Genomic DNA, 71,917 nt, shown 5'->3' on the forward strand with positions numbered 1-71,917 from the left:
AGGTTCTTCCTTGTTGATGCTCGGGATCGAGAAAGCAAATCGTGGAGCGTCATCCAGATGAAGTGTAATGTGGAAGAAGTAGTCTTTTAGATCAATGATTACAAGAGGCCACTCTCTCAGTATCATTGAGAGAGAAGGAAGTCCAAGCTGAAGAGGTCCCATTTCTTCAATGACTTAGTTGATTTTCCTGAGATTGTGAAGCAATCTCCATGAATTCGAATTTTTCTTGTGAATGACAAACACTGGAGAATTCCAAGGACTATTTATTTCTTTGATGTGGCCTTTTTGCAATTGTTCTTTCACTAATTTCTTGAGGGCACTCAATTTTTTTTTCTTCCAGGGACCACTGGTCCACCCAGACAGGATTATCTGTCTTCCAAGTTAACTTCAGGGTGGTGAGTGCTTCAGTGGTCCCTATTAAAAATTCACTTCGATCCTGGCTCCCCATTGTGACAAGATATCTCTTCCCCACACTGTGATCGGCTTCTGCACAACGAACGGATGGACAATTGCCATCTTGTCTTTTGGTCCTGTGACAATGATTGAATGTTCACTCTGCAGACACGCTGTAGATCCTCCAATCCCTGAGAGGGATTTCAAAGGAGTGATTAGGTTCCATTCTCCAGGCCAAAAGGTATACGAAATGACTGTAATGTCTGCACCTGTGTCCAACATTCCTGTGATTATGATTGTCTTATTGTTATATGTTAAGTTGCAAGTAATTCGTGGTCGGTCTCTGCCTATCTGTTTCACCCAGGAGACGTGTTTCTTCATCTTCCCTTCCAGACAATGCCTGTCCCTAAAATACTACTTCTTTCTTTACCTATGATTAAAAAGTCTTGTCTTTTCCTCGATGTTCCTGTGACTCCTGTAGAAATCACTGCATGGATCTCACTCATGAAGAAGGTTGATTTAGAAGCTGCCAATTCACATTGTGCACCTGGGGGTAGCAGGTCTGGGTCGCTAGGGAAGTGACAGATTGTCCTGCGTAGGGCATCTGATTGGGGTTCCCCACATACTGTGTGTTTTGTTGTTGCTGGTTCACCGGCTGCTGTCCTGTCACCATCACTTGTGTCTTCGCACTCTGGTGACTGGAGCTCCCTTTGGCGTTTCCCAGCAAAGGCAAAGGATCTCCATCCACATCTGTCTTTGAATGGCATTGACTTGCAAAATGTCTTCCTTTTCTACATCTTGGGCATCGATTTGGTGCTTTTGCATTTTCTCCTGACTCTGGGCAATATTTCTTTATGTGTCCGAATTTTCCACATTTGAAGCATGGTTTTTTGGAAAGTTCTGTTAGCATCACTTCTGATGAAGTCTCTTGTTTAGGAGTTAAATTAAGAGCTGCAAGAGTCTTCTCCAACCTTTTGTCTGAAGCTTCTAAAAGTTTTCCAAATTGTTCCCCCAAAGCATTTGCTTGAATCGTTGCCAAATGTTGAGGGCTGCCTATCTTGCTGCATGCTTCTATCATTTGAGGTACAGTTGGTTGTGGATCGAGCAAAGAATTGATTATGCGTTTACATTCATTGGCATTTGCAAAAGCCAAGCTCCGAAGCAGATGCGGATGTGCAGTTTCATCACTGCATTGCCTTTCCAGTGCTTGGGTTAAATGATCTATAAAAGAAGTGAAAGATTCTGAGGCACCTTGTTTTACTTCTGTGTAAATTCCTTGTGGAACTCCCTCTGGCTGTATTTGAAGGATGGTTTTCCGAGCTACTTTCTTAATGTCCTCAAGTATATCTCAAGACAAGGCCGCTGCTTGATCTTGAGGTTTGTCATCAGGAGGGTGTCCTGCCACTTGTCCCACTGTGAAATGTCTGTGTGGACTTGTTTCCGAGAAACTTCGCTCTCCCTCTGGACATAATTCTCCCTGATTTTCCTCTGTCACTGTCTGCAGGCTGCCTGGAGGCAAAATCATGCTTGAAACATTTAAAACTTGCATTGGATTCACTCCAAAGCCTGCGGGCAGCACCGCGAGTCTCTGTCCCTCACGTAGCAGCTGCAGCCGTGCCAGCCCTGGTCCTGCCCCCCCCCGCGAGGGCCACGTTAACTCCCTAATGTCCGGGGGGCGCCGCGTGCTCCTGCTGTGTCTCGCATGGCTCTGCACCAGCCTTTGCGGATCTCGGCTCCACAAGAAAATGAGAGGCATTGGTGCCGATCTCAGCTCCCTAGTTTGAATCGGAGCAGGTCTATTCTGTGATTGTGGTGGCTCTGATGAAATATTTCCACCTGTCCCTCTCAAATCCGGTGCGGCCGGAACTAGGACCGTCCCGCTTTCTCCCTGCAGAGTCGGCACTAGGACCGCAGCTCCTGCTTTCTGCAGAGGCACGGATGTTTGAACTGCGGATTGCTGCTCAGTCTCTGTTGAGCAGGCTCCAGACTTCCCCCATCCAGGGTTGTTTCCCAAGGGTCCTAGAGATTTCGGGTTTGGGAATCCCCCCTCTATTACCACTTGCTCAGCAGGAGCTGAAGAAGGCATGCGCTCCTTTGGCTGAGAGTTTTTCTGTGGTTTTTTAGGTTTTGTGTCAAGTCTCTCTGGAGTTGAGGGAGATAGGGCTTGTGGTCCCTGCATCTCCCCTGTTACTTTCATCTCTGTCATAGGAACTGGATCTTTCCTCTCCGCTTGCGATTTGTACCTGTGTGTTACTACTTCATATACTGCCCTACATGGAGAAAGTAACTTCACGGCTGCTAAATTCCCATATGTGACTGCAGTATACAATCTGAGATTAAGAGAGTCCCAGAAATACGGATTAAACAAGCTTTTTGAGTCCTCATTTGGAAATTGTTCTTGAGCCCATTTCAAAAGCTCTTTCAACTTGTCTCTAGAGACTTTAATTGGATGATCTTTTACCATTAACTCTATTTGATCCAGAATGTCCTTCTGAGATCTGGATAATACGTTGCCCATCTTTTTAGCTTTACCCTGAAGACAACAAAGTACTCCTACCTTATTCTGGTAGATCTTTTTCCCTCGTGTCCCTCCTGTCCGTAATGTCCAGCACCACGGCTCCTGGTTCAACTCTCACCAGCGTTTATGGATCCGAGCTCCTTTTTACCCCGGGAATTTTCCAGCTTCCAGCTGCTTTAGTTATCTTCTTTCTTCAGGGAGGTCCTTGACTCCGAGACTTACAGGTGTCTTTTCTTCCTCACACGTGGAGCACCACTGTGCAGGAGTGTGTGCTGGGCTTTGCACCACTAATTAGTGGTTTGTCATCAGTCTCGTCTGTTTCAGTTCGGAGCCAGGATTATTAGAAAGGCGATTGAGACGGATTCTCCTGTTTGGACTTGGATGTTTATTATATCTTATCAGAGAATTACAGAAAGCACTTCTAGCTCCTTGCTAGAAGTAGGAAAAATGGCTCCAGCTGAGCTTGCTTCAAGGCCTTTTAAAGCTAAACACACCAATAAAAGTTTTACACCTATATTATTTATACTTTTGACCCAATAATAGATTCCCATGACCCTTAGAGTGACTTTAGACTGACCAACCAGAGGTTACTACTTAAGTTCCGTGAAGAAGGAAGAGAAGATGAACAAGAAGAAAAGACACCACCCAAAATTCTCCATCTTGTCCCCTAACTACCACTATACTGTAAAAACCTTAAATTTAAAACCGATCACCCAGTGAAAATACACACATCTAACCTACTACACATTTGTGATTTCTAACTCATTATTTATGTTTACAAATCTTCTCAAAGGTTTCAGGTCCAGTGCAGTGTCTTCCAGGATGTCTGTGCCTGGAAGCACAGAAAGCTCAAAACCTCCAGTTTCCTGAGATTCAACAGGGAACTGACTGAAGTAGTTTTTGTATGTTTGTCTTGTTGTTATGAAGGTTAGGAGAGGGGAGGAAAGAGTGGTCTGAAGATCTGATTCTGAATTTGCTTTTCTTTCTTTTTTTTGTGTAGTTAATAAAGGTTTTTATACCCTTTTAAGTTTCAGGCCTGCCTTGCTCTTTTGCTCCTGGTTCTGTCTCACAACAGAAAATTAGTATATTTAAACTGGCAAATCAAAACTATGACATTATTTAGTGCGTTGGTCGGGAAATCCAAATTAAACCAAGACATTTTTTGGGGAAATTCAAATTAAACCAAGACAACAATGATAAAGCCTAATTGATTTACTAACCTAGGGAAAAGGTATGCATGTGTTTTATCACCAACAGGTCCGAAGTAGTTACCTGCTCGTCTGAACAAACATCGATCACCTCCAAAAGAATGAGGCCCAGAGAAAAAAATTTCTTAATTGCCATCCAGCCCTGACATTGACCTCTGAAGATTAGTGATTTCACCCTCTGTGGATGCCTGTGAGAAGAACCTCATCAGCACCTGTTTGACCTCTAACAGACTTATGGACTTAGTAGATGGATAAGAAATTTAGTTAAAATAGGCTTATGCGTATTAGGCACTGTATTATGTATTGTAGTAGTTATTCCTTGTATTTTACAGTGTGTGGAAAAACTAATAGACAGGTCACTTAAGAGCGTATTTTTAATTGAAAGGAATGGAGGAGATGTGGGAGGTAAGACAGAGAGTACTGTGGATTTATTTAGCATATGCAGTTTGATAACCAAGATGCCTCGGCAAGAGCAAGCAGAGCTTTTAAGATTACAAGAAGATTTGATCAAGACTAGTGACAGGAAAGAAGATAGAACTAAGTAGAAATGTAAAGTTTGTCTCTGTGATGTATAACCCAATGAATGTAGCAAAAAAATTACTAGCCTTCCTAAAAATGGTAAATAAGCATATGTAGCTCACAGTAAATTTGGATTCTGATTGCAAGTCAGTGTCACAATCCGCTGTTAATACAGGCGGGAGTCGTGATGATTCGTTTGATCTCAGGGGTGCAAAAGACACAACAGAGGGACAAACCAGTTTGCTCAAAGAAAAATGCACTTTTATTGAGTGCCAACAGCTCGGTTTTGCAATAGAGGGAGAGTTAAAGGAAACAAAGTAAAGAGAGAGAGAGAGAGAGAGAGAAAGGAGGGAATGGGGAATAGCTACCAACAGACGAGACTGTTGTCCTCGTGGTCCCGCCAATAGACTCCGGTGTCCTTGTGGTCCCAGCCAATAGACACGTCTTCTGTGCGGAGATCTCAAAAAAACTTCTTCAGAGAGTCACTTTTATAGTCCTTTTCCAAAGCAAGTGGCTTCTGGCCAAGAGGTGGGGAGATTTATGGACTATTGTGAGGATTGCTCCAAGAAACAGGTGTACAGAATTTGCTGCTCCAGCTAGTGCCTGCTTGAGACCAGTGTACCATGAAGCACAGGGAGCACCTGCAAACAGTCCCTTGGCAAGCATCCACCTGGACCAGGCCAGAAACTGTTGTCCAAAGCTGACCAGGCCAGAACTGAGTGGGGGTCCTCAGGGTCTTAAAACCAGGTGGGGCAGTGTTCTTTATCTTTTCCACGACCCATCCTTCCTCCAGGGAAGTATCTTCTGTTAATGGTCCATTCAGTTCCACTGCATGACTGATAAAATTACATCATCCCATTGGGAGATGCTCCACCAAGGGGGAGGAGCCAATCATTTCCTACCTAGATAAAATCTTAGATTTGGAACATCAGAGCAGCCTTTTTCCACTGGATTCTAGAGGAAAACCAGACCCTTCTACATCACTGGACCTTCAGAGGAAAACTGCACCCTTCTACAGGACCACTGCTTCAACTGAACCACATCTGTTACTCCAGGAGAACTGCAGTACCATTTAATCAGACTGCTACCAACACCCTGACTGATGGGGTGTCAGGTTGTATTCTGACTCTGTCAGTGCTTTGTTTTTTTTTTTTTATTACTGTATTTTTATTTTAATTTTCCTATTAAAGAACTGTTATTCCTATTCCCATAACTTTGCCTAAGAGCTCCTTAATTTCAAAATTATAATAATTTGGAGGGAAGGGTGTGGCTTGTCCCACCGAGACTTCACCCTAGTTCCCGACTAGCTCAGATGTTAGGATGAAGCCTCTGGGATCCACTACATGGATGTGAATAAAAGATAACAAAAGAGGCTCTTTCCACCCTGGGGAGAATCTGAGGTTTATTTCATGTGGTCCTCCAGGAGCGAAAAGAGGGCGAGGTCAGGGGGCATAGGTCTTTTCTAGGGTCTGTAAGGGGGCGGGGAGAAATTGTATCTCGGACAACTAGACATGGCCAGAGGGGAGAGGGATCAGGCCGCTGGACATTGCAGGGGTCACGGAATCTACCATTTTCAATACATCTAGTGAGTTACAACAGAAGTGGTTTATATTTTCCATTTCAAGAGAGGCTCCTGCCTCTCTTAGCAGACACCTGTCTTTCAAACCAAGACACCAATGAATGGATACATATATCATATTGACAATAATACTTCATTAATGAGTGGATACATATAATGTTTGGTTGGAAGGTTCATCTAGAGGTCAACTTTGGCTCAGAGCCTGTTGTTCAGGCCTTAGTACTTCACACTTCAGCACATTGAGTTGGTTTTGCTCCATCCGGAGGAATATCCTCAGGCCTACATGTGAATATGAATGTCCTGTGTGAATGTAACATTCTGTGACCTTCCCTGGGGATGAGGGGGAGGAGGTGTAAGGAAGAACAATTGGCATGATAAAAAGCACTATCCCACCTCACAGGATCTGCCTCTTATCTGGCTCAAAGCCCATCTTGTAGAGTCTGGTGGTAGGTGTTCACCCCATGTCTTATTCACACCAGAGGTTTTGCCACCACACACCCCAAACCTCACCTCCTACCCCTCAGTGGGTGCAATCCTGGCTTCAGCAAAGCACCCTGCTGCCTCCAAAAATGGGCGAGTGCTCTGAGTCATTAACCATTAACATTTCAGTCTCTCACAGTGGCAGTTTTACCTGTGTCATGGTTTGACACTGGCCCAAAACCAGGCACCCACAAGTCACTCACTCTCTCCTGCCACAGCTGGGCAGACGAGAGAAAAAGAAACATTAAAGAAGGGTTCATGAGTTGAGATAAGGAGCGGGAGAAAACACTTCAAGGGCAAAACAGGCTCAACTTAAAGTTGCAAAGTGAATTTATTACTAACAGAGTCAGAGGATAATGAGAAGTAAGATAAGTCCTTAAAACATCATTTCCCCTCCTAGCTCCTCCCTCCTTCCCACTGACAGCACAGGGAAACAGGGCATGGGAGTTTGGGTCAGTTCATCACCTGAGAGTTTCTTCTGCTGCTCCGTGAGAGGAGGCCTTCCCCTGTGTCCTGGGGTACAATGCAAAAATGTGTATTCTATCACCATCTGTTAAAATGTGGGAGGGGTGGTGATCCTTATCTCTGTGGGAGATATCCTCTGCTGATGTGCCATCTCATAAGATCAGGGGATGATCATCGTTATCTTTTCACAACCCATCCTTCCTCCAGAAGATATATTCCGTTAATGGGCCATTAAGTCCTATTGTGTGACTGATAAGATTACATCATCCCATTGGGAGATGCCCCAACCAGGGGCAGGAGCCAAGCCTTTCCTACCTAGATAAAAAACTGGGGTTTGGGACCCGAGGGCAGACCTTTCTACTGGATCCCAGAGGAAAGTCGGACCTTTTCCACATCATCGCTGGATCTTCAGAGGAAGACTGCACCTTCTACAGGAGCACTGCTTCAACAGAACCACATCCATCATCCAGGAGGACTGCAGCCACCATTTATACGGACTGCTACCAACACCCTGACTGACAGGGTGTCAGGTTGTATTTCTGACTGTGCCGGTGGTTGTTTCTTTTATATTATTGCATGTATTTTATTTTTTCTCTTTTCTCCTATTAAATTGTAATACTGACTTGGAGTCTCGCACTGGTTTTACTTTCAAACCAACACATTTATTGGCGCCCAACGTGGGGCAAGAAGGGTACTGAGGAAAGTCAGTATTACAAATTTTGTATTCACCATGATTCTCAACATGCTTACATGGGTTTTATATCTTGCTCTCTATATTTTTCCACACATGGGGAACTATCTGCCAGCTGTAATGCTCCTGTGTAGACCAGGATATGGTATAAAAATTGCTTTATTGGCCTATTATGTCTACTGCATGATAACCTCTGAGGCAATGAACATAATTCGGAATATATGCTCGACTTTGTTTGCTTGTCCTAGTCTAGGTTGCTACATCCGGGGTTTTAACAATCACACCCAGCCCTTGGGGGGAGGGGTAAAGGATGATTTTTTCCAATCTTTCCGGCCTCATACAGTAGTTTTTGGAAATGTTGAGCTCCCACTGGATGCTAAGGACAGCATAATATTGTTGTTAGTTCTGCTTTGTCTCCTCTGCACAGCCTACAACATGCTTAGAAACAAAACACTACATGGTGTATTGCAGCATATTCTTGAGGAAGAGGAAAAAAGAAACAAATCAACTTCGTCCACATCTGCACAGAATGTCACAAAGAAAAGAAGAACCAAACAAAAAGCAACAGTGTCCATGTCTATGCAGACTGCCACAGAGGAGAAAAAAGCCAGAAGCGCCATCAGCATCTCCACACAAACCATCACTGAGCCAGAACAGCCTAGACCAGTAGCAGTTGCCCCCGTTCAGAAGAAGAAATCAAAGAGCAAATCAGTTCGCATAGTGACTGACGAGGATGTGGAAAGACCTTCGCACCCAGCAGAAGTGACAGAGCCAGAAATCATCACTCGCTCTCTATCCCTGGGTGAGCTGTGTGACCTGCGGAGGGAATTCACCCGCCAGACAAATGAGTCCATCTTGACCTGGCTGCTCCTCATCTGGGACGCTGCATCCAATGACACCATTCTGGATGGAAGTGAGGCCAGGCAACTGGGATCTCTGTCCCGGGATGTGGTCATTGATCAGGGGATGGGGAGAACCCAAGAAACTCTCAGCCTCTGGCAGCGACTGCTGACAAGTGTGAAGGACAGATACCTTTGTAAAGAAGATCTCCAGGTTCACCAAGGAAAATGGAGCACAATAGAACAAGGTATCCGATGCCTGAGGGAATTGGCCGTGCTGGAGATCATTTTCTCAGAAGATGAGAGATTTCCTAAGAGCCCAGACTGTGTCCGGTGCACGTCACAGATGTGGTTGAGATTCGCACGGCTCGGACCAGAGATGTATTCCTGTTACCTGGCAACGCTGCAGTGGAGGGAAGGTGAGGACATGGTAGGCGTCTTGGCCAATAAACTAAGAATTTATGAGGACAGTCACAGCCCCATTTCGTACCCATGTCTCATCCGTGGAAACAAGGCTGGTGGAGCAAGTCCGAACTTGATTGAAGAGGGCCATCAGAAACTAAAAAAAGAACTTAAGGAAAACAACTACCAGATCTCTCCTGAACCAAGAAGAGTTTCTGCCATTAGGAGCCGGTGTTCCTCAGGCAGGGAGAGAGGACACACTCCACGAGGTAACCTCTGGTTTTTCCTTCAGGAGCATGGAGAAGACATGAGGAAGTGGGATGGAAAACCCACCTCCTCCTTAGCAGCCCGGGTACGTGAGCTGAAAAGAGGGACACCTACCCCAAGAAGCTCATCTAGAGTCAATGCTGCTCCAGTCTCTCGTGTACAGAACTCCAGACAGTATCAGAATGATGATATGACTGATCCTCTTGAAGGGACCTCAAGAACCTATTTACAGGAAGAGAACAACGTGTACCAAGCTCAGGAATAGAGGAGCCCTGACTCTAGCCAGGTAGAGGAGAGGGATAATCGGATCTATTGGACTGTGTGGATCCGATGGCCTGGCACATCCGACCCACAAAAACATAAGGCTTTGGTTGACACCGGCACCCAGTGTACTCTGATGCCATCAAAGTATGTAGGAGAAGAATCCATCTCTATTTCAGGGGTAACAGGAGGATCCCAGCAGCTGACTGTAGTGGAGGCCGAAGTGAGTTTAACTGGGAACAGGTGGCAGAAACACCCCATCATGACTGGCCCAGAGGCCCAATGCATCCTTGGCATAGACTATCTTAGAAATGGATACTTCAAAGACCCAAAAGGATATCGCTGGGCTTTCGGGATAGATGCTGTAGAGACAGATGACATTACAAAACTGAACACCTTGCCAGGTGTCCTAGGGTGATGTTATGGTGTTTGTATCTCCAATCGTGTGTTCTGATTATGTTTGGTATTATGTCCTGTGCTTCCAGGACTGACTCTGAAAGTGAAGCTTTGTTTTGTCTTGTTATCAGCCGGCTCACCTCCCCCATGGTCTATGTTTAGGAGAGGTTTTAGCTCGGCTTGCTTGCTTGCTTGCCTGCTTGCTTGCCTGCTTGTATGCCTGCTTGCTCGCTTCTGCCTTTTTCTTTCCTTCGCTTTGCCCTTGCTTTTGCTTATTAGTTAGTTCAGCTGGGCAGTCCAACTTTTTCCCTGGACTGTTTTCTTTTCCACCCCGTCCCCTCCCTCTCCTGGATACCATCTGAACCTCTTCTGGACGGGGACCTGGGAAACCCCAAGAAACATCGGGAGTCTACACTTTGTCACCTGCAGCAGTCATCCCCAGCACCGGAGACTGATAACTGGGAGACCACTCGCCGGAGAGACTGAGTTTGTCATCCCTTCTGAACGGTGAAAGAGTTTTTTTGTCAGCTGGTGGGTTTTTTTTCCCTGTGCTTGGGAGTGTCTTGCTTGTTAAATAAACAGGTTTTTTTTTCCCAGTCTTCTCTGAGGAAATTCTTCCCGAACCCTGTGGTGGGGGGGAGGAGTCGTGGGGTTTGCTGTCTGGGGGCTCCTTCTGGAGGTTTTCCCCAAAATTTGCCCAAAAGCAGGATACCAGGTCTTGCAGATGACCCCTCTGCTGTGGGACTACTGAGAGTTGAAGAGCAACAGGTACCAATCTCCAGAACAACATTACACCATCGGCAATACCGTACTGACAGAGACTCAGTGATTCCCATCCATAAGATGATCCGTGAGCTGGAGAGCCAAGGGGTGGTCAGCAAAACCCACTCACCCTTCAACAACCCCATCTGGCCTGTGTGTAAATCTGAAGGAGAATGGAGATTGACAGTGGACTATCATGCATTGAATGAGGTGACTCCACCGCTGAGCGCTGCTGTGCCGGACATGCTGGAACTCCAGTACGAGCTGGAGTCCAAGGCAGCAACGTGGTACGCCACTATCAATATCGCCAATGCATTTTTCTCCATTCCCCTGGCAGCAGAATGCAGGCCTCAGTTTGCTTTCACCTGGAGGGGCGTGCAGTACACCTGGAATCGTCTGCCCCAGGGGTGGAAGCACAGTCCCACCATCTGTCATGGATTGATCCAGGCTGCACTGGAGAAGGGTGAGGCCCCCGAACATCTACAGTATATCGATGACAACATTGTATGGGGCAGCAGAGCAGGGGAAGTCTTCGAGAAAGGAGAGAAGATTATCCAGATTCTGCTGAAAGCTGGTTTTGCCATTAAGCAAAGTAAAGTTAAGGGACCGGCTCAGGAAATTCAGTTTCTAGGAGTCAAGGGGCAAGATGGACATCGTCAGATCCCAACAGAGGTAATTAATAAGATCACCGCTATGTCTCCACCTACCAACAAGAAGGAAACACAAGCTTTCCTAGGTGCCATAGGCTTTTGGAGAATGCACATACCTGAGTACAGTCAGATTGTGAGGCCTCTCTACCTGGTTACCCGCAAGAAGAACGATTTCCACTGGGGCCCTGAGCAGCAGCAAGCCTTTGCCCAGATCAAGCAGGAGATTGCTCATGCAGTAGCCCTTGGCCCAGTCAGGACGGGACCATATGTGAAGAACGTGCTCTACTCTGCAACCAGGACCCATGGTCTGTACTGGAGCCTTTGGCAGGAGGTGCCTGGTGAAACTTGGGGTCGACCACTGGGATTCTGGAGCAGAAGCTACAAAGGATCTGAAGCCAACTACACTCCCACAGAGAAGGAGATCTTGGCCGCCTATGAAGGAGTTCAAGCTGCCTCAGAGGTGATTGGCACAGAAACACAACTCCTCCTGGCACCCCGACTACCAGTGCTGGGCTGGATGTTCAAGGGAAAGGTGCCTTCCACCCATCACGCCACTGACACCACATGGAGCAAGTGGATTGCCCTCATCACTCAGTGCGCCTGTATTGGAAATCGGAATCGCCCTGGGATTCTGGAAATAATTACAAACTGGCCTGAAGGTGAGACTTTTGGATTGTCTTCTGAAGAAGAAGAGGAGCAAGTGCCACATGCTGAGGTAGCCCCACCATATAATGAGCTACCGGAGACTGAAAGACGATATGCCCTCTTCACTGATGGTTCCTGCCGAATTGTAGGCACTAACCGGAAATGGAAAGCTGCAGTATGGAGCCCCACACGACAAGTTGCACAAGCTACCGAGGGACAAGTTGGATCGAGTCAGGTCACAGAGCTAAAAGCCGTCCAGCTGGCTTTGGATATTGCTGAGAGAGAGAAGTGGCCAAGGCTCTATCTCTACACTGACTCATGGATGGTAGCTAATGCTCTGTGTGGATGACTGGCTCGCTGGAAAAAGGCCAACTGGCAGCGCAGAGGGAAACCCATCTGGGCAGCTGAGATTTGGCAGGACATTGCTGCCCAAGTAGAGAAACTGACCATAAAGGTTCGAAACGTGGATGCACATGTACCCAAAAGCCGGTCTAATGAAGAACATCACAACAATGAGCAGGTGGACCGAGCTGCCAAAGTGAAAGTATCACAGGTGGATCTAGACTGGTAGCACAAGGGAGAATCATTCCTAGCTCGTTGGGCCCATGATGCCTCTGGTCATCAGGGGAGAGATGCAACGTACCGATGGGCCCATGACCGAGGAGTGGACCTTACCATGGACAGCATCTCACAGGTCATCCACTACTGCAAGACCTGTGCCGCAATCAAACAGGCCAAGCGGGTGAATTCTCTGTGGTATGGTGGACGATGGTCGAAGTACAGGTATGGGGAAGCCTGGCAAATTGACTACATCACCCTTCCCCAAACCCGCCAGGGCAAACGCTACGTACTGACCATGGTGGAAGCAACTTCAGGATGGTTAGAGACCTACCCTGTGCCTCATGCCACTGCCCGGAACACCATCTTGGGCCTAGAAAAACAAGTCCTTTGGAGGCATGGTACCCCTGAGAGAACTGAGTCAGACAACGGAACCCATTTCAAGAACGGCCTTATCAACACCTGGGCCAGAAAACATGGTATTGAATGGATATATCATATCCCTTACCATGCGCCAGCTGCCGGGAAAGTTGAATGGTGTAATGGACTCCTTAAGACTACCTTGAAAGCACTAGGTGGGGGAACCTTCAGAAATTGGGAAATGAACTTGGCCAAAGACACCTGGATGGTTAACACCCGAGGGTCCATCAATCGAGCTGGTCCTGCCCACTCTGAACCCCTGCACACAGTGGATGGGGACAAGGTCCCTGTGGTACACATGAAAGGTATTTTAGGAAAGACTGTTTTGATTAATACCACCACAGGCAAAGCAAACCAATCCATGGGATTGTTTTTGCTCAAGGATCTGTTTGCACTTGGTGGGTAATGCAGAAAGATGGGGAAACCCGTTGTGTACCGCAAGGAGACCTAATTTTTAGTGAGAACTGTATGTAAGGTTTCATTTTGTATTATATATCTGTAAGAGGGTATTGGTTTGGGTATGATGTAGATGGTAATAGAATAAGGGGTGGATTATGTCCTGGGGTACAATGTAAAAATGTGTATTCTATCACCATCTGTTAAAATGTGGGAGGGGTGGTGATCCTTATCTCTGTGGGAGATATCCTCTGCTGATGTGCCATCTGATAAGATCAGGGGGATGGTCATCGTTATCTTTTCACAACCCATCCTTCCTCCACAAGATATATTCTGTTAATGGGCCATTAAGTCCTATTGTGTGACTGATAAGATTACATCATCCCATTGGGAGATGCCCCAACCAGGGGCAGGAGCCAAGCCTTTCCTACCTAGATAAAAACTGGGGTTTGGGACGCGAAGGCAGTCCTTTCCACTGGCTCCCAAAGGAAAATCGGACCATTTACACATCATCGCTGGACCTTCGGAGGAAAACTGCACCTTCTACAGGAGCACTGCTTCAACTGAACCACATCTGTCATCCAGGAGGACTGCAGCCACCATTTAATCGGACTGCTACCAACACCCTGCCTGACAGGGTGTCAGGTTGTATTTCTGACTGTGTCGGTGGTTGTTTCTTTTATATTATTGCATGTATTTTATTTTTTTCTTTTCTCCTATTAAATTGTATTACTGACTTGGACTCTCGCACTGGTTTTACTTTAAAACCAACACAGCGTCCTTAATGCTCTAGTCAATTAACACTCACTGCCTTACTGCACTTACTCTAGGCACTCTAGTTGCCTGGGAATCGAGTGAAACGGATGAAATTATTTCACACAATCAAAACACAGCACGGTTGGACTTTGGCAATTACAAAATAGCAGTAATAAAACAGAGATTCGCTCGACCCACCTCTAGGGTCGCTAGAGGCTGCCCTATTGGTCAGCGAATCTTCTTTGCCGGCCCCCTTTAGTCGGTATCCTTCTACAGCCAGCCCCCAGCCGCTATCTTTCTACTGCTGGCCCCTAGCCGGGTCGGTGGCCACTCACAAGCTCAAACCTTACTTACACTGGGTCTATGCCCAAGCACAAAGACTTCTGAATGCGACTTATTGGTTGCCCCCCTAGCCAAGCGTATACGACTTACAGGCTCTTTAAATTTGATACATACCGTTTATCTGCAGGCCAGCAGGTTGTTGTCTGTCTCCAATAGAGAGAGTCGAGTCATGGACTCCCTCCAGGAAAATCCTGAGGTGCGCCTCAGGGAGTTCGTTCCCTGCCCGGCTTTTGCAGGCGGACAGAGGTCTCCTGGCTGGCTCATCAAATGATACACAGAAAAGACTCTATAACTCGCAAGAAATTAGAGTTATAAAGTAGGTATGCATTTATTCAGCTCTGAGGTGCACAGGGATAAACTTCAAACTACTGTTCTATTTATTCCTTAAAAGCCTAGGATTTCACAACATACCTAATACATATTCATGTCCTAGCCCTGCCTACTTTCACTTTGTATTTAAATGAACCAAAAGTCCTTTTGTGCTTGCACTTTCCCAATTCAGGGGTCATTGGAGGTCTCTGATGAAGGCTTCCAAGCTCTTCATTGCACTTGAACTTTCCAACTTTGGCTCCAGAGCATGCGTCTTAGTCATTTGAGCACATTCCAGGCCTTAAGATTAGTTCTTGCTATTTTAGAATTTTATCTTATCTATATATCACTAGTAGCCTTGCACCCCTTACTCTGTTTGGAAGTCCTAGCTCCATTTATGACAAAACAGTCTGCCTCTCTTCCCGATTTTTGCAAGCATAGTAAATGTTAGGCATTTCTCATTTTCTTAGTTTTTGATAAATTATTCCTTTCTTTTTAATTCTCTGTCTCACTAAAATGGTAATTTGTGTCAAATTACTTTTAGTTGGAATATCAAAAAAATTAACGGTATTCTGTGAGTGATTATTGTTATTATTTATGCGATTTTCTCTCTTCATAGATTGATTCATGGCTGAGGTGAGTTGAGAACGTGAGATAAAAATACAAAATAGCTTTAAATTTCTGATGTGCTAAACCATGATGATATTCAAAGAGTTTTTGTTTTCTGTTCAAACTTTTTCATCCACCTTCTTTGGCGCAGGGTCCTCCATAGGCTTCAGGTGGATATCTGCTCCGTTGTTGATCTCCATGGGCTGCAGGGTCACAGCTGCCTCACCATGGTCTTCACCATGGGCTGCAGGGAAATCTCAGCTCCGGTTTCTGCAGCAGCTCCTCCTCCTCCTTCTCCACTGACTTTTGTGTCTGCAGAGTTGTTTCTCTCACATATTCTCACTCCTCTCTTCTGACTTCTGCTGGTGTTGTGCAGGCTTTTTTCCCCCTTCTTAAATATGTTATCACAGAGGGTCTACCAAGAGCTCACAAAAGGCTTGGGAAGAACAAATTCTGTTACTTAATCTAACAATAATAGGAATTGAGACTGTGAAATTGATGCAAATTTCAGAGGAAAACTTTTACCCACCTATTTCAGGTAAGGCATGCAATGAATATTACTAGTTGTTCAAGAAACAAATGAGGGGTCTATCATAGGAAGACTGTTGTTTCCTAATGAAAAGAAAAATCTCAGGGCATTTCCAGAGTTTTCTTTATGCTAGGTTCAGGACAAAGCAAAAGATACTTTGATCAAATATCTCATGTGATTGTAAATTATTCTGATCTGCATATTCCCGAAAACCTTTTGTTGGGACCTTCAGACAGTACTATATAGACAGTGGGCCAATAATTTGCAGTGATGATAGGATTTTTTCCTATTAAAAGGTAAACTACCCAGAATTAAAATCAGAAACTACTAGCTGAATATGTTATTGGATAAGTATTATTGCCAGCATTTTGTATCCTTCTCTCTTCAAGAATCAGAGAATGCTAAATGTTAGAGAACCTCAGTGACTTCAGGAATTATTAAAATAACACATCCTGTTTTCCATTGTGAAAGATTCCCAGAAAGTTCTTTAAAACATATTTATATATGAAGGAACAATTACAGTTTTTTATTGCAAGGGGAGGTGTTGGCCCATAATACTAAAACTGGGCATTAGATCATCCACTAGCTTCTGCAATATTCACTTCTAGATATGAGTTATATTTCAACATCTCTGATTCTCTGATGCTGACAAGCTAAACAATTTTTTTTGTCTTTGGGAGTTCTTTGGTGATTAACTTCTTAGCAGTTATATGAAAGCACAATACAGTAGAAATAGTCACCTGTTTACTCTACCTGAATCACAGAATCACAGAATCATAGAAAGGCTTGGATTGGAAGGCACCTTCAAGATCATCTAGTTCCAACCCTCCTACTATGGGCAGGGAACCTTCCAATAGACCTGGTTCATCAAAGCCCCGTCCAGCCTGGCCTTGAATACCGTCATTCACCAAGGTGAATAGTTCCAGTGCAGGCACTTCCTCCAGCAGAGCAGGGGTTCATTGCAAATGGGGCAAGTTTCTAGAGTCAGGGGAACAGTAGGAGTGCCAAGATCCATATGGTTGGCAGTTCACACTAGAGTGGTGACTCAGTGTGGGCGGAGCCAGCAGACACGGTGTCCACTCCCACTCGCTCATAAGGGGCCCCTAAAGAGCATGAGCAACCCGCAGTGAAACTAAGACAGCTGGCGAACAGGGCATGCCACATCAGCCAGGGCATGGCATGACAGTTTTCAAGGAAGGGCACATAGGGAGGGCTCCTCTCTGTAGGAGGCCACTCCACCAGCCCAGTGGGAGAATCAAGGTAAGAGCAAACCAGCAACCAGGCACCAGTCTGTGACCATATGGGAGCAGCTAAAAGAGGCAGTGAACAGACCCAGTAGTTGCTGAAGAACAGTGGAAAGAGATCTTTTCATCCCCAATCTTACTAGTGTAGCCTCTAGAGTAGGCTCCCACAGGTATGGTCCTACACCTGGGTCATGGCAATCCCAGGCACACCTACAGGTTGGGTGGAGAAGTGATTGAGAGCAGCCCTGTGGAGAAAGACTTGGGGGTGATGGTTGAGGAAAAACTCAATATGAGCTGGCAGTGTGTACTCACAACCCAGAAAGCCAACTAAATCCTGGGCTGCATCAAAAAGAGCATGGCCAGCAGGTTGAGGGAGGTGATTCCTCCCCTTCTACTCTTGTGAGACCCCACCTGGCGTACTGTGTACAGTTCTGGTGTCCCCAACATAAGAAGGATATGGAACTGTTGGAGCAAGTCCAGATGAAGGCCATGAAGTTGATAAGAGGTCTGGAGCACCTCCCTTATCAAGACAGGCTGAGAAAGTTGAGGCTGTTCAGCCTGGAGAAGAGAAGGTTGCATAACAACCTTCCAGTACCTGAAGGGGGCCTACAGGTAAGCCAGAGAGGGACTCTTCATCCAGAACTGTAGTGATAGGACAAGAAGTAATGGGTACAAACTGAAAGAGGGGAAATTTAGGTTAGATATTAGGAAGAAATTTTTTACTGTGAGGGTGGGTGATACACTGGAACAGTTTGCCTAGGAAGGTTGTGGATACCACAGACCTGGTAGTGTCACCAAAATTCACTGAAAACCAGTTAAATAAGACTCCTTAACACCAATATAGTGTTAAGAAGGGCATTATTTATTGCAGGCCTCTGGGTCTTGCATGCACAGGACCTTCTACAAGTGTGTTGCTTATATGCAGTCACCACATGTATATTATGATTTTCTTATTACCATAAAATCCTCCTGAAGTTCCCAGGTTCAGTTCTTGTTTTGGCTGTGGCTGCATTCCTAAGACAGATGTCTTCCCCTTATCTTCCAACTGTCCTTGCTGAGAAATCAGATCCTACATACCCTGTTTGTTGCTAAAAGTACACAGGCACAGTAGAAATTGGATTAAGCCTTTTCATATCAATTCCCCCCTTTGAAACTTCTCAAATTCCTTTAGGCCATTTGACAAGTTTCAACTCAGGTTTTATCTATCGTCACATATATTCCTGCAAGATTATGACTGATCATTTTGTAAACACAACCAATAGCAAGACCAATAATTATTAGAATTGCAATCACAATTATGATAGTTTTCAGTATTCCAGTCAGCCATCCTTTCAGGGACCATCCTCCTATTCTTTGAAGAATTTTATTGAAGCAATTAGTTTCAGAGGCCATTTGGATAGCATTGCCATCTTCAGCAACTTGCTGCATTTTGTCAAGTTGCTTCAGAGATCTTCTGTTACATTTGAGGTGTGTACACAACAGTGTTCTCTATTCAGTTTTAAATACCCACAAACCCCTTGTTCTTTTGACAGCAATATATCTAAGGCCAGTCTGTTTTGTAATGTCAATTTAGTATTTGCCTGTATTTTCCAATTTATAATTTGAAAACCCCTTTCTGTGGCTTAGGATAGTTTCTTTACTTGCCAAGTTAGATTAGCTAACAAAATTCTGTTTTCCAGAGCCACAGCTCCTGGCAAGAGCAAACTCTGCATGCCCCATCCAAACTGTGTAGAAGCCGAAGGCCTTGTCCATTCATCCTCAGTGTCTCGTTTTACCCTACCCCAATATTGGGCTTTTATGGGGCTTCTTCTCCAAGTTGGGCATAAGGTTAATAACTCTAAGGTAACTTGCCTGGTAGTGGGTCCAAAGAGTAGTCGAGTGGCCCGATATCTGCCTGAGGTAGCCCAAACAGTATAACCTGGGTAAGGAACTTCAGAGATTTAACGCGATTTAAAGGTTGGTTACTTCAATTTACAAGTAATTTGGCCATCCATCTTATGATGCTAGGCTGACTTCCATTGTTTTGTTTTTCTCCACACCTCCATTGATTTTTACTTAGATCATACATAGGTGTAATTCCCCAATTTAGACAACATCTCACCTCCCCTGAATATTTCCATTGTCCTTCTAAGGGCTTCATCCAGGTATGAGGCTTGGTTCAGACAGTTTGATACTCTGGCAAGTTTGAAACATTTTGGGTGTGATTTTTAGTAACACATAGTTTTAAAAACCTGGTTGCTTTTCCTGAAGCTGCTAAGGTGAATTCTAAAATATGTTGGTCGAGACTATGGGACCCTGTTGGACATTCCTTACCTCCTTTTTTCCCAGAAATAGTTCTATTATCTCCTGGCCTCCAAGCTGTTGGATCCTCAAGAATACCATCTCCTCCTTGCCTACATCTCCTCATCCAAACAGTGGGTGATATTGGCCTTTGCTATTGCATTAGTCAGATTATCATATTGAATCACTATTGACAGATCTATAGGGATAATTCCCCAAGGAATAGGTTCCCCTGCTGAACTGGGGATAGGGAGACAGGCTGTAATGCTGGACAGATTGCAAATCTTACCAAATCCTTGGATTAAAGTCAATATTAAATTTTCTTCAACACTTCCACCTGAAGATAAAAAGATTCCCATAAACATTAGTCTGTACATTTTGCTGCTCGTGTACAGATGTCTTCAACATTTTCATCCATGGGGGTCTGGTGTTTTCCACTGTCCACTCTGAGTCAGGAGCCCTCTTAATTCGGGTGCAATGTATCCAGGAGTTAATTCCTTTTGCCTTCACTGCTGTTCATGTAGTCAACAGACTTCGATAAGGTCCTTTCCACTGCTCTTGAAGTGGTTCAGATTTTCAGGTCTTGATGTATATGTGATCCCTGGGCTGAAATGAATGAACTGGGATGTCTAGGGTAAGATGTTCTGAGAGAATGATAAATCTTTTTAGTTCATTCAAGGATTTCCCCAATGAAATGAAATATTGTTCTATTTTCTGATTCTCAATTTGTTGTTCAGATCCAGGGAAAGTTACAACAGAATATGGTCTCCCAAATATCAACTCATACAGGCTCACCATCAGTTTAGTTCGGGGTTGCACTCTAATTCATAACAAAGCTAATGGTAACACCTGTGGCCATTTCAAGGAAGTTTCCTGACAAATTTTTCTAATTTGTCTCTTTAAAGTTTGATTCATTCGCTCAGCCCTTCCACTAGATTGTGGTCTCCATGGAGTATGTAAATCCTGACTTATAGCCAACTGTTTACTAAGTTGCTGTAACATTTCAGATATAAAATGAGGTCCCCTATCAGATAGCATCCCTATAGGCACTCTGGACCTGAGTATGATCTCTTTGAGGAGTATGTTGGAAACTTCTCTAGCCCTGTTGGTGCAGCAGGGGAAAGCTTCTGGCCACCTGGAAAAGGTATCCATTAATACTAGGAGATACCTGTATCCTTGTTGGCATGGTAGCTCAGAAAAATCAATTTGCCAGTACTCCCTGGGAGTGTTTCCTCTTTTAGTAACCCCCGTAGGTGGTCTTTTTAAATTCAAAGGATTATTTTTAAGACATATCAGGCATTTTTCTGTAATAGACCTGACAATTTTTGTCATCTGAACACCAAGTATCTGAGTTCGTAGACTTGTCATCATAGCATCAATTCCCCAGTTGGGTTTGCTAGTGTTTCTCTTTTACAATTTGTGACATCAGTTGTGGTGGGACTATGACCTGGTTATTGAGAGTTCCCAGCCATCCACTCTCTTTATTCTGGGCTTTTAGATAAGTAGCTAATTTTAAATCTGCTTGACTATATCCAGGGCTACCTTCTGGCAGTGACATAGCTTTATTAGGTATTAACAGTAGGATGCCTTATCGTGCAATCTCTCATGCTGCTTTATCTGCAAGTCTATTTCCTATATGAATTCGAGAATCCCCACACTGGTGTACCTTGCAGTGTAGTACGGCCACTTTGGGCAGTTGGATAGCATCAAGAAGGGACAATATTTCTTGTTTATATTTAATGGGAGAGTCTTGTGCTATTAATAGGCCTCTTTCCTTCCATATAGCTCCACGAGCATGAACAATGCTAAAAGCATGTTTCATGTTGGTCTTTTTCCTGCTGCCAATTCCAGGTCCCTTCCCTTCATAGGGCTATGAGCTCTGCCCTTTGTGCTGAGGTGTCCGTGGGCAGTAGTGCAGCTTCTATTATCTTGGTTGACATGACTACAGCATAGCTGGCTCTTTGTTTTCCATCTTGCAGCAAGCTACTTCCATCTGGAAAGAACTCTGTCTGGATCTTCAATGGGTGTGTCTTGTAGGCCTGGTTGCCTTGCATAAACTTGCTCAACTGTCTGTAATCAATCATGGGTTAGCTGTTCATCCCCTTGCATCAGGTTGTTCAGGAATTAGGCTGGATTTACCGCTGGGGTTAATTTCAACTCTACATCTTCTTGCTCCGCTAAAATAGTCTGATACTTCAGCATATGACTCAGGGAAAGTCAATGCCCCCCTTTTTGTCCTAATACAGTGGTTACTGCATGTGGAGTGTACACTGCTATCTTTTGTCCCAAAGTCAATTTCCTGGCCTCTTGGATGAGAACAGTCATCACTATGGCTTGCAGGCATCTGGGCCATCCCTGGGTGACCTTGTCAAGCTATTTTGAAAAGTACCCCACAGGCTTCTTGAAGTCTTCTGCCTTCTGAGCCAGAACTGCAAGGGCTAGGTGCTGTTGTTTGTGCACAAAAAGCTCAAAGGGTTAAGTCTGGAAGTGCTAAGGCAGGTGCAGACATCAGGGCCATCTTTAAGTTACAGATCACATATTCACTCTCGGGAGTCCAAATCAAAGGTCCTCCTGGGGCCTCCTTTAAAAGCTCATACAATGGTTTAACTAAAAGTTCATAATTTGAAACCCACAATCTGCACCATCCAGCCATACCCAAGAATGCTCTTAAATCTCAGGCAGTCACAGGTCACCTGGCAAATGGCTTCTTTTCTGTCTGTTCCTAATTTTCACTGTCCTGGTATTATTTCAAATCCTTGGTAGGTAACTTGCCGCTTCATGACCTGAGCTTTTTCCCAAGACACTTTGTAGCCTCCTTGGTCTAGGAAATTTAGAAGACTGATAGTCAATTCCATACACTTTTCATTAGTTTCAGTTGCTAGCAAGATGTCATTAACATACTGTAGGACCAACCATTCAGGGTTGTCCTTTTTCCAGACCTCTAATTCTTTTGCCAGTTTGTTCCCAAAAATCCTCGGACTATTTCTAAATCCTTGCAGTAACACAGTCCAGGTAAGCTGAGTCTTCTGGCCAGTTTAAGGATTTTCCCATTCAAAGGCAAAAATGCCCCGACTTTGCTTATTGAGAGTTATGCAAAAGAAAGCATCCTTCAGATCTATTACTGTATACCATTAGTGATATTCCATAAGGGCTGTTAACAGGGTATAAGGATTTGCTACAACAGGGTGGATATCCTGAACTATTTGATTGATCACTTGTAGGTCTTGTATCAGCCTGTATTTATTCATCCCAGGCTTTTTAACTGGCAAAATAGGAGTGTTATATTCTGACTCACATTCTATCAATAATCCAAATTCCCTGAAATTTTCTATTAGATTCTTGATTTCCCTTCTAGCTTCTAATTTTAAAGGATGCTGCTTCTGCCTTACTGGCTTTGATACAGGTTTTAGGATAATGCTTAAAGGCTGAGCTTGTTGGGAATGACCTGGAGTTCCACTGGCCCAAACCAAGGATGTTACTGCATTTTCTACTGCTTACAGTATTCCTCCAGAATTGTCTGGTTCTGGTGTTCCCTGCAACATAATAGTCTTTACCTCAATGGCTTTATGTAACGTTGACTGGCACTATGCCTGAGACAGAGACACAGCACTCTATGATCCATGTGACAAAAAGCCTCTTTATTGTTCTCTCTTCACCTTAAATACCTTTCTTCATGTTCTCAGGTAAGCGCCTGTGATTGGTTCCGAGTTCAGGGTGCTCAGCTCTCTGACAAATAGCCTCTGTAGCTTGGGCTGGAACTCATTGGATCACATCCTTGTCTATCTCCAATTAAGCCCTATCTCTGTTCCCTGGAGGCCTGTCTACTAGGCCAGGCTGCTTCTCCCATATGTGGCCAGATTAACTGCCCAGTATAAGCCAGTTTACACTGTGACAGCTTTAGTCTCGGGTACGAATAATTGTACTTCTCCATCTTTAAATACAATCTGAGCCTCCAATTTACTTAACAGGTCGCTTCCCAAAAGAGGAACCAGACACTCTGACATATATAAAAGTTGGTGTGTGTTGGAGGTTGAATTGTTCCCTTTTCTTTCTGTGGAATTTTCTCCCATTGTTATGCTAAGTAATTGTGGCTACACCTTAAAACGACACATAATGTTCTCTCGTAGGGGGAGGGGGGGGAACCGGAAAAGGAAAGGTGGACGGGGGGGGCTGGAGCGGGGGACTCTCTCTCGCTTGGCACGTGGAGTGGGAAGACAGCCTGGGCTCCGCTCTGGCATCTCCCCTGCCATCCCAGCACTGAGATCCACGCTCCCTGCTGTTGGACATCGCTCTGCTGCTCTCCCATCTCACCCTACTATCTCCGGACACTCTGCTGAGCACCACGACCGACACCGTGAGGGGGAGTCACTTTCCCATCCCCTCTCTCCCCTGGGCCGCGGCCGCCATCACCCAGCCCTCTTCAACTGCGCGGGACCTGCCCTGCCCCCACAGCACCGGTAACTGAGCGCAGGGAGACGGCCTGCGGCCAAAAGGGACTGGAGTGGAGCTAGACTGTTCTGTTGCCAATTTTTATACCTGTTGTTGTTTTTTTTCTGCCTTGTTGGATATCAGTAAAGAACTGTTACCCTTATCCCCACACCTCCTGCCTGAAGGCTTCTGATTTGGACCTAAAATAATTAACAGGGAGGGGGTTGCATTCCGCATCTCAGGAAAGGGGCTCTTGCCTTTCCTTAGCAGATACCTGTCTTTCAAACCAAGACAGTGTGTTAACTCTTTTGGCTTAAATTTGCAATCTTGCCTACAATTTTTCCACACAAACCCCTTTCTTGTGAAAAACCACATATGCACACTATGGTATGATGCTTTTAAAAGCAGACACCTGTAGCTACAGGTTTTCTAGCATGTACAATCTTGGTTCTGTTACAGTCACAGTATGCTATTAGTTCCTGTAGGAAACAACTACAAGAGAATATTGTCTTTTTGAAAATGCCATTTCCAATCTTTTGTGATATTTGAGGGAGGTGTGGCTCAAATACATCCCAAGGTATCAGATCCAGCTGCTGACACAAACAAACCGCAAACTTGTTTGTTGTTGGAAGTCGAGCCTGTGTTGGGGAAGAAGAGGGGGAAGCTGACTCATCAGTTATGAACAGGTGAGGTTGGCTATGCAGCCCGACATCCAGGTGAGAGCCTTTAAGGCCTAGCAGCTGAGCTGATGGTGAGACACTAATTTTGAAGACTTCAGAAAAGCTAAGGCTATAGTTAACAATAAACATGCTGATTTAGCTGAAATGAATAAGATAAGCTTTGCTGAAATCAGTTAAAATTTAGGGTATGGTTAAAAGAAACCAGATTTTAGATAAGCAATCACGGATCTAATAACTCATTGCTTGTCAACTTTGGGTAAGCTGTGCTTGTAATGAAAAACAAGGGAAATTGATCAATAGATCCCAGAAACACAAGACAATTGCAAACCTTGTGTCTCCAGAAACAATCCTGGAAACAGCAAACTATAGGTCCTCCCAAGGATTCATTTGTCATGTATGCATTGAAAAGGTAGAAAGGTCAGAACGAGGAAGACTAATTTTACTTCCTCGTTTCTAGTGACCCCTCCCCAGAATAGACCCCCGACTCATTTCAGGGAACAAACTACTCATGCTTAATAACCTTTTTGTCAATTAGCATATGTTGGGGGTTGAATTGTTCCCTTTTCTTTCTGTGGAATTTTTCCCATTGTTATCCTAAGTATTTGTGGCTACACCATAATAGCAAGTTTTCTCTCGCAGGGGGGTGGGGGATAGGGGGAGACCGGAAAAGGAAAGGTGGGACAAGGGCCTGGGCTCTCTGTCTCTCGCTCTCTCGTGGAGTGGAAGGAAGACGGCTGGGGCTACTATCTAGCATCCTCCCCGCCATCCCACCGCCGGGAGCCACGTTCCCTGCTATCGGACATCGCTCGGCTGTTTTCCCACTTCTTCCTACTACCTCTGGGCACTCTGCAAAGCACTACGACTGACACCGTGAGGAGGGAGTCCCCCCCTCCATCCCTCTCACACCTGGGCTGCCGACATCACCCAGCCCTCTTCGACTGCGTGGGACCTGCCCTGCCCCCACAGCACCGGTAACTGAGCGCAGAGAGGGAGCCTGTGGCCAAAAAGGGATTGGAACTGAGCTATACAGTTCTGTTTTGTTGTCAATTTTTATAGTTGTTGTTGTTTCTGCTGTTTGCCTTGTTAGATATATTAGTAAAGAACTGTTATCCCCATATCTTCTGCCTGAAAGCCTCTGATTTGAAACTATAATAATTAGAAGGGAGAGGGTTACACTCTGCATCTCAGAAAAGGGGTTCTCGCCTTTGCTTAGCAAATACCTGTCTTTCAAACCAAGACAGCATACTAAGCGGAGAAGAGGAGGTGACAGGGGTATGAATATGCATTTTTAGTTTGTGTATTCAACACTTCTGTAGATAAAAGGCTTTGTAATTACCTGTAATCTGGGCAGTGCGCATTAGGGAGATATCCCAGCGCTGCTCGGCGCCGCAATAAGCTTTCTAACTTTAACTGTTAGAGTTTTTTGTCCGTCACAGTTGGGTATCGATATTAGATCGATATTCATATTTTAATAAATCATCTGGTGACCGCAGCAGGACTCTGCTCTCTCTGGCTGAGGGGCCATCGGGGTCTGGGACCCACTCCGGGCGCCCACCCAGAATTTTCTGGGAAGAGGGCTCTTGCGTCCCCCTTGATACCCCGGGGAGAGACCAGGATCTGCCAAAGCTACGGACAAAAAGGTATGTTTAATAAATATTGGGAAAAGGTACCTTTGAATACAGGCAGCTTATAAGTCATAATAGGCGTCTTATGCAAAGCAGAGGCCTGATTGTGTTTGGTAAGCTACGCAGAGTCTGGTATTAATGGTTATTTGTGAGCTGGTAACGGCACCAGCTGTAACCAAGTGTCTTGTGGTGGGGCAGAGGCGGCAGCAGAGCTGTAGGTCTGGGTATTGTTGTTTAGGAGCAGTTGTGGCTCCAGGTTTAGTTGTGGTTTAAAAGCGGCTTGGTAGATTGTGGTTTGTGAATTCTGGGTTGCGAGCGGTCCCAGACTGGATCGCAGGAGACCGTAATTGTGACCCTAGTGCGCCGGAGGTGTGTAGAGTCGAGATGGATTTTTAGTTTGTGGGTTTGTGTGTTCAGGCTCTAAATTTATTTGCGTGCCATATGTGTCATTGTTTGCAAGGGTTTGTGTTGCAGGAATTTTAAATTTGTGCGTTTTGGAGCGTGTCATTAGTGTGTGGTGTTTTGGGTTTGTGCTTGTTTAAAGCTGTGAAAGAATTTTAAAAACCCCGCCTGATCAGCGGAGGAATATGTGTTTGTGTTTGCGAAAGCAGTGGGATTTGCAGTGCTTATACCGTGTTTGGAGTGTGTGCCAGGAGAAGTGCTGTGTGTGAGTTTTGTTTGTGTGGCTGGCAGTGGAATTTTAACCAGTGTATTATTAAGTAAAAACAGTTGTGGGTGATTAAGCTGTTTATTTTGTGTGTAAAGGACGAGTAGGTTTGAAGTTACGCCCGGTATCGCCTTGCTAACCGGCGGAAGGATTCAGGTTTTGTAGTCCCGGACCGTGTCTTTCTCAGCCCTGCTCCGACCCCGCAAAAAAGGTTTTGATGGGGGGGGGCTTGTCGGCTTGTCTCTACAGTGAAGGAACATACTTAATTATTTGTGAGGTTTTGAGATTGCCGGTGTTATAAATGAGAGACAAAAGTCTCGATATTCAGCAAAATTTAGATTGCTTTATTTGATATAGAAAGAGCAAGCAGCGAGCTGGGGAACGTGAGGGGTCACCGCCCATTCCACGCTCCACCGAACCTCGGTTTGCAGCCTCTTCTTATACTGTGGGTTCTCGTTGTTCACAAATTCACAAAGCCATTGGGTGATAATCAGTCACAGATAGCCATCCGGTCCTTGTAGATGACCACCAGGGAAGTTCTGGAGGTCTGGTCTTTGTACATAACCATCAGAGAAGTTCTGGGAGTCTGGTTTTTGGGATAGGCAGTATTGATCAGACAAAGGCAGGAAGGGCTTTTTGGGAAGTCCGATTTTGCAAGTTGGTAGCCGATACAACTTATTTGAAAAACAAAACATAACATATTATAATGTAACATAATACAACATAATATAACATAACAAGGTGATTTTAAACAGAATTATTTAATCATATAATTTCCTTTATCTAGTGTCCATGCTTCATTTCAGAGCTTAGTATTCTGGTTTATACAAACCCCAATGCTTTTGTGATTAACACGAATCTTTTATCAATTGTCACACCGGTGTGTATGGAGTGGTATTTTAATTAGGGACTGGTGATTCCTGATCGCAGGGGAGTGCGGGACGGTGTGGGGCCGGGGTGGCCCCCGCTTCCCTCTTGCGGAGGGATTTGTGCTGTGTCCCCATTAGAGCTCTTTGACTTACAGTGACACTTTATTAAAACCTTTAATTGAGTGTGTGTGATTGGGATTGTTAATATGTGGCCGAAAACCGTTTGGTATTTTGCAAAGTCCCCATCTGTACCCTGATTACGGCTCGAAAAGAATTGCGTTGGGTTTTAACTGTACGCTTGTGTTATAAATGAGAGACAAAAGTCTCGATATTCAGCAAAATTTAGATTGCTTTATTTGATATAGAAAGAGCAAGCAGCACACTGGGGAATGTGAGGGGTCACTGCCCACTCCACGCTCCACCAAACCTTGGTTTGCAGCCTCTTCTTATACTGTGGTTCCTCGTTGTAATCAGTACTTTTTGGGTTTTTGTTGTCATAATTTGGCCAGGTAAGCAGTGGTGGTCGAATAAACATCCTTACATAAATTCACAAAGCCTTTGGGTGATAATCAGTCACAGATAGCCATCTGGTCCTTGTAGATAACCACCAGAGAAGTTCTGGGAGTCTGTTTTTTGGGATAGGCAGCATTGATCAGACAAAGGTAGGAAGGGCTTTTTGGGAAGTCTGATTTCGCAAGCTGGTAGCCGATACAACTTATTTGGAAAATATAACATAACATAACCCATAACATAACCCATAACATAACCCATAACATAACCCATAACATAACATTAACATAACATTAACATAACATAAACATAACCCATAACATAACCCATAACATAACCCATAACATAACATTAACATAACATTAACATAACCCATAACATAACCCATAACATAACCCATAACATAACATTAACATAAAATAAACATAACATTAACATAACATAACATTAACATAAACATAACATAACATGGTGATTTTAAACAGAATGATTTTGTCATATAATTTCCTTTACCTAGTGTCCATGTTTCACTTTAGAGCTTAGTATTATACAAACCCCAATGCTTTTGTGATTAACACAAATCTTTTATCAATTATCACAATTTCCCCACTGTAGGAGCTGCTGGTCTGGACGGTCGGGATTGAGAGATCTCTAAAGCCAGGTTTTGGAACTTATGGTTTATTGCATAGGGCGTGGGTGAAGGAGCCCTGCTTGGAGCTGCCAGCCGCAGCTCGAAGCAGGCTTGTGAGAACAGGAGGGCAAGAGTAAAAGGAGTAAAGAGAGGGCAGGGGGTAAGAGGGGAAAGGCCAGTAAGAGGTAGGAGCGTAAGAGTGGTAAGAGAAGAGAGTAAAGTAAGAGAGGTAAGAGAAGTAAGAGAGCGAGGTTCCCGTTACAATACAATAAATCTTCTTCTGTGTTGAATATTCTACTTTTCACTAACCAATCTAATACAAGATACAAATCCTATAGCATTTACATACAGCCTATAAGAATCACAACATTACCATACTGTGCTACACTTTAAACCCTAAAAACTACTCTTTGGACCCTCTTTATCAACCTAGTAGGGTCTTTTCTGACCCTTGGACCTGTCTGCAAGCAGAGGGGATTGTTCAATCAAGGGGGGATTACTTTCAGTTGGCCATACTATCAAGGATTGCTTGGACTGTTTTGCCCACAAGGCAGCATAATCACATTCTTCTCTGTTAAATGGTTTTTTACAAGCCACATATGTGTTTAATGCCAGACAAATCCAACCCTCAAATGATCTGAACATGGGCCAGTATAGGTTATCTTTACGGATCATTTCTCTGGTCCATTCCACCATGCAATATTGAATCGATTTTTCTTTACCTTTTCCTCTGTATACTGCCCCTGTGTCCCAACATCTTAATATTACTCCCAAAGGGCTGCCTGGTGCTAGTTCTGGCAACCTACTTGTCTTGTCTTTAGTTTCCCGGTCTCCTTGTGGACCAAATGAACTTGAACCTCTTCGTGGGTCTCTGGGACTCAGAATCTTACTTCCTCTTTGTCCCATTTTTACCTCAAGGGACTGTCTTGAGGTGTTTGTACTCCCCGATGTGTTCCACCCGAACCCCTGCCTCTCCTTGGGTCAGGATGGACTGGAACCCGCCTCTACCTGGGCTGGGATAGGAAAAGCAGCTTTTCCCTTCTCCCTCCGTGACTGGTGTGTTGCAATCTGCTTTTCTTTTCCTCCCCCCGGGTCCTGCCTCTGCCTGGACTAGGATGGGAAGGATGCCTCTACCTGGGCTAGGACAAGAAAAGCAGTCTCTCCCTTTGTGTTCTGTTGCTTCGTCCAGTGACTGGCCAGGTCCCTTGCGGGATACTGGAAACGCGGATAGAAGGACTCCGCTCTCGCTTCGCGGCAGAAACCACGTCTCATTCAGGCAAGCACACAGTCATCCCCACCAAACCAGACAAATACTCACAGTCCGATACTCCTGTCTGGGTCTTCGTGCAAGAGAATTACAGGTGATTTTGCCTCAGTCTTCCGGGGAGATTTTCCTTGCTCAGTCTATAAGGTGCGGTACGTCGATGGGTCCCGAGAATCACTGATGAACCGGTGCCACAGCAGTGGGGCGCCTCCCCGAAATTGCAGTGCCTCTCAGGGCTCCAAGGATGTCCCGGGTTTCGGCACCAAATTGTTATAAATGAGAGACAAAAGTCTTGATATTCAGCAGAATTTAGATTGCTTTATTTGATATAGAAAGAGCAAGCAGCATGCTGGAAAACGTAAGGGGCCACTGCCCGCTCCACCAAACCTTGGTTTGCAGCCTCTTCTTATACTATGGTTTTTCGTTGTAATCAATACTTTTTGGGGTTTTTTGGTCATAATTTTGCCAGGTAAGCAGTGGTGGTTGAATAAACATCCTTAAACAAATTCACAAAGCCTTTGGGTGATAATCAGTCACAGATAGCCATCTGGTCCTTGTAGATAACCACCAGAGAAGTTCTGGGAGTCTGGTCCTTGAGATAGGCAGCATTGATCAAACAAAGGCAGGAAAGGCTATTGGGAAGTCTGATTTTGCAAGCTGGTAGCCAATACAACTTATTTGGAAATCATAACATGATATAACATAATATAACGTAACATAATACAACATTATATAACATAACAAGGTGATGTTAAACAGAATTATTTTATCATATAATTTCCTTTATTTAGTGTCCATGTTTCACTTGAGAGCTTAGTATTATACAAACCCCAATGCTTTTGTGATTAACACGAATCTTTTATCAATTATCACACTTGCTGCGGTGTGTGAAACTGCTTGCAATTAATGAGTGCATTTTAGCTGCAATATAGCCAGTGCAGAATATAACAGAGGACTTTTGTTTGATAACGATTTGTAATCAAGGATTTAATCAAGGAAGAGGGGACAAGTGTGTGTGTTGTCAATTTGTTTGATTGAGTTGTGTTGTTTCCTTTCAGGATTAAAACAAAAAGGAGTTTTCCCCTCCCGTGGTGTGTGTGTGTGTATGTGTAAACCCTGTTTTTTTCTTCAGTAAAAGTATATGCCCAGGAGCAGGAGGCATAGGAAAGCCAGTGGAAATCTTTAGGGTGGAACGAGAGTTCCCAGTATATCTTTGTACCAGTGGAATTTTAAGGATGGGAGCAGGTGAAAGTCAAGAGATTCCTAAAAGCAGTCCTCTGGGATGTATTTTAACACATTGGAAAGAATTGGTGGGCTATGGTGGTACAGAAACCAACAGGGAGCTGGATAAGTTTTGTACACAGTAGTGGCCACTTTATAGGCTTGAAGAGGGTGTGAGATGGGCAGCAAGCGGTACACTGCACTATGAAACTCTTTTGCAGCTAATGCTCTTCCTATGCCGTGAACAAAAGTGGCAGGAAGTAGCTTATGCTGATATATTTTTCACTCTTAGGGATCACCCTGAGTGGCAAAGGGATTGTGGAATGAGGCCACCATCTGATCCTTTAGTATTGGCCCTTGAAAAGGACAATAAAGTTACTAAAGGGAAGCCCAAACGGTGTTGTAGCACCTGCTTGATAAATCAGAGGTGCACACATCCTGACAAGGTGTACCAAGCCGAGGCTTTGGAACAAGAGACAGAAGACATACTTAAACCACCCCCTAAAAGTCAGGAAAGGAGGAGGGTGGTGAGGGATGCACATTCAGAACCACCATTAACTCCAACCTCCCTCACTTCATCTCTAGCTTCATCTTCCTTCAGAAGGACAGGAACTGAGGTAGGGGTTTCTCCACCCACTCCTGAACCCAGGGAACCATCCAAATTTTATCCACCACTGCCTAGCAGTGACAGTGAGTGGGATGAACCTGAACCTCCCCTACCAGCTCCCGAACTTCTCCCACAAGGACCTATAGCATCAAGGACCCTCTGGTTATAGTCAAACTGGGGAACAAAGAGAAAGAGGTGGAATTTTTAATAGACACAGGGGCAACATTTTCAGTGTTGAATAAGGCCCTAATACCTCTAACCAATGACTATGTTATGGTAAAAGGGGCGACTGGCCAATCTGGAAGAGCTTATTTTTGCAAACCATTGAAGTATAAATTAGGGAAACAGTGGGATATTCACCGATTTTTATATATGCCTAAGGCTCCATCTGCACTTTTGGGCATAGATCTGCTAGAGCAGCTGGAGGCAAAAATAATATTTAAGAATGAGGAAATTATTTTGGAGGTAAAAGATCAACAATATGTAGAATTGTTAAGTTTAATGATGATAACCAAAGAAATTGAGGTTGTAAATGAAGAGGAAAATTTCAGGAAAATAATAGATCAGGTATTTCCTGGGGTGTGGGCTTCTGATATACCAGGAAGGGCAAAGAATGCACTACCAGTACAGATTAAACTTAAAGAAGGAGGACAGCCAGTAAGGGTTAAACAATACCCCCTAAAGAAAGAAGATAGAGAAGGGATTAGTCCAATTACTGAAAACTTTTTGAAGATAGGACTACTGAAGGAGTGTCAGTCTGATTTCAACACCTATTTTGCCAGTGAAAAAGCCTGACAGGTCATACAGGTTGGTACAAGATTTAAGGGCTGTTAACAAGGTAACTGAGGACTTGTATCCGGTAGTTGCCAATCCTTACACCCTGTTAACCCATTTAACACCTGAATTAACCTGGTTTACTGTTTTATATTTGAAGGATGCATTCTTTTGCCTACCTCTCCATGAAGCCAGACAGAAAATCTTTGCATTCGAGTGGGAAAGCCTTAGACCTGGACGTAAAACTCAGCTCACATAGTGTGTATTACTGCAGGGTTATAAGAACTCCCCCACTATATTTGGGGAGCGGCTTGCAAAGGATTTGGAGTCCTGGGAACCTCCTCCAGAGAAGGACAGCTCCTCCAGTATGTGGATGACCTCTTAATAGCCACCCTGACTCAAGAAACATGCATAGATTGGACGGTAAGCCTCCTAAACTTTCTGGGCCTGCAAGGGTATTGAGTATCCCAAAAGAAGGCTCAGATGGTAAAGCAGACAGTCATTTACCTGGGCTATGAAGTGAGTGCTGGACAGAGAACCTTAGGGCGAGATTGCAAGGAGGCAACATGCCAGACCCCAAAGCCTCAGACAGTGAAAGAACTGAGAACCTTTCTAGGCATGACAGGGTGGTGCAGACTGTGGATTTATAATTATGGATTGCTTGTTAAACCTCTGTATGCCTTGATCACGGAAGGAAGAAGAAATCTTCAATGGACAAAAGAAGCAACTCGAGCCTTCGACCAGCTAAAGAAGGCCCTCATGTCAGCACCAGCCTTGGGACTTCCAGATGTGAATAAGCTGTTCTTTTTGTTTTCTCACGAGAAGCAAGGAATCGCTTTAGGAATACTAGCACAAAATCTAGGCCCGTACTGGAGGGCAGTCGCTACTTCTCCAAACAGCTGGACACAGCAGCCAAGGGGTGGCCAGGGTGCCTCAGAACCGTTGCAGCAGTAGCAGTAAACATCCAAGAGGCACGCAAGTTCACCCTGGGCCAGAAGATGACTGTGCTAGTATCCCACACAGTGCCTGCAGTCCTGGAGGTGAAAGGGGGACGTTGGCTTTCCCCGTGGAGATTCCTGAAGTACCAGGCTATACTGGTAGAACAAGATGATGTTGAAATTGTGGTAACTAACATTGTGAACCCAACTTCCTTCTTCAGTGGAAATATGGGAGAACCAGTGATCCATGATTGCCTGGAGACCATTGAAACCACCTACTCCAGTCTCCCAGATCTGAAGGATACCCCACTTGAGGATGTTGAGACCTGGTTCACTGATGGGAGCAGCTATGTCATCACTGGAAAAAGGCATGCTGGGTATGCAGTTACCACAAGCAGAGAGGTGCTAGAGTCTGGACCATTGCCAACAAATACCTCTGTGCAGAAGGCTGAGATAATTGCCTTAATTCAAGCCCTAGAGCTGGCAGAAGGAAAGGAAATTAACATCTATACAGACTCAAGGTATGCATTTGGGGTAGTTCATGCACACGGAGCCATTTGGAAGGAGAGAGGACTGTCGAACTCACAAAGGAAGAATATTAAACGTGCCCAAGAAATACTGAGACTATTGGATGCAGTACAATTACCTGAAAAGGTAGCCATCATGCACATTAAAGCGCACCAAAAAGTGAGCTCTGAATTGGAGGAAGGGAATATGCTGGTGGATAGGGAGGCAAAAGAAGCAGCAAAAGGTGAGATACCTGATAAGACAATTGAGGCAGCATTGATTCCAGATGGAAAAAATTCTATTGAAGGTAAGCCAATATACAATAAAAAGGATAAGAAACTTATTAAGGTAGAAAAGGCAAGTTATAACCAGGAGGGATGGGCTGTAACAAAAGAAGGGAAACTTGTAGTACCCTCCCATTTGTTATGGTCATTAGTACAGAGGGAACATGAGAAAACACACTGGGGAATAGATGCCCTGTATAACCATTTGAAAGAAAGAATCATGGCCAGGAAATTGCTGGGCACAGTGATACAAGTAACTTGTCAGTGTAGCCTTTGCTTCCAAACTAACCCTAAAAGTACCCCAAAGCCTAAAGTGGGACAAATTGGGAAAGGTTGTGGACCTGGGCAACAAAGGCAAATTGATTTTACAGAACTGCCCAGGAAAGGGGGGTATCGTTACCTATTGGTGTTAAGTGATACCTTTTCAGGATGGCCAGAAGCCTTTCCTGCCAGGACAGCTAAGGTCCGAGAGGTGACCAAAGCACTGTTGCAAGAAATAATACCACGATTTGGAGTTCCAGCCGCCATATCCTCAGATAGGGGGCCATACTTTATTTCAAAAATTGTGCAGCAAATAAGTCACCACCTGGGAATAGACTAGGAATTGCACACCCCATACCACCCTCAATCTAGTGGCCAAGTGGAAAAAATGAACCATTTGTTTAAACAACAAATTGTGAGATTGGGGCAAGAAGCAAATTTGCTCTGGCCCCAGGCTCTCCCATTGGCATTACTGAAAATTCGGACAAAACCAAGGTCAAAAGAGAAATTAAGCCCTTTTGAAATATTGTATGGAGGGCCGTATGCAGTTCAAGAGGGAACAACACCCATTCAAGTAGGGGAAGAAACCCTACATAGATATATGGTGGCCCTAAATAAACAACTTAGGGAAATTGAGAAATATGTGGCTGGAGCTCAAAACAGAGAACTAGATGGGCCAGTACATGATGTACAACCTGGGGATTATGTGTACGTTAAGTCTTTTGCAGAAAAGACATTGGAACCGCAGTGGGAAGGACCATTCCAGGTGCTCCTCACTACCTTCACTGCAATCAGGATCAAAGAACAGAAGGCAACAAGATGCTAAAAGTCACGAATGCAAGTTTGTGGGAAGGAAGAAATGTTTGGGGATGTAAATATGCATTCGTGCAGGATGTGTTCCATGAGGCTTACCACCCACCCATGAAACCCATCCGGATCAGTCCTGAATGCTGTGACAAATGCTTGAGTAAATGTCCTCAGTTTAGACTCAAAATAGAGGGGTGTGCAGTGAGAGGGTATGACATTAACATCACTCAGGTATGTACTGAGCTCCATAAGGACCAGACGAAGATTACTCCACCAGTACCAAGAAAGGCTGTGATCACCCAGATGCCAGCTATTCCAGAAGTAGAAGAACAAATAACTCCTGTAGTTACCAGGATTGGACCACTTAGCTTCAAAAAAGTATGTCTCCTAATTTTAGGAGTAAGAGGGATCTCACTGGATTGCTAAGGACAGGACTGAGAGTGCTGAACACAATAGATTCAGAAGTGCTGATTAATAAATTAACCACAGTAGGGAGCGACTTAGTCAAATTACAGCAACCTTTGCAATCCTCTCTACTAGCACTGGGTAACAATCATTGGAAACTTACCCAAATATTACCAGAATGGGAAAACACAGAGGAGCGAGATCATGAGGTAATAATTAATGCGCTAGGCACAGCTAGTGAAAACATCTCCCTGGCTCTAGGGTGTACTCAAGCACAACTGTGGATGCAATCAGTGGCTGCTGCAGTTATCAGGGAAGGTGGAGAGGGAACATTCCCTGCTGGAATTCGCAAAATTGTTTCGGACAATGCATCTGATATGGAGAGGGAACTTCATGAAGTCTTGGTGGGTGTTGGTCAATTTCACCTATAACTCTGTGACTAGTATAGTGACAGCCTTTCTTTTAATGATAGACAATGCCTCAGTGGACCTAATACATCCAATAGTCCCCTTAGGATTAAACCATGAGGGAACTGTATTGTACCCTTCTGAACACAGAATGTGGGCACAAGAAATTGAAGGAAAATGACAAACCATTAATCTAGAGCTCTGTACTGTGAGGAGACAACTAGAATACATATGTGAAGGGACATTAGAAGGTGACAAAGACACTTGTTTGGATACGGACCAAAGTATTTGTCACTTAGAAACGCATCCAGGCAAACAGAAAACTTCACTTGTGTATACAGCTGTCCTGGTTCAGGGCAAATTTGGGAGATAACTTCCAAAGGGCCCCCCCCAGGAAGCAAACCTGAGCGGCCCTTCCCCCAGCTGGTTCGGGAAAGAAATTTCGTCAGAGAGAAGTGGAAAAAACCTGTTTATTCAACAGGAACAGCACTGCCCAGCACAAAAAAAAAACCCAAACCAATACCGAACAACAAAACCACTCACTGCTCTGAAGAGATGGCAAATTCAAAAAGTCTCTCTCTTGTGGGTGGTAGCTCGGCTCAGTCTGTTCTCAGTCCCTCCGGCGCTGGAAAATGCCGCTGCCCAGGCCAGGCCCCGGTGGGCCGCAGGTGCAAACTCCTGCTGCTCCCCCGGGTCCCCAGTCCAGAGCAAAAACTTTCCGGGGAACTTCTCTGCTTCAGTTAGTCAGAAACTAACAAAAAGCAAAGGAGAGCTCTCTCCGCTGTCCAGCACGGTGACACAGTCCAGGAGGACGAGACAATGGAACTCCTATCTCTGTGTTTTGAAAACAACCGCTTCAGACATTCCATCGCTTCTCCTCCCCCCTCCTTCATTCTCAAATCCAACCTTAAAGGTACAAAACTTATTTCTGGGCTAAACAGACAAATGGAGATACAATTCAACAAGACAAAGTCACCCCAGGACAGCAGGACAAGGTTGTGTCTGTTTAAGGATAGCATGCCCCATCTATAAGGATAGTGTTATAAATGAGAGACAAAAGTCTCGATATTCAGCAAAATTTTAGATTGCTTTATTTGATATAGAAAGAGCAAGCAGCGCGCTGGGGAACGCGAGGGGTCACTGCCCACTCCACGCTCCACCGAACCTTGGTTTGCAGCCTCTTCTTATACTGTGGGTTCTCGTTGTTCACAAATTCACAAAGCCTTTGGGTGATAATCAGTCACAGAGAGCCATCCGGTCCTTGTAGATGACCACCAGGGAAGTTCTGGAGGTCTGGTCTTTGGGATAGGCAGTATTGATCAGACAAAGGCAGGAAGGGCTTTTTGGGAAGTCCGATTTTGCAAGCTGGTAGCCGATACAACTTATTTGAAAAACATAATATAACATAATGTAATGTAACATAATACAACATAATATAACATAACAAGGTGATTTTAAACAGAATTATTTAATCATATAATTTCCTTTATCTAGTGTCCATGCTTCACTTCAGAGCTTAGTATTCTGGTTTATAGAAACCCCAATGTTTTTGTGATTAACACAAATCTTTTATCAATTGTCACAATAGACAACCAAATTATAGATGAAACTCAATTCAATTTGTGTGATTGCAATTTTGTTAGAATTAAGGGGTGTGATTTTTCCTATCGGGCACCTGTAATATCACATCAATATATAAAGGCTAACCTAACCACTGTGCAGAAGATACTGCCTGTGCCCATAGGAATGAATTTGACTTTAGTTGCTCAATTGATGAAACATCACGAATTGAGATAAATCTTAAAAGAAATTAGAGATGGAGGGAAAAAGACATTAATTACGATACACCATGACACAGAGACCATCAAAGAGGTTTTTAAAAGGCTTGAGGAACATGTGTCTCATCATTGGTGAGATGTACTTTTTGGGTAGTCTCCGACAGCAACCGATATGCTAAATGCCTTAGTCCACGCTATAATTGTGTTGCTTATTTTGGTTAGCATAAGTTTGGTGTTATCTGCTGTAATACTTGTTTGGAATTGGAGGATGCTATGACGAGTAGCAGCCTTAACTTCACTATCGAAGGCATATGGCTTGGTCTTGAGAGACACTAGATGTATGGCTTGGATAGATGAGGAAGACTGTATACCGAGTAAAGGAATTTACTCATTTCAAAGAAGAAGTGGGGAAAATGAGACTAATTTTGAAGACTTTAGAAAAGCTAAGGTTATAGTTAACAATAATATTGGGGGTTGGATTGCTCCCCTTTTCTTTCTGTGGAATTCCTCCCATTGTTATGCTAAGTAATTGTGGCTACACCTTAAAACGACAGATAATGTTCTCTCGTAGGGGGGTGGGTGGAGGGGGAGGGGGGGGGGGGACCGGAAAAGGAAAGGTAGACGGGGGTCTGGAGCGGGGGACTCTCACTCGCTTGGCTCGTGGAGTGGGAAGACAGCCTGGGCTCTGCTCTGGCATCTCCCCCTGCCATCCCAGCACTGAGATCCACGCTCCCTGCCTTTGGACATCGCTCTGCTGCTCTCCCACCTCACCCTACTATCTCCGGACACTCTGCTGAGCACCACGACCGACACCGTGAGGGGGGGAGTCACTTTCCCATCCCCTCTCTCCCCTGGGCCGCGGCCGCCATCACCCAGCCCTCTTCAACTGCGCGGGACCTGCCCTGCCCCCACAGCACCGGTAACAGCACAGGGAGACGGCCTGCGGCCAAAAGGGACTGGAGCGGAGCTATACTGTTCTGTTCTGTTGCCAATTTTTATACCTGTTGTTGTTTTTTTCTGCCTTGTTAGATACCAGTAAAGAACTGTTATTCTTATCCCCACACCTCCTGCCTGAAGGCTTCTGATTTGGACCTAAAATAATTAACAGGGAGGGGGTTGCATTCCGCATCTCAGGAAAGGGGCTCTTGCCTTTCCTTAGACCATACCTGTCTTTCAAACCGAGACAAATAAACATGCTGATTTAGCTGAAATTAATGAGATAAGCTTTGCTGAAATCAGTTAAAATTTAGGGTATGGTTAAAAGAAACCAGATTTTAGATAAGCAATCACGGATCTAATAACTCATTGCTTGTCAACTTTGGGTAAGCTGTGCTTGTAATGAAAAACAAGGGAAATTGATCAATAGATCCCAGAAACACAAGACAATTGCAAACCTTGTGTCTCCAGAAACAATCCTGGAAACAGCAAACTATAGGTCCTCCCAAGGATTCATTTGTCATGTATGCATTGAAAAGGTAGAAAGGTCAGAACGAGGAAGACTAATTTTACTTCCTCGTTTCTAGTGACCCCTCCCCAGAATAGACCCCCGACTCATTTCAGGGAACAAAGTACTCATGCTTAATAACCTTTTTGTCAATTAGCATACGAAGCGGAGAAAAGGAGGTGACAGGGGTATGAATATGCATTTGTATTTTGTGTATTCAACACTTTTGTAGATAAAAGGCTTTGTAATTACCTGTAATCTGGGCAGTGCGCATTAGGGAGATATCCCAGCGCTGCCCGGCACCGCAATAAACTTTCTAACTTTAACTATTAGAGAGTCTTTTGTCCGTCACAGTTGGGTATCGATATTAGATCGACATTCATATTTTAATAAACCAATGGGGACAATTCTCACAAATACCTCGGCTGACCCAAACCTCCGGGTGACAATGGCGCCTGGCGGGCCGGAGTTTCCTCCCCCTCCCGGCGGCGGGTGGTGCTAGGCCTCAGTGCCACCGAGGTTGCTATGGCGACGGATGTTAAGAGGTCGCGAGGGGGCGCTGTGAGCCGGCCTGGGTCGGCACCATCGTGGTGGTGTGTGTGGGGGTGAAACTGAAAGTGAAGTGCTCGGGCCGCGGCGAAGCGAGATTAAGTCGCTGGCTCCTTCCCATGAGCGCCTGAGCCACCCCGACTCGAGTATGTCGGATAGTTTCGACCGAGCTCCAGGTGCTGGCCGGGACCGGGATCGAGGTGGTGCTGCTCTCAGCGGCGCGGACGCGTCGGAGAGCGGTGGTGGGGCCTGTCTTGGGGGTAGTAGTTCCCATAGTTCAGTCTCGGCTGAAAAGCAACGTAAAACGAGCGGCCGCTTGCTACAGCAGGAGCCGTTGCGACCTCCGAAGACAGCACCGCTGAGCACCGGAAAAGCAGGTACTGGCCACCGTGCAGTGGCCCCTTCCCCGCCTTTCCAGAGGCCCCTGGTGCCGAAGGTATCGAGGAGTGGCCCCCTAAAGTCCGCTGTGCTCCCATTCTTTGTGCACACTGCCCTGCTCCTGCTTCGCTTGCTCCTCCGGCACCCACCACCCCCATTCCCGTCGTCGTCCCACTGATAGTGGAGCCCTGAGGCTTCCCACACAGACTTCCCTTTGGCCTAGCCACGGGGCCACGTACTTTCTCCCACTCCACGCACTTAGGGGTTAGAGGCCACTGCATGGAGATGAGCTGCGTAGGGGGCCTGGCAACTGCACTTTTCCTTAGATGAGCAGTCATGTTTCTGGGCTATGGACCCGTGCCCAAGTAAAGCTATGATGTACTGTTGTAGCCTGCTTGCAACGTTTCTCTGTCCCTCCCTCCCTTTCTGTGCCCATATATCTGTATGTATGTGTTTTAGTCATTTGTTCATCTGGATGCAGGTGTTCTCATTCTTCCCCTTACAGAAGAATTCTCTAACTCTGGACTAAAGGTTTGACAAAAAAATAAACCCAACCCAACAGTAACATAACACATTAACACATTATTTGTTGGTTACCTTTTTCAGGTAGAGCCAGATTATGTTTTCAGTAAATTGAGGAGCTAATCTATAAACATGGATTTGGAAAATGTGGTTTTAAAAACACCATTTCATTGGATTTTTTTTTAAATTGTGTACAAAAATGATAGTTAAATGTCTAAGGATTATGTTAAAAATAGTGATTTGTTCCATTTATTGACCTTTAGAATCATGCCTTTACATATAATATCTATGAGAAAAACCCAAAAGCAGCAAGAATATCATAAGAAAATTTATTCGTTTCTCAGGTTAGCTCTTAGAAATCGTTTTCATGGGGAAAGAGAGGGCTCTCTTTCACCCTTTTTTTGTCACCTTCACATGAACATTGATTGTGTTTACTTTCTGTCATGTAGAAAGGTGCCTAGTTTGCTCAAATGAAAACTTTATCCATATTAAATATATATATTTGAAATATAGGATGATAGAATGGTTTGGGTTGGAAGGGACCTTAAAGACCATTTAGTTCCACCCTCCTGCCATGGGCCAGGACACCTTCCACTAGACCAGGTTGCTCCAAGCCCCATCCAACCTGGCCTTGAACACTTCCGGGGATGGGGCAGCCACAGCTCTTCTGGGCAACCCGTTCCAGTGCCTCACCATCCACACAGGGAAGACTGTCTTCCTAATATCCAGTCTAAACCTACTCTTTCAGTTTGAAGCCATTCCCCCTTATCCTATCACTCCATGACCTTGTAAAAACTCCCCCTCTAGCTTTTTCATAGGCCCCCACCAGGTACTAAAAGGCCACCATAAGGTTTCCCCAGAGCCTTCTATTCTCCAGACTGAGCAATCCCAACTCTCAAGCCGTCTCCATAGCAGAGGTGCTTCTGCCCTCTGATCATCTTCATGGCCCTCCTCTGGACTTGCTTCAGCAGGTTCACATCTTTGTTGTGTTGGAGGCCCCAGAACTGGATGCAGTACTCCAGGTGTGGTCTCACAAGAGCAGCATAGAGGGGCAGAATCACCTCCCTCACCCTGCTGGTCATGCCTTTTTTGATACAGCCCAGGACAGCATTGGCTTTCTGGTCTGCAAGTGCATGTTACCAGCTTATGTTGAGCTTCTTGTCAACCAACAACTCCAAGTCTTTCTCCCCAGGGCTGCTGTTGACCCATTCTCTGCCCAGCCTGTACTTGTGCTTGGGATTGCCCCAACCCAGGTGCAAGACCATGCACTTGGCCTTGTTGACCTTCATGAGGTTCCCATAAGCCCATCTCTCATGCCTCTCCAGGTCCCTCTGGATGGCATCCCTTCCCTCCAACATGTTGACTGCACCACACAGCTCTGTGTCATCAACGAATTTACTGAAGGTGCCCTTGATCCTACTGTCCATATCACCAACAAAGATGTTAAACAGCACTGGTCCCAGTACTGACCCCTGGGGAAGGTCACTTGTCACTGGTCTCCACTTAGACATTGAGCTGTTGACCACAACTCTGAGTGTGACCATCCAGCCAGTTCTTTATCCACCGAGTGGTCCATCTGTCAAATCTGTCTCTGCAGTTTAGAGACAAGGATTTTGTGTGGGACAGTGTCAAATGCTTTGCATAAGTCCAGGTCGATGATACTAGCTGCTCTTCCCTCGTCCACCACTGCTGTAATCCTATCATAGAAGGACACCAAATTTGTCAGGTAGGACATACCTATAGAAGCTTTTCTTGTTGCCCTTGATGTCCCTGGCCAGTTTTAATTCTCTCAGGGCTTTTGCTCTCCTAAACTGATCCCTGGCTGCTCCGACAATCTGTCTTCCTCTCAGGCTACCTGTCCCTTCTACCCTCTGTAGGCTTCCTTTTTGTGTTTGAGTTTGTCCAGGAGCTCCTTGTTCATCCATGCAGGTGTCTTCTGGCAATTTTGCCTGACTTCCTCTTTATTGGGATGCATCCCTTCTGAGCTTGGAGGAAAGAATATTTATAGTATAAGTAAAAGTATATTTTAAGTCCAAAAAGCAATGTATTTGTTTTTGTGTACTCTGTGTGAATACATACTAATTTAGTGGTTTCTAAGAAAAAAACATTAACAAAACCCATTTATCAAAAACTTTTCAGAACACCTGCAACAGGCAAGAATTCCATCTGGATCACAAGCAAAAGTTTCAGTTCCTGATTCTGGACCAGAAATGGCTGAATCTCAGGTGGCTGTGGCTCCTGTGGTAACATCAAACTTGTCTGTTAAAGCACCTGAATTTTATCCATCAGGATATAACCAGAACTTTGCAGTGAGTGTTAGTCTTCTCTTCTTAGTATATGCCAATTTACTTCTATTCAGTTTTACAATGTTTCTTGTGCTCTTGCGTATCAGATAACTTGAATGCTGCATTTGCTGAAGAGATTTCAAAAATTTGGATGATAGCCTCCAGAGAGTCAGAATGTTGTGATAAGAGAATGTTATACTGTGAGAGCCTTTAGTATTTTGCTTGAAGTTTGCTCCAGATAGGTACATTCCTTATTGATTATACCCAACATCAGCATAAGCATTTTTCACAGCTACCTCTGTTATATCTGTACTGCATTTTCATTAAAAACTTAGCTGCACTTTTATTCAGATTGCATGGGTTTTTGAAGCAAGTGTGGGAAAAACTTGAACTTTAGCTTTTCTAAGCATAGCCTTTACCTTTCCTAAATTTACTGTGCCATGGGTATGATTTGCCATGACTGCCTAACTTTATGTACCATCATGTGTCTTTGAATTCCTTCAGGGATATTGTGTCACCAGAGGGTAAAAAAGTAGGTTTGGGCTCATTCTGAGCAGCATACCTAATATGAAATATATTTGCAGCCAGGCTAAGGGTAATCTCCAATTCATACTGTACATTCACCACATAATAAAAGTTGGTACTTATTTTCTACTCTTCATGTCTTCCATATTGTTGCTACAGTAATTCTACTCTAAGGAAGATCTATGTGAATTCTTGGCATATCTTTTTGTTATGCAGGCAGATAAACTGGTACTGGTATAAGGAGGTGGGAACTATTGCTTTTACAAATACAAATATCTTAGGTGGAATTTCCCCTCCACCTCCTTTTTTTTTTTCTTCAACTAATTTCCAAATGGAAGCTAAGCAGCCTCACTAGTGGGGTTTATACTTTTAGTCAAATATTAAGGTGCCAATTAAATCACCTATTCATGTCATATGAGGCTTGTACCTGTAAGAGTCTTTATACCTAATTTTGCATTAACTATTGTATACTTGCTGAGTAGGTATAATCTGAAGATAAAACCCCAAAACTTAGTTGATACAGTATATGGTTCTATCTCCTTTGTCAAAGCTTAAAATCTGCCAGTGAGAAACATGAGGGGTTTATGTCTAGAAGTTACTGGACTAAATCTAATTAGGTTTTAAGTATTTATTGCTCCTAATTTAGCAATATACAATATATAATAAAGTTTGAATTTTTTTTTCCTCTCCCATTTGTTCTGTTCCCTGGCATAATTACTAAAACCTAGACTAACTTTGAAGTTGCGTAATTACTAGAGGTAGATGAATGTGGTGCTGAGTTTAGCCTCTGTGGTTAGCCTTTTAATTACAAAATGGGAAGAGGAGTATGAATACAAGGACACCAGTATACCAAATGGGATTGGAGTCCCTTGCAGAACAAGGACATTTCCTCCAAGAGTGAATTTTTATCAGGTGAAGATGAGAGAAATATGCCTTCCTCTCTACTAAATGAGGATCTCATAACAACCTGATGGCTTTCAGAAAGAGCAGCTTCTTTTACTAGCTACAGCAGCTGCATCCCCTGCAACTTCTATGGAGAGTTTTCAAACAGGCTGTTTGAAGAGATACTAGTTGTGCTGTATGTGACTAAGCTGCAGTTTTTGCACAATAATGTCAGTTCTGTGGACCAAAATAGTTAGTTGTGCAAAACTTTTACTGAGCGATTTGAAATTGCCTAGTAAAATTTGATTTCATTTATAGAAATAGAATATTTAGCAAGTTAGAGGCTTGTTAGCTTTTATTCTTTGGCTCCATAAGCTCTAAACCATTAGAATCATAGAATAGTTTAGGTTGGAAAGGACCTCTGTAGTTCCTCCGGTCCGATCCCAGCTCAGAAGGTTGTTGATAGCTTTATCTTTATGAATAATAATGATTTGCCACCATTTCCTTAAATACTTTTTTTTTCCTATTTCTGCTGGGCCACATTAACTTTGTCTTCAGTATTATTCACTGGGCAAATATTCTACTTAATTAAACATCATATGAAACCTTTTAGTTTTTCTTTTGTTACATTGATGTGTCCCTCATTAGCTTAAGTTGTATATTCTTACAACACAGGTCTTTAAAGAATTTTGGAAAATCTGAATTTTTCCCCACACATTCTTTACAGGTTGTGAAATTAATGCAAATACTTGATTTTCAGCAATGTGTATCTGTCTTTCTCCACAGTTTGTATCCAGAGCTTTTATCTTTCATAGATCCATGTTGCTTTGCAGTAGATAAGAGAATGAGGCATTTTGAAGACAGAAAGTAAAGGATATCCTCTCATTAAGGGAGGGATGGTGGGGAGAGGGAGAATGTAATTATAAACCTTATCAGTGTATTTATGTCCACTAAGTAAAGAAAAAGTGGTTATCATTTTTAGCTTGATTTTTCATTACAGTAGATATATTTAAATCTTTTTCACATTAAATAGATCAGTTGAGAATTCTGATATCTTGTATGTTACCCTTAATGTCTTGAATCAGTAATTATTGTCAGCTCTTTAGCAGTTCCCTCTTCAGGTTCCTGCTTGCTCTTCTGAGATCTCATGAGATACTTTTCACAATCTTTTGTACAGTATGAAAAGGTGAATTATTGGTGCTATGTTATTAATAGTTACATCATAAAGTATGTTGCTTCCTATGCTATTCCTCATATACTAGCATTGTAATTATCCAGGACAGCATTGACTTTAGAGACTGTTACATACATTCATTTTTGAATGGACAAAATTAGTGGATTGCCCCTGGTTGAATGCCAGGCATCCACCAAAGCTTCTCTCTCCCTCCTCTCCGCAACTGGACAGGGGAGAGAAAATATAACAAATGTTCATGAGTTGAGGAAAGGACCAGGAGCAAATCACTCACCAAATACTGTCCATGAGCCAAACAGGCTTGAATTAGAGATATTAATTTAATTTATTACTAACAAAAATCAGAGCAGAATAATGAGAAGTAAAATAAGACCTTAAAAACACCTTCCCTCCCTTTCCCAGCTCTACCTTCTCCACCCCCGTTGGCACAGTGAGACCAGAATGGGGGTTATGATCAGTTCATCGCCTATTGTTCCTGCCAATGCTCTGGGAGAGGAGTCAGTCTTTCCCTTGCTCCAGCATGGAGTTTGTTCCATGGGAGACAGTTCTCCATGAACTTCTCCAGTGTGTCCACCCCACAGGCAACAGCTCTCCCCAAACTGCTCCACCATGGGTCACTCTTACACAGGGTCAGTCCTTCAGGCACAGCCTGCTCCAGCGTGGGTCCCTCATGGGGTCACAAGTCCTATCAGGAAACCTGCTCCAGTGTGGACTCCTTTCTCCACGGATCCGTAGGTCCCTGCAAGGACCCTGCTCCAGCACAAGCATCTCACAGGATCACAGCCTCTCGGGCATCCCCTGCTCTGGCATGGGCTCTTCCAGAAGCTGCAGGTGGATCTCTGTATCCCTGCGGCCCTCCCTGGGCTGCAGGAGCACAGCTGCTTCACCATGGTCTTTACCACGGGCTGCAGTGGAATCTCAGCTCCAGTGCCTGGAGCACCTCCTGCCCTTCCTTCTGCACTGACCTTGGTGTCTACAGAGTTGTTCCTCTCACATATTCTCACTCCACTCTCCTCTGGTCCCAATTACATCTGTGCAATAACTTTTTTTTCTTCTTAACTATGTTATCCCTGAGACATCACTCCCATCTCTGATTGACCCAGCCTTGGCCAGTGGCAAGTCCATCCTGGAGCCAGCTGGCATTGGCTCTGCCTGACATGGGGGAAGCTTCCAGAAGCTTCTCAGAGAAGCTACCTCTGCAGTTCCCCCCACTACCAAAACCTGGCCACACAAACCCAGTAAAGCAGCTTTCCGTTCCATCAGCAGGAGCATAAACATTGATAAAGTATGCATTATTTCCTGCCTGTATTTTACAAATGGGAACATTACACTGTATTCTATTTCTGTAATTTTCCCCCTTCCTGCATATTTTGGAGCACTTTTGCACTCTAGGTAAGCTCAAAATATTTTGTTTCCAATTTTCAATTATTTTTTCTTCTACAGTTCATATAGCTGTAGCAGTTCGTGTGTGCATCAGGAAAGGGTGTTGAGCCTCAGTTTGGTAATTTTATTCTTAGCAGGTATACTTACATGTTAGTTAGTTAATCTTAGAGTCAACTTGGCAAACTAATTTCCTTTTAATCTGCCTTTTGATGTGTTTTGCTGGGAGATCTTAATCTCTATAAAAACATGTTACCTAGTTCCTGACTACTTGAGTTTTTTTGATGCAGAGGTCTGTATTTGCTAAAAATGTTTAAGTGAAATGTGTAATAAAGTTCACTATCAAGTATGCAGAGCATCAGGAGTTACTCAAGACTAAGGGCTATATGGTTACTTCTGGAGATAGTAAGTGTGACAACTTTATTTAAGGTTCCTTTTAAATTGCTGGTATATTCTTTCACTGCTATAGGAGTCTTCCTTTGAAGATGAATATGATGGCTTTCTGACTTTGGCAGAATATGTACAAGACTTTCTAAATCATCTCGCCGAGCAACCAGGTTGTTTTGAAACTGAAATAGAGCAGTTTGCCGAAACGGTGAATAGCTGGGTCACTGCAGATGAAACTTTGCAAGAACTTGTTGAACTCGTATATCAACAGGTAGCCTGTGTATTCTGTCTTAACATGGATGTTATGCCTCTGTTACCTAGTGTGCAAGATATGCATGCTAGTATTATTTGTTATATCATTGTGCCTACATAGTATTTTAATGGATTGATTTTTTCTTTTTAGACTGAAATGTATAGGGAAAGATTTTTCTCAATAAACTGTAATGATAGCTCAAGTGATATACTTGGCTGGTTGATAAATTTCCCTAATTTACTCTGTTTCCTTTGTTGTGTATTTGAATCTCTCAGGTCACATACTAGAGTTGAAATTACAGCAGTTCATTAAAGAAGTTATATTTGAATTGCTGGATTTACATAGCAGAGACTGTCAGTTGTACATTTTTATTCTATCCTACAAAAATATTCATAATAAATTATTTTGTTATTTTGAATTAAAAAAAAATAATATACCTACTTTGGGAAATGCTCTTTTTACTGACAAGCTTTGTTCTTCATTTGGTATTATAACTATTTTAGAACATCATAATTAGAAAAAAGGAAAGCTAGTCTGCTGGTAACTAGTTCTAGTCCCATTGATGGCCATGGAAATGAGGACAGAGACCTTGAGCTGAACTCTGTACTAATTGGGGGAGCCATTGGAAAAAACAGCTTAATCAGTGTGATTTAGCAAATGAGCTGTTGCTACTGTCTTCTGGGCATGCTGCAGAGAATGAAGTCACACTTCTGCTTGCTATTTATTGCATTAAGTATCTTCCGTTATCCTGAGTTGCTTTCAAATTCTACATTGAAGAATGTAAACTTTATGCACCTTTTAAGTGCAGATACTTGCAGATTTTTTTACTGTGAAATAATCTGGAGTATGTAAAACCTGCGTGATTGTCACATATTGAGTAGAGTCTTAAGAACTGTAGAGTCTTAAGTTTCTTACTATAATGCAGAATTGATACATATTTAATTAAGAACAGTTTAGTTATACATAAAGGTTATTTGTGCTGTGTTTGGCAGTGTAGTTTTTTCATCCTTTATTTGGACGCATGGAGAAAAGTTAATAAAAGATTAAAATATTCCATATAACTTTATTTGAAGAAATTTCATAGATGTTTAATAAATTGACTCTTGTTTAATATAAGTATTTTAATGTTGCCTCTTTTTCTCTCCCCCTATTTAAACAAGTTCAATATTAGGGTTGGATGTGCCTTCCTTAAGTGAGAAGCATTGAGTAATATTCTGAAAGATAATAATTTTTCTGAAAAATAAAACTTAGTGCAAAATGCTGTCCTAGTATCCAAAAGCACATTATTTCATCTTCATTGTATGTCAGGATATGAGCGTTTGAGTGTCAGTCAACTATGCTTTATTCCTCTATCTTGAGCCTCTGCTCAAGTATTTGTTTTTACTTGTCCTGGTCTATCTTAAAACTTGATTTAAATATGCTGAAGTGTGTTTATAAGCATCTGCATCAGTGATGTTTGAGCAGATCTACACATGCTAGGTTTGTGAAGGAAAAAAGGCTAAAATAAAAGAAACCAAAATCCTGTACAATCTTCCCTTCATCTGGGTATCAGGTATCTTAGCCTGTCTGTAACAATTATATACTTCTCCCTGTTCTTCCTAATCCATTTATGTCTTGACAGAGCAAAGTGCCAGTTAACTTGTTTTCCAAAAGTTGAACACTGACTTCATAGCTTAAGAGTCTTGACTATTGTGTAGTTAGTATGGTGTACTGTTGCTGTTACATCAAGTAAAATTTCTCAAGATATGTATTGGTAGGCTAGCCTTCATGCTTAGATTTTGACTTTTTTGGAGTTGGAGATAAACTAGGATTATAAAGCAACAATAATTCAGGGAAGATATTATTGTACTATAATGATTGGTTAGTAAGATATGAGGTTTATTTATTTATTTATTTATTTAGTTAGTTAGTTAGTTAGTTAGTTAGTTAGTTAGTTAGTTATTTTTATCTCTGTGTGCTATGCCAGGTCAGAATACCCCAAATGGCATTGTTTCAGTATTTGATGCAACCGCAAATACAGACCAACTGATTGGGAAGATAATGGTTTAAAAAATGCAGATGATGTTTGAAGTAGTTTTTGGTTTTGACTGTGTGGCAGTTTGTTTTGGTGGTGTTTTGTGGTGGTTTTGGGGGTTTTTGTTTGTTTGTGACTTTTTTTTTTTTTTTTTTGAGGTTGGTTTTGGGGTTTTATTTTTTCCTTAGGAATGAGAAGTGTAATTTAAGTGACATATTTTGCCTTATAAAAAGAGGGGCACCTCTTCTAGTCCAAGCAACTGATTGAACTAAAGCACCAAAAAGCTTGTTAGCTATTTCACATGCCTCTTACTGGACACTACAGTTGATTTGACTTTCTTAATTACTTAAATTTGTTGTATCTTTCAAAGATATCTCAGTTCTTTCCAGCAGTGTAATGCACATAGTACAGTTATGTTTAGTGCATATTTTCCTCTGCCTGTAGAATGTAAGTAGCTATAATGCATTGACATGATAATGGCAAGATTCTTTTTCATACATGTTAGAAGCAGAAGCATGCAAACACATTTATAGCACTGATAGATATAAAATGAATGTTCAAAGATGATAAAGCCAAAGGAAAAGTTTAATGAATTCCTAGTATCCATGGGGCTTATTTTTTGGCAGAGCTGATCAAATTACTTAGACCAGAGCCTCTTTTCACTGACACGATATCTGAGAAATAATATCAAATTCAGGTCTTGTTAGAAGATAATTCAAAACAAATAAGCAGTAATAAATTGCCAAAATAAGGGAATGTTCTGCTTTTAAGTTCTAAGAGAGGTTGAATGTAAACACTAATGGATTCCAAATTACTTTTACCACCTCTTGGAATTTTCAAATATCAGTTTCAAAGCAAAATATTTTTTCAGAGAGTGTATAACTTATGTTGTGGAATTTCATTGCCACTACCTGTTTTTAGATTATAAAAGTGTAAATATTCAAAGTAACAGGGCTTGTTTTAGAAAAAAAGACTTATCAAGAACTATTAACTGTAATGATACAGTTTTAATATCTGAATCAGAAGTTTGCTATTCTGTAGTTTGCTGGAGCATGTACAGGAGAAAGTATTTATCTTTACTTACCATGTTCTTGTACTCTTTCCCTGAGCGTTCCTTATTGCCAAAAATAAAAATCTGGGATAAATAGCTCTTAGACTGAATCAAGGTGAGATATTTATTTTAACACACTGTTTGGTCCTTAAAAAAAGTCTTAATGTCCACTCTTGGGTTTTTTTGTTTTTGTTTTGTTTCTTGGGTTTGTTTTTTTTTTTTGTTAACAGTTTGAAAGTGACTTTCAGATACTCCTTGGTGTAGGTCACAATGGAGAAGTAGAATTGAGGACAAATGGCACAATGCTGGTTATTTTCTTAAAGCCACAAAATCAGTATAATGAACTTCAAAGTGCTGAAATACATATAGCAAAGTGTTTATGAGAGAAAAATTAACATGAGAAATGGTAATTATTAATCTTCTTCAATTGTCTAGTCAACTGTTGTTAAAGGCAGATTTTCAAAAATCTCTTAAAGATATTTCTTGATAACCTAATCATGACTGCTATGAATAATTTATTTTTCCACTTTTATTTTGGAAGGCCACATCTGTCCCAAATTTTTCCTACATGGGAGCACGGTTGTGTAACTATCTATCTCACCATCTAAACATTAGTCCACAAACTGGGAGCTTTCGGCAGTTGTTACTTCAAAGGTCAGTATCAGTGTGTCATTTTAAGCCTGTTACTTTCTCAGGTTGCCTTTCTTTTTTGTATGTAACTCTTAATATAGTCTGCATATATAAAATAGAAATTTAGATTGAGGATTATTAAAGCATAGGTACCTACTAGATATCTAACACATATATTTTTAAATTTTTACATTTTTAATATGAAAATAGGACTTCAAGTTCTGTAAGCTCCTTGCAGTTGAGTATATTGCACTGATACCATGTTATAGGGTAAATTCAAAAGGTAGTCAACTTTAAATGTATACTAAATGCATGTATATGTACTGTGTTTGTCCTTTGACTTTTGCCAGGGCTTATTTCATTGTGTTTTTTCTTTAATTACTTTTCTGGCTGGAGTTGCTGTGAAAAGTTTGTTGGTTTGCTAACTGACTTTACACCTATGATGCATAAAATCCAGAAGGATAAATTTCTTCACTTTTCAGTTACTACAGAATTTGGGGGATTAAGGTTTAATAATGATTAGGCTTCATAGTTGACAAAAATGCAACATTTTTTAAATGGATGTATTTCCTTTTAAATCTTACTGTATGACACGTGAAGGAATAGCACACTTTAATACTTCAGAATTCTTTAGAAATTAGTCTTTTTCTTTAAGGACTTTTGTCTTCCTAAGCTCCAGACTTGATTCTTACTTTAAGTTTCACTTAGCCCACCTATATTTAGGAGTAAAGACATGATAAACTTAAAACAACAGTTGTTGAACACTAAAAAATTAGCTCACTGTGATGTTATCTTAATCCTCACTGTTTGCATTTATATCTAAATTTTACTTCTGTCACTTAAAATGGTAGGATAAAGAATTTATCGAATAAATGTAAAGGCATCTAAAACAATGTGGGCAGTACCCTGAAAGGGGGAAAACATCTTTCAAAGTACACCTATTTTATTTCTGTTGATGTTTGTCTGCCCATATTAAACTTCCTGGACCCATATTCTAATATATAAACTGTGTAACTGTCTTTTAAGTTTTACATGTTGCAATTTGCCCTATTTTGTTTTGCTTTCTCAGCTATCTCAGTGCTCCCCTAGAAGAACAAAAATCTGCATTCTTGTGAAGTCCTCTCACTTCCTTCAGAAATCAAACTTCCTACTATTTAGCATTTAATAGTTCTAATGCAGTGAATAAGTTCTTAGCATTCTATTAAATAAGTAGCATGTTGCATATGTTGGGTTGTCTATAGATTATATGATTTTTGCTTTAATGTTTTCAGGTGCCAAACAGAGTATGAAAACAGAGATGAAGCTGCCAAAGGAGATGAGACTGCTCAAAAACAATTTCATGCCTTTGTGCTGTTCTTAGCTGAACTTTATCTTAACCTAGAGGTAAGAAGAAAGTTGTATGTCATTCATATTCATTAATTTTTGTTGTGTTTAAATAAACACTAAAATGGAATATCATTTGAAGTGCGGGTTTTTTGAGTTTGTTTTTTTAAAGGGAAAGGGGAATAAAGTAAAAGAACTTTAGAACAGCTTAATTATAATGTGTGTCCTAGAAACAGATAAATGAAAAAGGACAAGATCATCAGAAAATAAATATATATAAAGATTTTTTAAAATATGTAAGAATACATAAAAAGAACCAGCCATAAATCACCTTTAGAATGAAGCTTTTGGTATTTTCTTTTGTCTGGTAAACCCACCAGATTGCTACACTTAAACAACACAGAAATTGTTACAACCTAGCAGAAGATAGGTATTACCCATGCAATTCAGTATTCAGCCACTAATAGGAGCTATTATCAAATGCTTGAGGAAGGCATGGGAATCTTCAAAATGAACAATAAAAATGCAGACCTTGAAAGATATTTCTTCTGAAGGTTGAGTCTTTGGCTTATGCATGAAGCATGAGTTTTTTATTTAGATCAGTTATTTTGTTTCGGATATGTACAAAAAATGTATGTACACATAAAAATTCTTTGACTCTTATACTCGTGAGTTCAGTAAGTTCACTGATTACTGCAGTGTCCTTAAAATATATTTTTCACTGAATTATTTCAAAAGTTTGGTTTAAGCAGACACTACTAAAATGTTCTGCTGGCATGAGGAAAGAAAACTCTGACTTACATTTTTATTCATAAGTGGGTCTTGAAATCTAATTTCCACTTACTAGAAGTAAAAAGGAAGCTTTCCAAAGGATTTGAGGGAGGGGAAGTTGCCCAGTTTGGAGTACCATTTCTTTTTAAAGCATTTCTTTTCTCATTTTTAAATATATAAAGCATGCCTTCTAGAAGTAAGGTACTCTACAGCTGCAGAGAATGCATAAGGTAGGATGGGAAAAGAGCATGGGATTCTGAGAATTTGGGATGGCGTGGATCACTTGCCAGACATTTTGCAGCTTTTCTTAGCAATTTATTAGCAAAGAAAAAATGCTAGGCAGGCATCGTTATGTATATGTCAGAATTGCAAGGATACTACTCTATATTCTACAAATAGTTATAGTATTTGACATGTTCTTTCAACTGAAGAGCTCAACTATGTTAATCACAAACCAAATCATACAGCATCCGAGAGAGAAAATGTGACTAAATTAATTTCTAAAACTTAAGTTTTTTTAATGTAGCTGGGTTTTGGATTTTTCAATATATTTTTCAGATTAAAGGAACAAAGGGACAGGTCACACGAGCAGAAATTCTTCAAGAAGGCCTTCGGGAATTACTAAATGTGCTCTTCTCTAACCCTGTGGATAATAATTTGATGTGTGCAGTGAAACTGCTGAAGGTGAGACAGTAGTTTTAAAAGAAGAAAAAAAGTTGGCTTTTTATTTTTTTTGATATATCATCATAGTCCTGAATGAAGAAGGAAGCTCCAAGTATCTACAAATGTTGAAGTGTATCTGTAGATAGACTGGGCTACCTCATGAAACATTGGATTCACTACTGAAGCAACAGATGTCTCCTGTTGTCCTTTCCATTTAATATAGTGGTAGATACAGGCTTTTCACCTATTTGCTTTGCAGTATATTTATTTTTAATTAAACCTTCTTAGAGTTGTTATCTAATTACCTAGGATCAATGCAGGACTGCAGTAGAAAACTGGGAATGTGAAACAAGTGCTTGCTTTTATCTTTGCATTTTATTCCTTTGTATCATCAGACACCATTCCAAGCATTTTTAGATCATGTAGTATTTATGCTGAGTAGATTAGGAACTGCTGTTAAGTTTGACCATAGTGGCACAATTAATTTTTTATAGTTTAACTCTTATCTCCTACTGTACAATTATTAGACAATTAATTAAGTACCTGTTCTTAACAGAAAAGGCTTTCATGCATAGCAGTTCTAGACTGTCTGCTGCTAACACTCTCTCAGCAACAGCTTCAGTCTCACAGATTTTATGTATTAAAACTCAAGTTAGCTTGGACAGATAATTCTTGGCTCCTCTTTATACATACCCAGGTGAAATTCTGTGGCCTGATTCTAGGTATGTTGACTGAAGTCTTTGTAAAGCTTACTAGCCTATTGTTATTATCAGGTAAGCCTGTGGCATCATGTGCAAAAATATGGTCTCTTTCCATAGCATGTATTTAAAGCTATTAAGATCTGACAAATGCTGTTAGTCGTTTCAGCAGGATTCAGAATGCTGCAATATTTTTGTGTTGATGTGACACAATTAATAGTATGGCCAAATGCAATCTCCATGTCCCACTGACACATAATCTCAGAAAGATGATGAAATGTAACGCTTTTTTAACAGGAAATCACTGCAATATTAAAAAATGCATTTTGTTGTAATGTGACTGTTTCGCAGTGTAATTAAATCACTGGAGAGTTGTTTCAAAATCACATTTCAAGACTGAAATGAGGGAAGTGGCTGTGAAATTCTAGGCAACATTGGACATAGAGCATACTGTCTGTAGTCTAAAATAAACTATTTATGTGGTCATTAATCCGTTCAACAAAAAGATGTCGGAGATTGGGACCTTCAACCCTCAGGTAGTCACATAATGCATCTAAATGCTATGGATTGTTAAAGAAACTGTTCTGTTGACAGTTTCTTAAACTTTTATAATTCACTTTAAAAGGGAAAAAAATGCTAAGCAAAAAAACCCCAACAAAACCTAATACCTTGTCTTTAGTTGACAGGCTCAGTTTTAGAAGATGCCTGGAAAGAAAAAGAAAAGAATGATATGGAGGAAATTATTCAGAGAATTGAAAACGTTGTGTTGGATGCAAACTGTAGCAGGTGAGAAGATAAATTTGTTTGTAGTATTTTGCTTTTATTTTAAACAGAACATCTTAAAAATCTTCAAGAATAATGACCATGTCCAAAATATTTCCTTAAAAACTTTCATTTACAAAAAGTAAGGTGATATGTTGGTCACTTTCATGTAGTAATTGTGGGAGGAATGATTCTTTCAGTTTTGGTTTTGTTCTGTCTTTTATCTTTTACTAGAGATTAATGTTCCACTTAATGAGATGGGTGTGTATGTGTGTTTTCTGTTTGTATGGATTAAGTCCTTCCCCTCCCCCATTAGGTAATCATTATCCCAATTATTGTTTTGCACAAATCATTCTAACATTTGTGCTGTTTTTGTTTATTTCAGAGATGTGAAACATATGCTTCTGAAAGTAGTTGAACTACGATCAAGTAACTGGGGTAGAGTTCATGAAACTTTTCCACATACAAAAGCTACTCCTGAAAATGACCCTAACTATTTTATGGTAAGAATGTACTGGTATTTCAGTTCCTTAGTTTAATATGAATTTGATTCATAGACAATCACATTGCTAAAAGCTACAAACATCTGTCTCTGAACTCATATAACTTACTTTATAACTTTATTCTTAGAATGAACCAACATTTTACACTTCTGATGGCATTCCTTTCACTGCAGCAGATCCAGGTATGTCCCCTGTTTTCTCAATCTTTTAAAAGTTGCAATTATATCCTGTTGAAGTACATAAAAAGTTGTTCTTAAAATATCTGAAACTCATACAACTTAACAGACAAAATTATAGCTGAACTCCTGGCTTTGTGTAGCACATGCCTTATTCTGTTCTAAAAAGAAGGTAAATATTTGAAATGGAAAATGTGCAGTTGAGTTCATATAGTTCAGAAGAATTTGTGCCATAGTCCTCAGCACTTGGCTTCCACAGGTCTTCTTTTGTTTGTCCATAGTTAGTAGCAAAAGAGTTTGTTTCTTTGTTTCCTATAATCTGAGTGCAACGTGGCACAACATCATTTGAGGTAAAGATAACTGTGACTGCCTTTATTTCTTTGGGAAGACAGGTATCATTCTTGGAGTTTGATTGATGTACTGAGAAAACACTGTAGTGGGAGTTTTTTCAATAATGTTTCATGCCATTTATGGTTTAATTAAATAGGCTATTTTCAAAGTGTATAGATGTCCATTAATTTAGAAGACTAATATATTACTGGGCCTCATTTTTACTCTGGCAGATTACCGAGAAAAATACCAAGAACTGCTTGAAAGAGAGGATTTGTTTCCAGATTATGAAGAAAATGGCGTGGCTTTATCAGGACCTGGAGATCAGTATGTCTTCTTTTTGAGTGATAGTTGTTGTGGGGTGGTTTTGGGATTTTTTTTAACACTAGTTATTTTTACTGCAAATTTAGGAATCCAATCTTGTAAAAAATGAAATTAATAATTATTATTTAGTTTTTCAATGGAAATTACGTGTTTGTTCAGGTGTAAGTTGGTTTGTAATCACACAAGTTTGAAACATTTTATATTTATCCAATTGAGTAGGGCAAGTAAACTTCATATATTTTTACACATGTGCAAACATACTCTTCTGCATTTTAGAAAAAAATTGCAAGTAAAATGATGCATCATACCTTCAGGTGTTGGTAGTGGGACAACCTGAATTCATTCTAGCTAGAGGTAATTACAAAATTTTCAGTGTCTTTCAAAGGGAGAAGGTTGTTAAGGTTTTCTCTTCAGGATAAGTAGTATTCCTTCAATTAATGGTAAAAGGGGAAGCAGTAGATGGGAATATAGTCTCACCTTCTAACACCAGTTTATAAGAATTTGATAGGAAATCAGTGAAAGAAATACAGTGTAAAATAAATTGCTCTGAGCTCTGTACTGGTTGAAGGAGGACTTTCAGGTCATGATTTGATACTCAAAAGCATTTTTAGTGTTGTGTTTATGTGTGATAAGAGTGCTGGTCTGGATCAATGTTTTTGTTAGTAAATTAGAAAACTTTTAGATGGCACCTAGCTGAGGGGAGTTACAGGAACTTTGGAAGATAAATTAGTGATGTCATCAGAAATCAACAAGATCATACTGTGGAAAAAACTACCCTTGTGAACTGTTGTTATCTGCTTTAATGCACATGCTGATTCCCTTGTTTGGGAATAAGGCACAGAAGGTAATAAACTGTGCACCTGAAACTAATGCACCTTTTATGAGAGTCAATAGCTGCTGATTTCTTTGAAGGCTGTTTAGAATTATATACACTATCATGTTCAAGCTACAACTCCATTGTCCTAGTTTATGGTGATGAAAACTCCAGTTGGACCTAGAGAAAACAGGGAACACTCAAGTTACTTCTCAGTAACTGTGAGGAGAAAAAAAAAGCTGTTAAGTGATCCCTATCACTTCCCATCTTGATTTTTTGGAAACTGTTAGTCTCCACTCTGCACAATACTGATTATCATTAATGGGATACAGTCTTTTCTGTGACCTAAATGAGACACATCTTTTCCAAAAGACTGGTTAACATGTATTAGAAGGTCATATAATGCAGATACAAAAGGGAGGTGAAGTAAGGTCGCCTTCTTTCATATATCAACAAACAGGTTTTCTATATAAAGATATTTTTCTGACTAGTGTGCAACCAAGAGAGTTGATACAGTATTTGAACTGGGATGTTAACCAACAAAAGTTTTGCTAATATGATGCTAATGATATTTTTTGTAAATGCATCTGTGTAAATGTGTTATTACATTTTTGAAAGCTTGTATTACATTATTGCATTTTTCTGTCATCTTGGAAATATTTCTGTCTTTTAACCTGTGGACAGCCTAAGATGATCTAAAGTGGTGACAAACACTGTAGTAATTTGTACATATCAATGCTGCTTTGGGATTTCTGTTTGTTTTCTTAGGGCCCATAAGCTCTGTTTTATCCTTGATGTCTATGTAAATATTTCACCTATTTACTGTTTCTGAAAATCTGTACATAAACTTAACAGTTTTCATGGGGGGTTTTGTTTTTTGGGGTTTTTTTTAGGTATTTTAATGACCTTGATAACAAGATGGATCCAGAAATTGAAGAAGCATATGAAAAATTCTGTCTAGAAACAGAACATAAGAGAAAACAGTGAGATGTTACACAATAGCATTCGTTTATTAAACCAGTTTAAGTCTCATTAGAGTACAGGGAGGCAAAAAACATTTGTACCAAAATAAGGAAGTTCACTTTCTCCAAGTACTCAAGTTATTCAATTTCCGGTTTGTTAAACAGAATCTGCTGAAAGTTGTAAATTTATGCTCTGTAACTTAGTGTTGTGTATATATCACAATTTATTTTATGGACAGGTATATGAACAATGTTTGGCTGCAATAAAATTGATTTTAAAAGTATCATAATGGAAATGAAAATTTAATGGGGAGCTGTCCCATAGGATTACCCTTGGGGGAGAAAAAGAGGAAGAATAAATCAATTTCAATTTAATTGCTTGCTTGGTTTAGTATACACTAGGACATATCCTTTTTACCATATACAAGATCTGGTATTTAATGTTTTTCTGACTAAAGAGCACATGATCAATGACTTTTTACATGTTTTTTCTGTAGATCACAATCATGAAATCATGATAAGTGGTTTGTGAAGGGTTATTTTTGTGGGAAGTTTTGGTTTTCTTTTTCCTTTTCCTTCCTCTTCCAAAACACATATGTGAGGTCTAGACTCTCCTAGAATAAACATGTTACATGTTGATATGTGAAAAACCAAGCAGTGTTTTGGAAGTCAGGTTCTTTCAAGACCTTTGGTTCAGGTAAGCTTATTTTCAACATTTACAAGCAAAAACTATCCTGTAATTTGCTGTGTTCTTCAAGACTACATGAATATATTTATGTGTTAACCCATGCTTCTCCAGGAGTATGTGCAGTGCTTGATATATGTTTTGAAACTAACATGTCTAGTCTCTCGGCATTCTTTGTCACTTTCTCCATTATTCTAATTATTTTATATAGTTTAATTTTGTATTTTGAGTAAACTCATATTTCATAAATGTTGACATTCTGAAGTCAACTGTTAGTTTTTTGAACCCATATAATCATGTTAGTCTTCCTAGGATATACCATTGTAGTTGTTGCCAAATTCAGTTGTATTTCTTCCTATTGATGCCTAGAGGAGCTGGAACAGAGGCTACACAGAGTTAAGGGGATTAAATGGATATTTATTGAGAGCTCTTCAAAGGCCACACCCTGGCAGTACCAGTGCCACAGTCGTGGCCCCTGCCTGGATGGCTCCAAGATGGAAGCAAAAAAGAGCTTGGTCACAAGATCTCACAACTTTATAGGTTTTAGTCCATTTGCATGCAGAAGTCAACTGTCCAATTAATAGTCTCAAATAGGGAAGTTTCATCCTCCTTGCTTGCTTGCTTGCCCGCCCTCCTCTTTTCATATTGTTTGTGCTTAGGGCCTGAAGTTTGAAGAAACTGTCCTTGAGTCCACAGCTGGAATAGGACTGTTTTGTCTTCACCAACCAAGCACAACAGAAAAACTTAAAACTTAAGGCATCAATTTCCCCCCTTTAGAGGCTCGAAAAGGCCTCTACCTTGTCGAGTGTCTGTTCTAAATGTTACTGACAACAAGTAATTAATGACAGATAAGTGTCTAATAATAATAAATATCTAACATTAGATAAATATCTAATAGTAAATACATAATAAACATAAACCTAATAACAATAAACATCTAACAAGAATGATATCTTACACAATCAAATATTATATAAAAAAGAATAGTAATTAGACAAATAAGAGGATCCACTTAAAATATATTATCATTTGCATCAGTCTTTGTTGTTACAATTGTTCAGAAGCAGAAGCTTTCTTAATTATGGAGTAGTGAATCCAGGGTCCTCTGCCAGCAACTTTGACTAGAGTGAAGGCGGTCAGCAGGACTTCAAATGGTCCCTTCCACTTGGCTTGCAGAGGATCATTGTCCCACCACTTCACATAGACCCAGTCTCCAGGCTGTAATGGATGTGCAGGTGTGTCCAATCCTATGGGTCTGGATAACACGATGTAACTCTGGAGCTTCTGCAAAGTGAAACTTAAAGCCATTAAAAAACACTATAAATCATGTTTCCCCTTCATGTGAATTTCACCTGGAATATGTGGGATTTGATATGGTCTACCATACAATATTTCATAGGGATTAATGCTATCCCTCCGTCTGGGTTGTATGCTAACTTTTGCTTCTTTACTATGAGAGTGATCAAACAATGAAACAGATTTGCCTGGAGAGGTTGTGGAGTTTCCATCTGTGGAGATGGTCAAAGTCCAGCTGAACGCAGTCCTAGGTAATCTGCTTTAGGTGACCTTGCTTAAGCAGGTGGGTTCAGACTAAATGAAACCTCTCAAGAGGTCCCTTCCAACCTCAACCATTCTGTGGCTCATGCCATCTGCAGACTGCTTGGCCTGTTGTCCCCTCCTGGATGGCCCTCTGCTAACAGAGAAGGCCATCCCTTTCCTCAAGTTCTGGCATGGCGTGTGTCCCCACTGCTCAACGTCTACTGGGTTGCAGCCAACAGCGGAGCCAAATGATCTTCTGGGTGACAAACACAGAGGCCAACCCAGTCTTGCCCCTGATTATTTTATGAGGGTCTTGGCCAACCCCGCTCCTTTCACCTAGTTATCAAAGCAGAGTTTCACCTGCCTCATCTGGTAACAAATGGCTACCAAAGCACACAAATTTGCATTAACAGTATAACTACAATGGGGTGCAGCAGTGCATTGAAAATGCCAGTGGCCGTGGGGGAGCAGCCAAAAAAAACTTCCCACCAGTGGTGTTCTCCTGCCCTTTTAATTCGTTCCATTACCCGTTTTATAACCTTACCATCATGGTGAACCGTTATTAGGATCTTTTTAGCTTTGACCTTGGGATTTTCTAGCAGCTGCTGCAAATTTGCACGCTCTAACATTTCTTTTACATGTGATAAATCCATACTAATGGAGGTTGGGATTATACTACGATACAAGGTATAATTTCTGATTTGCAACTGGCTAGTAAACACAGGTGGTTTATACACAAAATCACAGCCTCTAATTGTAGCTACATTCCAAACACACATATTTGAGTCACTAAACACAGTCTGGTTATTGGCTTCCAATTTTTCTAGCAAGTCCCTCCCCAACTACTGGGAGTTGGGGAACTGAGGGTTTTTCTTTTAACACTGGACAGTCCTTTTTCCAATGTCCCCACTTTCTACAGTATGCACACTGGTCCTTCTCCGTAGGGGAAGCTTTGTTGGATGACTTTTCCTGAGTTACCTTCTTACTAGGTTGGGATATAACTTTTTCAGTTGGACCCCTATCTTGAAACACCTTCCAGGCAACCTCTAGCAGTTTCTCTGTATCTCGGACTCCCTCTATCTTTTGCAGCTTCCTTCTTATATCATTTGAAGCCTGACCCATAAACAACAAAACCAAATGCGCTTTACCATTCGCTGATTCAGGGTCTAGGTCAGTATATTTGATCGCTGATTCTCTTAACCTGTTAAAAAAATCAGTGGGTGATTCATCATAATTTTGTCTTACTTCACAAAGCTTTGACCAATTTATAGCTTTAGGTACTCCATGTTTTAACCCATATACTACAAGACTTTGATATTGTTTTAGCCTCGCCATATGTTCTGGTATATTTGGATCCCACTCAGGATTCTCAAGGGGAAATATCTGAGTGACAGTACCTTGAAGCAATCTACTGGCTATGCTCCCTTCCACTGAGGTTGTGATGGCTTTATTGACCATTTCTCTCTCAGTGGGATCAAGTAATGTATCTAACATAGAGTTCAAATCTACCCAGTCAGGGTTTTGTGAGTTAATAGCCCGTTCTACTAATTTTGCCACTTTATCTGGGTTCTCTTTATATTTTCCTACGGTAGTTTTCCACTGGTCTAACTCTATAAGGGAGTATGGAACGTTCACATATATCCACTCCTCATTGGCGACTGCCTGTCGTAAGGGGGCTTGCAAAATTGGTTTCTTTCTTTTTCCCTTCTTGATCTAGTACGGTGGGCAATTGGGCTACATTCTCTGAGGGCTTTTCTTGCTATCTTTCCCCTCCTCCACCTGTTTAAGGCAGCAATAATTTCGTCCATTTCCTCATTCTCTTTTTCCTCCTCAGAGCCATTTGAGTAAGAGCTGTCTGACTGTTGTAGCAAAGAGTCTACCTCGGCTAGTCCCAATCCTAGAAAGCATCATACAAGACCGGTTGTGACTCTGCTCCCGGGCTGTGTCTGCAATCTTTGATGATGTCACCTTCCGAGGCAGCTCCCTGGCCTTCGGAGTTACCATGGTATCTCACAGGCCTGAAAATCGAGGAGGTGCCGCTCCCCCTATGGGAGGTTCCCTCTCCATCTTCTTTGTAAAAGGCCCTACACCCCAGCCGCTCCTCTCGGTAGAAGGCTTTATCCCGTAGCCCTTCCTCTCGGGGCGGTGCCGAGGGCTGTATGCACTGGCTATCTCCTCCCCCCTTCCCCACCCCTCGGGCTGTTCCAGAGATGGCGTTCGGGGCGTTGTCCATTGCTGCCAAAGCTCGCCTTTCTCTTCCTTCACTGACTGGGGCCCCGCCTGAGCTGCACCTCCCCTTGCCCCCCCTTTGCAGCAGTGCCGGAGGAGGGGCCGCACCCTGGCCTGAGTCCGCGCCTACCACGCCTAGCACGGCCAGGACCGATTCTGTTCTCATGGCAGGCACAACCAGGTCCATCTCTGCCTCCTCTGGATTTTTATATATGCTACTGAAAGTTGGCTCTTACTTTTTACCTTTTAAGACCAATATATGTTCTTTCTTCTTATCTAGGTCCTGCTCACATGCTAATATCATAAAAAGCCAGGCATACTCTAACGCTTAAAAAAATCTGTCTCCGTGTATTCGGGATATTAAACTTGGCATTAATTTTCCGTCAAAACTCCCAAATTTAGGTCATGTTGCTGCATTATCTAGTTCATACATTGGCCACATTTTCTCTGAGACTCTAATAAGTTTAGGTTTTAAAAGCATAGACTCTTCCCTGATTAAATTCACCCAGTTTTTCAATGTTAACCCCAAAGGGCTATCTCTTAGAATACTACCATTATCATGTTCACAAGAAAATACACAACCCATTCTGATGCCCAAAAATAAAGAGCAAAAGACACAAACAAAGAGTCAGGGTTAAAACTCAGAACCCTCAGAGCCACAGCACAGAACCTAATCAGCTGCACCACCTTTTGGCTTCAGGCCAACACCTCTATAATTTAACCTACTCTTTAAGAAAGCATTCCTTCTTACCCATGGATAAAGAGGAAAACGACTCTACTTAGAACACTAAGGTTCCCCAAAACAAATTTACAATTTACAAAATTACAATCTACAAACCCTCTTAGCACCTAACCCAGATGCTAAACAGAATACCCTTTTATTCGGTCACTCATGTGCCTCTGTTCCCAGGGTTCTTGGCTCTGATACCTCTGGACCCCTGCTGGGCCTTTTCGGGGCTGCTGGCAGGGCTTCAGTCCAGGGGTTTTCCAAATGCCTCACCTCTCCTGGCTGGCTCGCCAATGCTGATGCCTAGAGGAGCTGGAACAGAGACTACACAGAGTTAAGGGGAATAAAATGGATATTTATTGAGAGCCCTTCAAAGGCCACACCCTGGCAGTACCAGTGCCACAGTTGTGGCCCCTGCCTGGATGGCTCCAAGAGAGAAGCAAAAAAGAGCTTGGTTACGAGATCTCACATCTTTATAGTTTTTAGTCCATTTGCATGCAGGACTCAACTGTCCAATTAATAGTCTCAAATAGGGAAGTTTCATCCTCCTTGCTTGCTTGCCCGCCCTCCTCTTTTCATATTGTTTGTGCTTAGGGCCTGATGTTTGAAGAAACTGTCCTTGAGTCCCCAGCTGGAATAGGACTGTTTTGTCTTCACCACCTAAGCACAACAGAAAAATTTAAAACTTAAGGCATCACTATTACCTGTTACTGGTTAGACTGAATAGAACCTCTTATTAAAAGCAAATGGGAAATGTTTCCTAAAAGGCTATTGTAAAGAGCATGCATTAGAAATATGCATGTAAATAATTTTTACTCATTTGGTGAAATGACTTGTCTATCTGCTAATACAGTGAGTACTGACTGTTCTCTGGGTCTTTAACATACTCATTTATGTTGAAGTTTTAGAAAAAAAGAATTAACCACCTTTGTTTCCTTTGGTACAGCTTTCACTATCTTGTGTTTTTGCTTGAAAAATTATATATTTTTTTGCATTTAAGTATGTATTTATTCTGGTTGCTGAGAGGAGGTAGAGTTTAGAGCCGTGTAGGCATGACTAGGTTGCTATTCTATATCACCTACATCATTGCTGGAGAGTGTAGCTTTGGGGGGAAGAAAAGGTGAGCACACTCCTGGAAATGGCACCGTTTGTCTCCCTCTCTTCATTGGAGGGTGTCTTGGTTTGAAAGACAGGTGTCTGCCAAGAAAGGCAGAAGCCTCTTTTTAAAATTGAGAATTTAAACACCTCCCTCCAAATTATTATAATTTTGAAATTAAGGAGCTCTCAGGCAAAAGATATGGGATTAGGAATAACTGTTCTTTACTAGGAAAATTAAAATAGAAATTCAGTATTACAAAGAACAAACCCAAAAAAAACCACTGACAGAGTCAGAATACAACCTGACACCCCGTCAGTCAAGGTGTTGGTAGCAGTCCAATTAAATGGTGGCTGCAGTCCTCTAGGAGTGACAGATGTGGTTCAGTTGAAGCAGTGGTCCTGTAGAAGGGTGCAGTTTTCCTCTGAAGGTCCAGCAATGATGTGGAAAGGTCCAGTTTTTCCTCCGGAATCCAGTGTAAAAAAAGTCTGCCTTGGTGTTCCAAATCTCAGTTTTTATCTAGGTAGGAAAGGCTTGGCTCCTCCCCCTGTCTGGAGCATCTCCCAATGAGATGATGTAATTTTATCAGTCATACAGTGGGACTCAATGGCCCATTAACAGACGATATCTTCCTGGAGGAAGGATGGCTTGTGGAAAAGATAAGGATGACTGCCCCACCTGATTTTAACAGAAGGCCCATTAGCAGAGAATATCTCCCACAGAGATAAGGATCACTGCCTGTCCTGGTTTAGGACAAATTTGGGAGGAAACCTCTGAATGAGATCCCTCTAGAAAAAAGAAAAAAAATTGGAGAGAAGTGGAAAAAAAAGAAAACTGTTTATTCAACAGGCAACACACCTCCCAGCACAACAATGAACAATATCAAACAGCAAAACCTCTCACCATTCCGAAGAGATGACAGATTTAGAAGAGTTCTTTCTGTGGGCTGCCCGGCTCACTCACAGTCTGTTCTCAGTCCCTCCTGTGCTGGGGAATGCTGCGGCCCAGGCTAGGCCTGGTGGGCCACAGGTGTGAGCTCCCGGTGCTCTTCTGGGTTTTCAGTCCAGAGCAGGTTCAAACAGTTCCAGGAAAACAGAAAAAGGGGGAAAAAAAACAATCCAGGGGTCTTCTCTGCCTCAGCTAGACAGAAAACTAACCAAGAGCAAAAGAGAGCTCTCTCTCTCCCTGTCCACCACAGACAACACAGTCCGAGTGCAGGAACGCGGGGGAGCCAGTGCAGTCTCTGATAACAAATTCTGCACTTCTTCTTCCCCCCCTTCACTCCTGGAACCAGTCTTAAAGTTGCAGAATTTAGTATTCAACACCAACAGAACAGACAATTTGGGGATATAGGCATCATACAATCACCCCAAGACATTCCACCCCTTATCCCCATATCGTCAGCTTACTACCATATCTGATACACACTCTAATTCTATAAACACATACATCATACACATATATATATATACAAGATGCAGCTATAGACAGACAATGACAGTGATATTGAATAGTAATATTTACATATGGTTCTCACCCAACAATTAGATTTCTCTGAGGTACACATCGTGTTGTCCCATCCTTCTGCATTATTCACCATGTGCAACCTGGTCCTTGAGAAAAAACAATCCCATGAATGGGTTTGTCTGTATTCGACGCAGAATTGATCCAAACTCTCTTCCCTAACAAACTTCTGGCATGCACCACTGGGACTTTATCTCCGTCTACTTTATACAAGGACTCAGACTGGGCAGGGCCTGCTCGATTTGTGGAACCTCGGGTATTAACTAAACAGGTGAACTTTGCTAAATGCTGCTCTCAATTCTTAAAAGATCCCCTACCCCAATGCATTCAAAATGGTTTTTAACAGTCCATTGTACCTCTCCACCTTCTCTGCAGCTGGTGCATGGTAGGGGATATGGTACACCCACTCAATACCATGTTCTTTAGCTTAGGTGTTGATAAGGTTATTCTTGAAATGAGTCGCGTTGTCTGACTCAATTCTCTCAGGAGTAACATGCCTCCACAAAACTTGTTTCTCAAGGCCTAAGATGGTGTTCCAAGCAGTGGCATGAGGCACAGGGTAGGTCTCCAACCATCCAGTGGTGGCTTCCACCATGGTCAGTACATAGCGCTTACCTTGACGTGTCTGGGGCAGTGTGATGTAATCAATCTGCCAGGCTTTCCCATACTTATATTTGGACCATCGACCCCCATACCAGAGAGGCTTCACCCGCTTGGCTTGCTTGATGGCAGCACATGTCTCACAGTCATGGATAATTTGAGAAATACTGTCCATGTTTAGATTCACTCCTCGGTCTCGTGCTCTCTTATAGGGAGCATCTCTACCCTGGTGGCTTGAGGCATCATGGGCCCATCGAGCCAGGAACAACTCTCCCATGTGCTGCCAGTCTAAGTCTATCTTTGACACCTCTATCTGTGCCGCCTGATCTACCTGTTTGTTGTTTTGATGCTCCTCATTAGCTCTACTTTTGGAGACATGGGCATCTACGTGACGGACTTTCACAGGTAGTGTCTCTACCTGAGTGGCAATGTTTTTCCACTCGTCAGCAGCCCAATTTGGTTTTCCCCTACCTTGCCAGTCAGCCTTTTTCCACCTTTCCAGCCAACACCACAGAGCATTGGCTACCACCCATGAATCAGTGTAAAGGTAGAGTTTTGGCCACTTCTCTCTTTCAGCAATGTCCAGGGCCGGCTGAACAGCTTTGAGTTCAGCAAGTTGACTCAATCCACCTTCTCCTTCAGTAGCTCGTGCAACCTGTCGTGTGGGGCTCCATACGGCTGCTTTCCACTTCCGGTTCATCCCCACGATGCGGCAGGAACCATCAGTGAAAAGAGCATAGTGTGTTTCATCTGCTGGCAGTTGGTTGTACAGTGGGGCTTCTTCGGCCCGGGTCACTTGTTCCTGCTCTTCTTTGTCGGCAAGACCAAAGTCTTCCCCTTCCGGCCAGTTGGTAATTATCTCCAAAATCCCAGGGCAATTTGGGTTTCTAATACGGGTGTGCTGTGTGATGAGGGCAATCCATTTACTCCATGTGGTGTCAGTGGCATGGTGTGTAGAAGGAACCTTTGCTTTGAACATCCACCCCAGCACTGGCAGTCGGGGTGCCAGGAGGAGTTGTGTTTCTGTGCCAACGACCTCAGAGGCAGCTTGAACCCCTTCATAGGCGGCCAAGATCTCCCTCTCCGTTGGAGTATAGTTGGCCTCGGACCCTCTGTAACTTCGACTCCAGAATCCCAGTGGTCGGCCTCGCGTCTCACCAGGCACCCTCTGCCACAGGCTCCAGGACAGACCATGGTTCCCGGCTGCAGAGTAGAGCACGTTCTTCACATCTGGTCCCGTCCTGACTGGGCCAAGGGCTACTGCATGAGCAATCTCTTGCTTGATCTGGGCAAAGGCTTGCTGCTGCTCAGGGCCCCAGTGGAAATCGTTCTTCTTGCGGGTGACCAGGTAAAGAGGGCTCACGATCTGGCTGTACTCAGGAATGTGCATTCTCCAAAAGCCTATGGCACCTAGGAAAGCTTGTGTTTCCTTCTTGTTGGTAGGTGGAGACATAGCGGTGATCTTATTAATTACCTCTGTTGGGATCTGACGATGTCCATCTTGCCACTTGACTCCTAGAAACTGAATTTCCTGAGCCTGTCCCTTAACTTTACTTCGCTAAATGGCAAAACCAGCTTTCAATAGAATCTGGATAATCTTTTCTCCTTTCTTGAAGACTTCACCTGCTGTCCTCCCCAAAAAATGATGTCATTGATATACTGTAGATGTTTGGGAGCCTCACCTTTTCTAGTGCAGCCTGGATCAGTCCATGACAGATGGTGGGACTGTGTTTCCACCCCTGGGGCAGTCGGTTCCAGGTGTACTGCACGCCCCTCTAGGTGAAAGCAAACTGAGGCCTGCATTCAGCTGCCAGAGGAATGGAGAAAAATGCATTGGCAATGTCAATGGCCGCGTACCATTTGGCTTCCTTGGACTCCAGCTCGTACTGGAGTTCCAGCATGTCTGGCACAGCAGCACTGAGCGGTGGAGTCATCTCATTCAATGCACGATAGTCCACTGTCAATTTCCATTCTTCAGATTTACGCACAGGCCAGATGGGGCTGTTGAAGGGTGAGTGGGTTTTGCTGACCACCCCTTGGCTCTCCAGCTCATGGATCATCTTGTGTATGGGGATCATAGCATCTCGATTCATCCCGTACTGCCGGCGGTGCACTGTTGAGGTAGCAATTGGCACCTGTTGCTCTTCCACCTTGAGGAGTCCCACTGCAGATGGGTTTTCTGATGGCCCAGGCAGGGTGTTCAACTGCTTAATGCCCTCTGCCGCCACAGCAGCTATTCCAAAAGCCCACCTGAGTCCCTTTGGGTCTTTGTAATAGCCGTTCCTGAGGAAGTCTATGCCTAGGATACATGGTGCCTCTGGGCCAGTCACAATTGGATGTTTCTGCCACTCTTTCCCAGTCAGGCTCACATCAGCCTCCAGTAAAGTCAGTTCCTGAGATCCCCCAATAACCCCGGCAATTGAAACAGGTTCCTTCCCTACATGTCCTGATGGTATTAATGTACACTGTGAACCAGTGTCAACCAATGCTCTGTGTTCCTGTGGCTCTGATGTGTCAGGCCATCGGATCCACACCGTCCCAAAGACCCGGTTTTCCCGTGGATCTACCTGGCTAGAGGCAGGGCCCCTCTAGCCCTGGTTATTATTTCTCTCCTGGGCATACATACTGGAGGTTCCTTCAAGGGGATCTGACAGATCATCCTCCCTTCTGTAATACCCGGCACCTCCATGGGAGGCTGAGGCTACCCTCACTTTAGTGGAGTTCCCTCTGTTAGTGTTCCCCTCCCTGCATTGGCGCACCTGTGCTGCCAGGGCAGAAGTGGGTTTCCCATCCCACCTTCTCATGTCTTCCCCGTGGTCATGTAGAAAAAAACACAGGTCAGCACGTGGGGTATACCCTCTCTCCCTAGCTGGGGGTCGTTGGGCTCTACTTTTGGGGTCCATGACTCTCACTGGTGCTGCACTGATCTTCCTCACCTCTTCCCTTATCTCCTTCATCTCCTCTTTGAGGTCTTTAACCACAGTAGAGACATGAGCCTGCACTGGGCCAGCCATCATACTCTCAAAATTCCTGAGCCTGTTGGCAACAGAACCCACTGTCACTTGGTTGGTATCAGCATCAATCATTGCAATAAAGGGGGTATATTGGGATGGGCCCAGGTTTGCCAGATTCCACAACATCTGTCCTGTGCACCTGACCTTGTCAGGGTCATTGTCATGCTGTCCATCCCTCCCAAAGAGCACCTCCAGTACTGCCACTTCTCTCAGCTTTTGGATCCCTTCCTCGAGGGTATTCCAACGCAGTCTCTGGTGGTGCTCCTGCATTCTTTCCCTGTGGACAAATCTCTCTCTCACACTCATTAGAAGTCGCTCCCAGAGGGAAAGGAGACCTGTCTCCCTTACAAATACCTGGTCCACACCTGAGTCCTGGGTCAAGGCTCCCAAATTCCTTGCCTCAGTACCATCCAGTTGCACACCTGTACCCATAAGGTCCCAGACCCGCAGTAACCAGTAACGCTGGGGAAAGGTACTTCTTCAGCATCTGGCTCATCTCACGTATCTCCTTCACTAGAACCCCCACCCCTTCTGGGTGCTTCCTTTCCGAGGTGGGCTGTGGGGCAGGGTCAAACTCTGGGGTAATATCCCAAGTCTCTGGAACAGGGTCAGGCTCTGGGGTAACATTCCTAGTCTCTTGGACAGGATCAGGCTCTGGGGTAACATCACTAATCCCTGGGTTAGGTATGAGGGTTGTTATCCAAGTCAATCTCCCGTTATCTCTGCATGTTTGTTAGAACAGGTTTAACAGGGATATAAGCAACACTAGCCACAGTATAATGTCATTAGCATTTAAAGCGGATTTGAACCCCTTGAAGACTGGTGGGGTGAACTTCAGAAACCGTGTAATGGGTTGGGAGAAAATTTTACCTGCTGTCACTTCCTCACAGTATGTACCATTATTGAAGTAGTCCCAGAAACACACACTTAGAGTGTGATAGCGCTGAATCCATGTGGCCATCTTCCAGAGAACATTAAAAATCCATGCATTCCTCAACTGATCAACCCACATAATAAGCCGGATAATAGCCACAGTAACCTTGGTTATGAAACTCATGTTTAAAAAAGGGCTTGCAAATGGGAGAGATATAGCAGTGACCACATGGAGGCCAATCCAGGGTAAGCTGGACAGCATGGTGTCACCTACCAGAAACTTGGGTAATTCAAGAACTGTTATTCCCTTTTCTACCCCTCTCTCAATGCCCTCAGGCAATGCCCCACATTGGTCGCCAAAATCTGTCTTGGTTTGAAAGACAGGTATTTGCTAAGGAAAGGCAAGAACCCCTTTCCTGAGATGCAGAGTGCAACCCCCTCCCTTTTAATTATTTTAGTTTCAAATCAGAGGCTGTCAGGCAGGAGATATGGGGATATGAATAACAGTTCTTTACTGATAACTAACAAGGCAAAATAGCAGAAACAACAACAGCTATAAAAATTGACAACAGAACAGAACAGTATAGCTCAGTTCCAGTCCCTTTTTGGCCACAGTCTCCCTCTCCCTGTG

The 71,917-nt window shown here is 42.7% G+C and overlaps 1 protein-coding gene and 2 long non-coding RNA genes across 5 annotated transcripts in view; 2 read left to right on the plus strand and 1 right to left on the minus strand.

Annotated features, from left to right (window-relative positions):
• Window positions 1-5,851, plus strand: part of LOC148220080 (uncharacterized) — a 7,719-nt gene extending 1,868 nt beyond the window's left edge. Inside the window, exon 2 of the long non-coding RNA XR_015798840.1 lies at window positions 1-5,851. This exon is cut by the window's left edge and continues 1,161 nt beyond it. This is a non-coding gene — a long non-coding RNA (uncharacterized LOC148220080).
• Window positions 5,852-27,264: 21,413 nt separating this feature from the next.
• On the minus strand, window positions 27,265-40,145 carry LOC148220081 (uncharacterized). The gene is made up of 3 exons (XR_015799002.1): window positions 40,046-40,145; window positions 36,947-37,784; window positions 27,265-27,592 (listed from the first exon to the last, which is right to left on the minus strand). It is a non-coding gene; the product is annotated as an uncharacterized LOC148220081 (long non-coding RNA).
• Window positions 40,146-40,205: 60 nt separating this feature from the next.
• Window positions 40,206-59,283, plus strand: LOC148220082 (polyadenylate-binding protein-interacting protein 1-like). Of its 3 annotated transcripts, XM_088155646.1 has the most exons (11): window positions 40,209-40,551; window positions 43,214-43,383; window positions 47,808-47,996; window positions 51,585-51,697; window positions 52,945-53,056; window positions 54,326-54,451; window positions 55,808-55,914; window positions 56,276-56,393; window positions 56,521-56,575; window positions 57,133-57,226; window positions 58,931-59,283. In XM_088155646.1, the coding sequence occupies exons 1-11, from the start codon at window positions 40,323-40,325 to the stop codon at window positions 59,022-59,024; spliced, it is 1,407 nt and encodes a 468-aa protein (XP_088011772.1). In that variant the 5' UTR covers window positions 40,209-40,322; the 3' UTR covers window positions 59,025-59,283. The 3 variants fall into 3 exon arrangements, with proteins under 3 accessions (XP_088011773.1, XP_088011771.1, XP_088011772.1); XM_088155645.1 differs by having other exon boundaries at window positions 40,208-40,551; window positions 57,133-59,283; XM_088155647.1 differs by lacking the exon at window positions 47,808-47,996 and having other exon boundaries at window positions 40,206-40,551; window positions 57,133-59,283.
• Window positions 59,284-71,917: the final 12,634 nt, after the last annotated feature.

Source organism: Sturnus vulgaris, chromosome W, assembly GCF_052056855.1.
Source record: "Sturnus vulgaris isolate bStuVul1 chromosome W, bStuVul1.hap1, whole genome shotgun sequence".
Taxonomy (NCBI): Eukaryota; Metazoa; Chordata; class Aves; order Passeriformes; family Sturnidae; genus Sturnus; species Sturnus vulgaris.

What these genes read in the sequence shown, in the direction of transcription:
- LOC148220082 (XM_088155645.1), top strand. Translation starts at nt 40,323, where the DNA reads ATGTCGGATAGTTTCGACCGAGCTCCAGGTGCTGGCCGGGACCGGGAT. An exon ending in GATATAACCAGAACTTTGCA is followed by an intron (nt 43,384 to 47,807) that starts GTGAGTGTTAGT and finishes TCACTGCTATAG; the next exon opens with GAGTCTTCCTTTGAAGATGA. An exon ending in ATGACCCTAACTATTTTATG is followed by an intron (nt 56,394 to 56,520) that starts GTAAGAATGTAC and finishes CTTTATTCTTAG; the next exon opens with AATGAACCAACATTTTACAC.